Raw genomic sequence first — 71923 nt, forward strand, 5'->3', positions numbered from 1 at the left:
TAATCTATGAATTATTTGTTAACTATCACAATTAAATTTGTCAGTTTTTTTTTAGTAAAACCACTACCAAAAACAGCAATGACTAAACATGCTTTTATAAGGATCAATCAACCAATGCAGTTTAACACATGATCCATTAGAACCTCTCTTTTCAAAGCCTGGAGTTCTTTGACAGGTGCAAAAAATGTACATACTGTATACATTACAGAAGAGATCTTACAAAATTCTATCAATAAATATCCACAAAACTATTGCATGTCACTGCTAAAATTCAGTTTCACTATTCTGTTGAAAAAATTCCATTGGTTACATATCTCATTTAAGTGTTGGAAAGAATACTCCATGACTTCTAAGAAATGATGGACAATCTGAATTAAATAGCTAATTAACTTAAAATCAAAACTATAAGTTACATATTTGATAAAAGTAATCTATATGTGTGCTTATCACACTAATATAATGTAGAATAAGATGGCTATAATTGTGGAAGACTAGATCTACAGAGGTAGTAAAATGGTCCTGCTAGCTAGTAAATCTGATTATTAAAATCAGGAAGGAATAAGAAGAAAGTAGGGAAGAGAGGGAGAGAGGAAGATGAGAAGGAGTGAAAGAGAAAAAGGAGGGAAGGAAGGAAGGATTTGTAGTCAAACTGTTACATGTCAGGCCCTAAAATACATTCTTTCCTCAATTCCATGAATTCACTTATTACACAATATTAACAAACTACTTAAAGAATGAATCAAAACCATATAAGATATTATTTCTCATGTAATGGAAAAAATAATACTATGAAGCAAATTAAATCTAATAGTGTTAAAATATTCAAAGCCTTTCTAATGATAAAAACTTTAAATATAAAGTATTCTACTTCAAAAATGCTTTCAGAGATGTTATCAATGGTGAGAGGATGTATATAACATATATAGTTTTCTGTTTATGAATTTGATTATATTATAGCAATGGAACAGTGTAATATTAAATTTAAAAAATGCATATCAATTGAAGATATAAATTAACCTCAAATTTGGGTTGTAAATAATTTTATATTTAGCTTTCAGTTTTCTTTATGTTTTTATATAATTTCAGGAAAATAATTATCATACATAAATGTACAGATCTGAGTCTTTATCTAATATGTCTCAATCTCAAGACTTCTAAAACCCCTCAATTTCCTTCTTTCCTTTCTTCTTTTCTCCCTTCTTTCCTATTCCTTTATTGGTAATTTGGGGTATAAAAGTTAATTGTTGGCAATATTTTATCAGAACTTATATTGTGAATGAAGGATGAAAGATATATACATATATACACACACACATATAGTGATGATCCAACTTGGAATAAATATTTCCATATTTCTATGAAAAATTGTGAATGAATTTAACGATAGTATGTTATTCCTTAACATTTTTCATAATATACAGTATATGTACTTACAACTTTATACTGTGAACTTAATTGTTTAATATCTACCTTCATGCATGGAAGAGTTTTTATGTTATTATAAAGCATACTTTAATAATGTGATAAAGGAGAATGACATGGTGTTAAGAAATTATGTTAATGTAATGGGCTTTATGAATTCACAAATTAGCTGAGCACTGAGAGTGATTGGAATTAGATAGGCAAATCTCTTGAGGGGAGTAGGGCATTGATGTGTAAAAGATTATTTCTGAGAGTGAGAATAGCATGTGTATGGCCCTGTAGCATGAGGGAACATAGTAAGTACGAGGATTGTAAGAAGTATATCTATGGTAATGATCATGAAGGTGAACAAGGAGTGATTTGAGGCAACTAACAAGGGTAAGGCCAAATATATAACAGTCAGCATATTACAGCAGGCTGTCCGGCCAGCCGGCCCTCCGCCCGCGCCGCGGGGTGGGCAAGCGCCCCGCGGGGGTCTCGGGCTCCCAGCCCACTGCCCCGCCTCCCTGCCACCAGCTAGGCGTCGTCCGGGGACGCCCCTCGCCGAGAGAGACCCTCAATCACAAGTCACCCCGCCCTCCCCACCGTCCTCGCCGTGCCACGCAACCCCGCCCCCGAACCGCCCTCCCGATCTCCGTGCAGTACCCCTCGCCCCTCGCCGGGAAGAACGCAGTGACTCCAGCAGCCCTGTCGGCTCTTTGGGCCCAAGGGGCGGGCGCGGCAGCCATTGGCGGAGGCCGCTGCCTCCGGCTGTCAATCCCGCGGCCCGGCCCCGCCCCACCGGCGGAGCGTGGCAGGACGCAGGGCCGCGGGGGCTGTCGGGACGGCTCCAAGATGGCCGCGCGCTTGGGGTCCGCACCTGCTGGCAGCACCGAGCCCCGTTCACTGCCACCGCTGCTGACCAGAGCCGCCGGTCGGCCCGGCGACTCCGGGGGCTGACCCCGCGGGGCGGGAGGCCGCCATGGCGACCCTGGAAAAGCTGGCGAAGGCCTTCGAGTCCCTCAAGTCCTTCCAGCGGCCGCCACCGCCGCCGCCGCTGTCTCAGCCGGCACCGCAACCGCCGCCGCCTCAGCCCTCTCAGCCGGACCCGCGGCCTCAACCGCCACAGCCGCCCGCCCAGCCCCCTCAGCCGGCACCGCAGCCGACGCCGCCTCAGCCGGTACCGCCGCCGCCGCCGCCTCAGGCCCCGCAGCCGGCACCGCGGCCTCAACCGCCACCGCCGCCCGCCCAGCCCCCTCAGCCGGCACCGCAGCCGTCGCCGCCTCAGCCGGTACCGCCGCCGCCGCAGCCCTCTCAGCCGGTACCGCCGCCTCAGCCCCTTCAGCCGGTACCGCCGCCGCCTCAGCCCCCTCAGCCGGTACCGCCGCCGCCTCAGCCCTCTCAGCCGGTACCGCCGCCTCAGCCGGTACCGCAGCCGCCTCAGCCCTCTCAGCCGGTACCGCCGCCGCCTCAGCCGTCTCAGCCGCCGCCGCCGCCGCCTCAGCCGGTACCGCCGCCGCCTCAGCCGGTACCGCAGCCGCCGCAGCCTCCTCAGCCGGCACCGCAGCCGACGCCGCCTCAGCCGGTACCGCCGCCGCCGCAGCCCTCTCAGCCGGTACCGCCGCCTCAGCCCCTTCAGCCGGTACCGCCGCCGCCTCAGCCCCCTCAGCCGGTACCGCCGCCTCAGCCGGTACCGCAGCCGCCGCAGCCTCAGCCCTCTCAGCCGGTACCGCCACCTCAGCCGGTACCGCAGCCGCCGCAGCCCCCTCAGCCGGCACCGCAGCCGCCTCAGCCGGTACCGCCGCCGCCTCAGCCCCTTCAGCCGGCACCGCAGCCGCCGCCACCTCAGCCGTCTCAGCCGCCGCCGCCTCAGCCGGTACCGCAGCCCCCGCAGCCCCCTCAGCCGGCACCGCAGCCGACGCCGCCTCAGCCGGTACCGCCGCCGCCGCAGCCCTCTCAGCCGGTACCGCCGCCTCAGCCCCTTCAGCCGGTACCGCCGCCGCCTCAGCCCCCTCAGCCGGTACCGCCGCCTCAGCCGGTACCGCAGCCGCCGCAGCCTCTGCAGGTACCGCCGCTGCCTCAGCCCTCTCAGCCGGTACCGCCGCCGCCTCAGCCCTCTCAGCCGGTACCGGCGCCGCCTCAGCCCCCTCAGCCGGTACCGCCGCCTCAGCCGGCACCGCACCCTCAACCGCCACCGCCGCCCGCCCAGCCGTGGGTCAGGAGCCGCTGCACAGACGGTGAGTCCCTGCGGGCCACTCCCCAGCCCTGCGCGGGTCTCCGTCCCTCCCTCGGCCTCCCCTGATGGCCCCGAGGTGGTCCGGGCCCCAGGCCTCTGCTTTCCCGGGTGCGAAACTCGGGAAGGAACGGGGCTGTGTTGTGATCCGAGGCCGCGCGTCCCGTTCGGCTTCTTCTGGGCCACTCCCACCCCTCTCCTCCTCCGGGCCAGGTGTAACAGTTTGTCTTCCCTTTTCAACTGACGGTTTAAAACAGTGTTTCAGATAACTGTCAAAACACTATGCATGCAAAACCCTAGGTTAACTTAAGGGAAGGAGTAGGAGAGAAGGGGGAAAGGAGCGAAGTTCACCGGTCACTTCTGTGGGGGTGGGTTAGATGGTCACAGTGGTGAACGCTTAACTGCTACATGGACCCGTGCGCTTACCATCATAGTCGTTACTGTTACTAACCCCGGACAGCACTGGTGTTAAGGAGGCATGACCACGGAACAGGTGCTCATTGAGCTTAATTTTACACAAACAGTAAGATTTCCAAGGAATCAAGACAGGCAGTAAACGCCAGCTGCAGAGGACAGCTTGTGCAGGGTTGGGAAACAGCATGGCATGATCAGAACTTTAGTTTGACTGGCTTGAAATGTAGAGGGAAAGGAAAACTTCACACTGATGGATCAGAGAGGAGATAGCTGTTTTTATTAAACTAAAATGGTTAAATGAGCCTTGTTGGTTAATGATTTGCCTTAGCAATGTGAATTTGGATTCTGCAAGTATTTTATAAGTTCTGTAAGAAGCTTGTTTTAAAATTTCAGAACTCTTAAGATATTAGAAGTTCAGTTTTATTTTATAAGAATTTTTTTTAAAAAGTCTATATTTAACTCAACTAGAATGGAGTTCCTTTAACATAGGAGACTTTATTATCTCATGTATTAATACCTGCTAGAGACACACAATGACAAATGTGATTTATAAACAGACACATACAGACACAAGGAAAACAGAGCATGTAGCTTCAGTAACAGTTTAAGAGAAAAGTCAGAAACAGAAATTTTCCCTGGTCAAAATATCAAAAAAAGCACCTGGGGCTTATATCCCTTAATTGATTTGAGCTCTAAATGGACAAATACACATTTTTTTTTAAAAAAAATTGCTAAGAACAAGATTCTTTTTCACGTTGAATAATAATTTTGAAGTTTAAATAAATACCAACAATAGAGCTATGAGGGATGAAAAATATAAAATACTGATTTTTTTTTTTTAACTTCACCATAAGGTGCATTCTTAAATACATAGGAGAGAACTGTCATGATTTGCGCAACTCGCTTGCAAATAGTTCAACAGTATTAATGATGATTGAATTTAGGTGGTGGGCATATGGGAATTTATCATCCTATTAAACAGTTTTCTGTACTTCTGAGAATTATAACAAAACATTGAAAGGAACCTGTTAGACATAATGCTGTATGTGAAGTAATTTGTTCCCTTTGTGAAATTCTAGGAAGGTTAAAATAACATCAAGAAAATCACAAGCATTTACGATGTAATCAGAACTACCTGAGGATCTGTGAAACTTGGTGAGTTGGTGAATTTTTTAAAATGTCTTAAAACATTTTGTTTTTACAAAGATTACAGGAATAAGAGAAGATAAATTTTAATCAACTCTTAATATTTTTTTCCTGGTTGATGTGATATAATTAAATGTGGGGAAAAAAAGGTAAATTCTAAAAGGAGACACTACCTTGATGGTTTTCTATGGTGGAAACTCAAGCAGGAGGAAGTTTAATTTAAAAACATAAATTAATGCTCTTTGTAATACATTCTAAGTTGTCATTCTTTTGAATGCCTTCCTTTCCAAACAGGTGTGTTATTCTGGGAGATCATCAGGACTTCTGGGTATTTGGAGGTATTGACCTAACCAGTGGAACTGCTGATTTATAAGAAGTTGTCCAGAATTTTGGAAAACTGATTAGTAGAGGTAAATAATGTTTCCTTGGCAAGTGATGACAGAAAGTGACTTGAGTGAATTTTCCTTTGTTTTTAGGCAGATGTACCTAACCATGTATGTTAACAATGATTACAGGCTGGAGACCGAGAAGAACTACCATTTTTGCCGGCTGGGATGAAGAAAAAATCGGACTTCTGGGTTCCACAAATGGGCTGAGGTAACTAAGACAGAAAATGTATCTTCTTGGTCAACATGTAACTCAGGGTAATCACAGATGTGTTCCATTACCTGATATTGTTTTAATTTGGATAAATACTCAAAAAAATTTAAGAAATAGAGTTTGTTTTTGCTTTTACATCAGTTTGGCAAAACAAAACAACCTCTTAATTACTAAGTACAAACCAATTTTTTCATTATTTTTAAAATATTTTAGTTTCTGTTTATATTTGTTTTGTGATAAGTAAAATCTGTAAGCTCAGAAAATAGTCAAACCTAGGAAGCTGCTTCTGACAAGTGAATTAGCTTATTGAAAATCTGATATAGATCCTTGGCATTAATTTTCAAGTTTTTACAGTTTCCTTGGATTTCTTCTATCTAGGAAAACAACATGCTCTTTTAAGATGACTATACTCTGATTATAGTCTCTCCTTTATGGATTCCATACTAAATTGTAACCATACGTATATTTTACCATTTACAAAAGTGCCTGATTGGGAAGTATAATACATTGATTTTGTAAATTGAATTACTCTAAAATTTCAAGGATTTATTTTTAATTCAATTATGATTTAATTTTCATTTGTCACTGGCTCTTAATGCTTTATTTTAAAGTGTCTCTCATAGGCCCCCTTCTTTCATCTTCTTCCCTTAGGCTCTCTGTCCAGTAACTCTAAGTTCTTACATGTTCAAGGTAGGCTTGTGTATTTTTTTAAAGGCAGGTGCACCAAAAAGCACTTTCCTGTGACTATCCTCTGTTTTGTTCATCATTTATGAGTCCAAATTTTATAGAATTGGTTTAAAGAATATCATATCTTTCTTATCATTGTGTCTGGTTTTTAAAATGCTTTCCTTCTGACTCATTTCCGCATACTTTAAAATAATAATATGAATCAAATAAGTATGGGAATAAAATCACAGTTACTTGTATCATATTTGATTCCATGTATATTGCAAAGTCTTATTATTATGTTGGTGTTATGAACATGCATTTCATAATACATTTATTTACATGAATCAGATCTTATTCATTAAGGTCACTTACTTTTAGAAATATGTAATTTCTTGTGAATACATGTATATAGAAATACATGTGTCTTTCTATAATTTAAGCAGCTTAGAATACAGATAAAATAAATCTAAGATACAAGATAATATGCCTTGCATTAATTTAAATTCATTTGAATTAAAAGACAATTTGAATATTGTTTCCCATTTTCTACTAGCTTCTTGACCATATTCAGCAGCACATTTACCTTTACATATAGTTAAGGAATCTTTTTTATTTCTACTGTAGCTCTGTCATAATGGAAACTCTGCAGCAGAATCAGCTGCCATCTATCCCATGTGGCCAAGTGCAGAGGTGAGAATTCTCATTTGTGGGATGACCAGTCACAGCTTTAAATGTTTTTACTGTAACTGCTCTTATAAGGTAGCAAGCTAGAGAGAGAGAGAGAAACAGAGAGAAGAAAAGAGCTCTCTCCGCATATTCCCATGTGTATGATGGCATTAGTCTTCTTCTGCTGTATTTTTCTAGAATGTGTGTGCGTGTGTGCATGTATGTGTGAGAGAGAAATGTCTTGTCTTTGTCCTAATAGCCACTCTTCTCTCCCTCTAGTTTTTTCTCTATCCTCCCCTCCTTTTTCTTTTTCATCAATATCTTCTCTTTCAAAAAATTCTTGATAAATCAAATTTCCAACTTCCTCACTTTTAATATGGTAAAGTTACTTGAATCCCCAACGTCAAGGGGTCTCATACTTTAATGTCTGTAAGGATTGCCAGGGACACCTTTTAAAAATACAGATTTCCAGGCCTTACTTTGAGCAGTTCTCTTCCAGTAGATCCAGGGTGAGGCTGAGCATCTCCGAGCCTTACCCCTTCATATTATGGTGCAGGGGATCAGGGACAGTTTTCCTCTGGGTCTCCCTGCTGTTGCTATGAACAGTGGCTACAGCATCACTAATATTTTTCTTTCTTGTTTTAATTGCATTAGTATTATCAACCAGTTAATGGCATTTTCTTAAAATTATGGTCAAAGGCATAGGCATTTGATTTATAATGGTATCTGCAAACCACTCTTTTAATGAATTAATTTGTTTTGCTTGTATTTCCACAATTGTAAATGCCGTGAGTTAAGTGACTGCTTTGCTTCAACTACAGGAGAATGTGAAAACACTCCAGGAGAGAGAGGTTGCATATATCAATGCAGACTCATACACAGAAGGTAAATTTTATTTCAGATTGTCATTAAATAGTATACCAGTATTTAAGTCTGTCAACTCCAACTCATAAACTAGGATTATCCTCTTTCTATGAGATGCCTCAATAATACTTCCATTTCTCCATTTTACCAGAGAGAACATTATTATGATTCAAATGAATCAATATGATTCATAACTAAGCTATTGATCCTAATTTCTTTAGTATATTTACCATTGGCCTATGTTAGATTACTACTTAAAACTTTAGTACTTTTGACATTCTTCCTGTGGAGCTATTTTTAAAAGTTGGGCTAAAGTATTTCATACAGAAATAGTTCCTGTATGTATTGGAACAACTCTGAAATAAGCACCCACTACAGACTTCCTTTTGACCCTGACATGTGGCATGTGCATCTGTAGGCTTTCATCGTGTTATGGTCATTTCTAGGTAAGTGTCACAGGATACTTGTTAGTTACTGACACGCTCTAGTCTAACGTCTTGATATTGAATTGAATGAATGAATAAAAACGTGAACATTATGGCCTTACCACTTCCTTTGCCAAAGACCCCTAGGTACTGCTGCCATAATGAGCAATGGCCCTTACTGTTACTGCAGGAGCTGCGGCCTTAGCAGCAGAGTCTGCCTCTGCAGTCTCCTATTCTGAGTGTGTGCTGCAGCCTCTCTGGCTCCTGAAGAGTTATTTCCACCTTGTGTTTTAGTTTTAGCCAGACTGTCTGTCTGTCTATTTATCTACCTACCTATCTATCTATTCTAAAATTTTATTTATTTGTTTTTACTGAAGTACATTTGATTTGTAATATGTTTCAGGTGTACAGCGAAGTTACACAGTTATATACATATACGTATACATATACATATACATATACATATACATATACATATACATATACATTGTTTTTAGATTCTTTTCCATTATAGGTTATTATAAGATACTGAATATAATTCCCTGTGCTATACAGTAGGTCCTTGTTGTTTATCTGTTTCATATATAATAGTGTATATATGTTAGTCCTGAACTCCTAACATCTCTCTTCCCTTCCCCCTTTCCCCTTGGGTAACCATAGTTTCTTTTCTATGTCGTGAATGTATTTCTGGTTTGTAAATAAGTTCATTTGTATCATTTTTTTGTTTGTTTACATTCCACATATAAGTGATATAATTTGATATTTGCCTTTCTCTGTCTGACATACTTCACTGAATATGATAATCTGTAGGGTCCACCCTATTTTTAATTCTCCAGGAATGATGCCTTCAATTTGAAATCTGTTATATCTTGTTTATAATTAGAAAATAAAGTTAGAATTAAATACAGGTTTGAAGTCCATTTGGAGGTATTAAAATACTCTCTTATTTATTTTGCAGGCAATTATACTCTCAGAGTTGACTGTACACCCCTTCTTTTCCAGTTGGTATATAAACTGACAAAAGAGGTATGTAAGTAGATCTGTCATAATGTTTTTTGATGAGTGGATAAATCAATAACTTTTGTTTTCTAAATTACTAATATTTAAACTGGTGACAGACATAGCTGATTTGTATAAATAACAAATCAGAATGAGCTTTAATACACTACTTATGTGACATAACTATGAGAACAGTAGTGCTAGTCTCTGTTCTAATAATAGTTCCTAATAATTGTATACATTTGTTAAAATGTGCAGGGTCTATTGTTTCATGGGGCAGAGTCTCTTTGATATAACAGAAAGAATACTGAGCTGGGATGGGGAAGCCTTGGCTGTGAAGATTGCCTTGGCTATTCATTCATTCATTCATTCATTCATTCAGCAAGTATTTATTGTGTGGTTACTACGTATCAGGTCCTATGAAATGAATTCTAGCAGCTACAGTGATAAAAGCACAAGGTTTCTGAATCCAAATACTTTATAATCTAGAGAGGCCACAGACCTGTAAATGAGGACTCATACTTCACTTGAATATTGGATACTATATACAGTGGAGGACAGTTGTGGAGGAGAGAAGTTAAAACCCTGGGGTAGCTGGTGAGGTTGGAAAGCATTAGAAGGTGTTTACAGAAGGATTAGTGGTTAGGCTGTAAAATGGAAGGATGTGAAAGTGGGGAGAAGGTTTCTCCTCAGAGGACACAGGACCTAATAAAGACATGGATGTGTGAAAGAACATTTCCCGACCTCTGGGTAATGCAATATAACCTAAATGTAAGGTGTTGGTGAAAAAGCTGGCAAGAAATGGGGCCTGACACATAGGCCTAAGTGTTCATAAATTTGGTGATGGAGAAATTAAAGAATCTTTAACAAGGTTGTATATTATCATTTTTATTCATTAGAAAAATTACTCTGTATCAGTGCATTGAATAGGTTAAGCTGTAGTAAGTCTAAAAGCAAAATGGAAATAATTCCACATAATTATTTAGCGCACAGGAATTTATAAATACTAGTTATTGATGTAAAAAGTACTCTGAAAATGCTAATGCACTCTGAATCTCTAAAAATTATGTGATCTACTCATTGAGTATATGTGTGCTTCATTTAAATAACCCCCATTATAGAATTTAACTGTAAAAATATTTCTTTCAAGTAGGTATCACTTAGATGACAGTGGGAAGTAGATGTCACATCTCTGTGGTCCTGTTTCCCAATCGCCCTTCATCTTGCCCTGTCCTTTTCACTGTTAGTGTCTTTAACATCTCATCCTCCCAAGTGCGCATCCTCCCATGCCCATCACAACTCCCACCATACTGGGAAGCTTAGGTCCTTGATCCTTTTATTGAAATGTCCCATAAAAACATCTTATCTAAAAGCACGCTGTAAAGACAGCCCTTGTTGGGGAATCCTTCTCAGGAGATACACTTACACTCTGTCCTACAGAGGAGGCTCCTGCCTTTATAGGAGGGGTAGTAAGAATTTTAGGACCAAGAAGGAGAAGCTTAGGTCTATCCCCTTTGTACATTTATTTAATAAGTATTAAATGTGTAAGTGGTTACCATAATGACAGGATAAATCAAACAGAGATTCTGCTATTAGTGTGTTACCTGTGTAGCCAGGAGAGACTATGATCAAGAATTTTCAAATCCAAGATAGAGATTAAAATCACCAAAGTGAATACAGATAAAAGTGTGGGAAGCAAAAAATAAATATTTTAGTTTATTATTTTACATGTTGGAATTAAACAGCCTGCTTAATGGGAAATTGCAAGTTTTTTTCCCATTTTAAAGCCTCTTTTATGTTAATTTGAATTTAATTTTCATGCCACTTTATATACAATATATTTGTCTTTCAGAGTTTTTGTTTTAGGTAGTTTTTTAACAGTTTAACTGGGAAATTAAAATGTATCTTTAGAAGTTACATTATCAGGATGAACTAATTAATTGTCCAGAAGAGAAGAGTGAGATTTTATAATCTTTTTTGATTTGATTGTCAGTGGAGGAATCAGACATCATTCATCTGGAGAAATGCTGTTGGTTGCTGAGGGCTCAATCCCGAACTGGATGATTTGATTTAGAGACATTTGGCCCATTGGCTTCACCACCAATTTGTCCATCTCTGAGTGAAGATGGGAATCCTTCTATTTTCTACAAATGTTCTTTGGTAAACACGTGAGCCTTGTTCCACCTTTGGAGCCTTGTGTAAGTCGGTTTACCTTTCTGCACCTGAATATTCTCATATATAAAATCAGTTTGACCAAGACAATCATTATGAAACTGTGCTCCAGTGCGGTGCCTCAGCATCTGGTGCAAGGTCAGGGTGGTGGACACTGAATAGGCAAAGCTCTAGCTTCCACACGTGACCTCACCTCTTCCTCAGCTGAGTAGTGTCTATTGTATTTCTTTTATATAGAAGAAGGTTCCACTGCTGTATCCTTCCCCCACCCTTAAAAAATTAAGAAACCACTGGACTAGACCATCTCTAAGATCCCCACTTAGCTCTAAACTTTTCACTACTATATATATATATATATATATATATTAAATGAGGTTTACAAGGAGTAGTTGTGGCTGATAATCACAAAAACTGTATTTGAAATCTGAAAGCTTGGGTTCTGCTTCTGATTCAGACCTTTTTAAAAAAAATTTCTTACTTTTAGCAAGTCATTTAACTACTTCTTAGCTTCAATTTTCTGCTCTTTGAGGGCACAGAATTAGATTCTTGAAATAGTCTGTATTCTTCAGGTTTCTAGTGTGTTTTAGAAATATTTGTTAGGGGAGCTAGAACAGACAGGGCTTCCACTTCAGCAGTGCAGTTATGTTTTTACCTTTTTAGAATTAGAGATTGAGAAATCATTTCATTTGAAAACAAAATGATTCCATTTATTTTTTATGAAAAGTTTAAAATCCACAGGATTAGATTATAAATTGCCCTTTATTTCTGAAATTTAATATATTTATGTATACAGATTAAGTGGTACAATGAAGACTGCACTACAGAATTTCTTTCTCTTATAATATAGTGTGTTAGTTTTCTTTGCTTCATGAAGGAGCTGTATGAAGCTTGTTAATAACAACACAGTATATCTTTGATAGAGTTCAACTTTTCTTCTTCTTTTTTCCTTTTTCTTCTTAGTCTTTCCAAATTAGGATAATTGTGGTCTCTGACTTTTTTCCAGTTACATTTTTAAAATATACTTTTATTTTTTACATTCTACAATCACTTTAGACTTTTGGAATTAATATAAGATAGAGACAGGTAGGCAGACAAAACCAAACACTGAATGATAGTATTTTCTTCTAGGAAGTTAAATTTTGGTTATAATTATGCCAGGGGGGGAAAAAAAAACTTCCTAAGACAGTGGAAACTACTGATAACTTTTAAAAACTAAGTCAGTTTATGCGAGTCATGCCTCCTTTCATAAGCATGTCATTATTAACAGGAAGTTTGTTGGCTGTGATTTATTCTGTGTTCCTATTTTACAGGTTTATTTAACGCTTTTGGTGAAAATCATGACAGCCACATAGATTTTAAGGAGATATCCTGTGGGTTATCAGCTTGTTGCAGAGGACCTCTGGCTGAAAGACAGAAATGTAAGTGTGTTAAACATCACAAAATTTGGAAGCTATACAGAGAAAAAAATTAGCATCCATTCATGTAAAAAATCATCTGATTAAAGCTTGAATTTTCATCCCTTTGGCAAATAGCAATCTCTTGCTGAGGTTTTACTGAGGTCAGTGTAAAGTTCAATCATCTGTTCTTTTTTACTGTGGAGTAATTTAAGATCTTTGTTATTAATAATGGTTGATTTTCCAGATGAATGTACAATTCATGATAAATGAACTACATCATTCATGATGTGTTTGAAAATGTTAAGCATATAGAAAATATTTTCTGGTAGTCTATATAGAAAATTTGTCTTGCTTAACTTGAATTGCAACTTATTTTCTAGCACTGTGTATATTGATATTTTATTAGCAAAATTAAATTTATGATAAAACAATTTTATTAAATACTAAATTTATCTTTTAAACCTAGCTAAAATATTATAGCATAATTTATAAGCATATTACATTAATAAATCTTAAACATATTTGGTTAGGAAAATGCAGCAGTTTACATTTAATTGGGACCTAATTCTTATATATTCACTAGGGTCATTATCTCTGCATCTTTGTAAAATACAGCTTCACAAATACTGCATATTTTGGGTATGATACTTAATAGTTCAATATTCTTTAGTAATGTTGTACTGTGATGCACTCAATTTAATAGCATAATTGTTACACGGGTGTGTGAAGTAGATAATTATTTAATCTTAAAACTTTAGATTTCTTTTATCTTCCCTGATAGTATACCATTACTCTAACCTGGCTTTGTGATAGATTATTTGTTCACATTAAAGTTCTGGTATTAAAGAGGCTGAAGTCTTTTTTTCTCAATTGAGGTTAATTATTGTCTTAAATTTTTTTTAATTTATTTTTTGCCAGTGGACTAGTGGAAGTTAACCAACTAGACTAACTAGCAACTTTGCTGATATTGATGTTAATTAGCAAAGTGCTGATATTTTGGATTTTTAGCTTGTTGTATATAAACTTCATTGAAGATTTGAAATTGTTCTTAGGCAAAAATATTGGGTGCACATTAATTACATTGGAGAGGCAAAATCTTTATACAGTCATCTCTCATCTGCTGAGGATTGGTTCTGAGACCCCCTCAGATACCAAATCCATGGATGCTTAAGTCCTTATGTAAAATGGCATAGTATTTGCATATAACCTATGAACATCATCCTGTATACTTTAAATCATCTCTAGGTTACTTGTAATACCTAATATAATGTAATTATTTGTAAATACAATGTAAATGATATGTAAATAGTTGTCAGTGCATAGCAAATTCAAGTTTTGCTTTTGAGAACTTTCTGGGAAAGTTATATATATATATATTTTATATATATATATATATATATTTTTGATCTATTGTTTATACCTGTGAATGCAGAACCAATGGATACAGGGGGCTTACTGTACCAGCTTTTTGTTGATTCTTAATGTAGATGGAATATTTTCAGCATTGTAAGAATCAACTCTGAAGTGATCAGTTTTAAATATTAGAAATTAATTTAAAAGCTTGAATTACCTTCTCAAAATCTGTGAGATATTGTATAGTAACTTGGCCCTTTTTCAGTTTGCAAGAAATTTAACTTTAGATTTAGGTGAAGGATAGAGTTCTCTAAGCTGGCTAATGATATAAGGAGAGAGACTTGTGAAGTGTACAGGAATTCCTACAAGTTCAAAGGACTTTAAGGACACAGTGTCCTCCAAATAAGAACTTAATCCAGAATGTAGTTGTTTGAGGAACTAAGTAATTTTACTAGGGCAGCTTGTAATAAAATGTATTATACTTCAGAATATGAAAGTAATTTCCCTCCATAAGAGTTTCTTTTCTTTAGTTTGCTTCAAGGTATTTGATGTTGACGGTGACAGAGTTCTTTCTAGGGTTGAACTGAGAGACACGTGGTTGCACATTTAGAGGTCTGGAAGGACAAATGCACCGATGATATCCTGGTAAAGTCTGATTGCATACATCTTCTTGCATGTAAACTTCCAACAGGAACATAGAGTGAAGAATTTTTTAAAGGAGGTTGAGAAAAAGATTTCTTACTACTTCTAGGTTCTATATTATGCTACTCAAAATATTCATAGCCAAAGATGCAAAATTGGGAAGAGAATTTGCCTTAGAAAATTTAATAAACTGAATGTATTATGTAAAAAAAAAATGAAACCACTGGAAAATTGTCATAAATTTTTAAGGTAAACAAGCAATCTATTTCTGTAATTAAAAAAAAAAAAAAGAAAAACCTTGACCGAAAATACTTTATACTTCAGCTACTGGCTAATAAAAATGATACCTTCTCCTTCCTAACTACTGATTTGGGTTTCTGGTTTTAAAGGAATTACACGTGGATGTATCCAACATTGTAGAAGACACATAGAATGCTCATGATACCACAAAGGTGAGTCTAGCAGAGACTAATTTATTCTTTTCTAAAAATACATTATATTCTGAATTGGTGTACATACCTTATATATACATACTTGAATCTCTTCTACATCATCCCTGCTAAATGCTTATTTGGACCTGTCGTTACAATACCTCCAAGTTGTCCCTAAGGAAAGCCCATTCCACCTTTAAACAACTCCATTAAGTGTTATTTACATAAAAACATTATATTTTATAAGCTAGGCATTTTATAAAAATTAAGTAGAGACAGCCCTTGCCATTTGTAGTTTATAATCTTTACTTCTCCCATTTTAATACATTATGGTAAGACAAAACTTATATTGAGCAAAAGAAGCCACAGAATAAAAGAACACATTGTACAATTCAATTTATATGAAGTTCTAGAACAGAGACAGAACTAATGTTAATAAGTGTTACAATAGTGATTTTGGAGATGGGTGATTTAACTGGGAAGGACCATAGGATATCTGGGATGATGGAAATTATTTTTTATCTCAATCTGGGTGGTGTATATTGTTTAAAAAAAATTTTTTTTCAATAATATTGGTGAGGGTCTGTCCTAAGTTCTTTAATAGCAGCCAGAATAATTGTATAATAACAGAAACGAGCATGTACTTTACAAAGAATAAAGCCTTGAATTTTTTTAGTTTCACAACATTTATTAAAGATATTATAATAGGTTTGCCTTAATGTCTATGTATCCCTGTGAAACTGAAGATAATCCATATATGTGAGACACATATGAGTTAATTTGACCCTTTCTATTCAAATGTTGACATGTACCAAGTAGCAGATGGTAGGATGTAGACCATAGTGGTCTTATACAGGCTTAGAAAAATAAGTAACATTTTTTTTAATCACAAATCCAGAAGAAATCATCATAGTCTTATTAACTGACACTCAATAGAAATAAATAATAGAAATGAATTTTTCAGGGCTTGATCTTTGTTTGGCAATTCAGATAACCATCTTCATTTACTTTTCTGCCCAAAACTAAGGTAGCCATTTCTATTTGGTATATATGAAAACAGAAACATAGGAAAGTTTCTTTTAGGAAATACCTTATGTAGAGATACAATTTCCATCGCCTTTTTTCTGGGTGTTTGATAAGTATGGAGGTTATCATTGCTGTCTATTTTTGTGTAAGACCGAGTTTCTTCTTATGACTGTACTTTTGAACATTAAAAAAAAAGATCATTTAGCTGCTCCATCTCCGTGTAACCATAATAATGAAATGGTAAAAATTTAGAATAGAATTTGGACCTTTCAACCAAACCTATTACCCATATTCACTGGTGACTAGACTGTGACAATATTACCCATTATTTTGTACCATTACATTGGTATTAATATACTTTAATGGAAGTTGCATCATGAAAGCCAATAAGTACCATCACAGTGCTTTAAAATCTTTTCTTATAATGAATGGTATTATATATTGAATGAATACATGAATATCATTAATAATAAATAATATTAAGTATCATTAAATAATAAATCATTAAATAATAAAAATATAATTAAGTAATAAAAGCTAAGAACATTATTATTCATCTAGGATTGTTAAGGTGATTGTTCAAAACATGAAGTAAGAGGCATTTGGTTATATTTTTGCCTCCCAAGAAATATTGTCTACTGTATATAAATGTAATTTTTGGTACAATTTGACACCAAAAAAAAAAAAATACTGCTTTACTCAACTTGTGAAAGTAATGTTAAATTTTATTTTGAGGAAATGTTAATATAGATACTCATTTATTATATATATTTAGTTCTTTTAAATCTCTTAAGAAGTCTAATAATGCCAGATGTTTTAAAGAAGATCTTAGAAAATTGTTAGGGTCAAAGGGCATAATCCAGAGAGTTTGGAAAAATGCTTTCAAAGTTAGTAAATAATCCTTTTTCTCTACCCAGAACCTTTTGTGGGTTCTGTTAGTAAACTTCACCTTGAACCAGAAGATACTGTGAGTTATTTCCCAGGTCTTACTGGAGGAAGATTTTTGGTGATAAATTGCCCACGTTATGACTCACTACTTCAGAGTTTGGTTACTTTTGAACTTATTTTTGCTGGCCTACTTTTAGATGAACACATAGCATCTACATTAAATCATTAGTTTTCTTTCAGGCAAATGACCATTGCAAGTTTAATAAAACAGATTTTATTCAAATAATATAAGAAAATGAAGATTTAAGATGTTCTTAAATATTGTTTCTCTTTCAGAATGGCCATCTTAACTCTAGAAGAATATCAGATCTGGAGTGTGAAAAATGTTCTTGCCAATGAGTTTTTGAATCTACTTTTCCAGGTATGTTTAAGGTAAATGACAGAGACCGAGGGCAGTGGTACCAGTAGTTCTACATCTTTTCCATTATGTAGTAGTTAGACAACTAGACTACAAACCATATATTGTCAAAAGAACTGCATTAACCTGTACACCACCTGCAGATGGTAAGTTAGAGCGTGAGTGCTTCTCAGAGTCACAATGTGCATGATAGGAAAGTAGAGTATAGCTGATAATGTTTATCTTAATAACTCATGATAGAGCAGATTATAAACACATAGAAAAGAATTTAAAATGTAAAAGCCATTATAATTTGCTATTTTTCTTTACTTTTTTTTTTTTTTTTAAGACCCTTCCTAACAAGTAACGCAGTGTGGACAGAGACATAGAGCATAAGTTGGCAGCTGTAAATTTTTCACAAAGTATACAATCTTTCCAGTTAGGAGGTTATTTTAGATGCAAAGCTGTTTCTTAATTTTCTTTTTTTTCTTTCTTTCTTTCTTTTTTTTCTTTTTTTTAATTTAATTCTTTAGAAGGCCCAAAAAAGATTGAAGGAGAAAGGAGGAAAGAAAAGCTGTCAGGGGTGAACATGAAATCATAAAACTTGCCAGATTTTAACTATTTTCCCAGTTAAAGTAGTTCTCTTTGCTCCAATTTAAAGAAACAACTTATAGTTTCCCATTTTTCATAGTTCTTCATAAATATATGTTGACTTAATAGTATTTTACAGGGTGTGAGTAGGGACAGACTGGAAGTTCAAGATTTGTAAATACTGACAGTATATATAGAATAGATAAACAAGTTTATACTGTATAGCACAGGGAAATATATTCAAGATTTTGTAGTAGCTCATGGTGAAAAAATATGAAAACAAATATACGTGTATTCATAAAGGACTGAAAAATTGTGCTGTACACCGGAAATTGACACAACATTGTAAACGGACTATAACTCAGTAAAAAAATAAAAATAAAGATAAAACTGTTAGAACACTATAAAAAAAGTAGTATTTTAGATTTTTCTTATTTTATTCTCCTTTTCTTATAAAAGCACCCCTATGAAGATCAATAAGACTTGATATCTTTATATCTATCATGATCCTCCATTGTAAATACAGAGTAACCTGCCTGTGACACAGCTATGTTAGAATAAATGAAAATTGAACTCTTCCTGACAGCTAATAACTAATGTATATTTAAAGCATATGAAATCTGATAAGCCTTTGATACCCATTTAAATCAATCAGTTGCTCTACTGTCAGTTATCAGCCAGGATCTAAGTTGATGTCTTTATAAAACATAAATACATATAAAAATAATATAAACCTACTGTAAACAGAAATGACTTGCTTAGTAATATGAAAATGGTGCAGCTATTTAATCTCATTTAAAATGATGTCCTCAATTACTTTAAGTTATCATTAATTATATAAACATTTTGACCACTTAAGTTTGTGTCTGAGTCATCTTGCAGCTCTTACATAGCAAAGCACTTTGAACTTTTATATTGCCTTTCCTATTTTCTCATGCTTATCAGGGACTTGCATAGGCACTATTTTTTCTATGACTCTATAAACAGATGTATGCCTGAGATTTTCTTTTGTGTCTCAGTGTCTCTAGCATTATATTACTGACAGATTTTTTGTTGGTTATCAATCTAATTTTTTTCTTGGTATATATAGTCCTTTCAAATATATATATATATGTAGTCAGTTTACACTGTTGTGTCAATTTCTGGTGTACAGCACAATGCTTCATTCATACATGAACATACATATATTCATTTTCATACTCTTTTTCACCATAAGTTACTACAAAACAGTATTGGATATAGTTCCCTGTGCTATACAGTATGAACTTGTTTATAAATTGGGAGTTTGATTTGCAGGTACTAAATATTAACATTACATTTTATGATGCTCACTTTATCCCATATTCAGACATGCTTTTAAAACTTTATGTTCACTTAATATATAAGTAAGCAGACTTACTCTAAATTGTTTTATTTTCTGTCTGTTTCTAAAATAGAATTAGCTAGTAAATTCAGTGATAAAAGCTTGAATTATACTTTTATTTTATTTGCCAAGATTCCACTCCTGGCTGACCATTTTGGGTATTTAAGTATAAAGTAAGTAAATGTCAGTAGAATTAGGAAACCATTCCTGTGGTAATATTATTTTCAGTCCTTTCAAATAAACTCAGTGCCCAATATTTTGCAGAGGAAGCATTCTAAACATGATCAGGGTCTTCTATCTTGTACGTTAGTCAGAAAGCGTCAAATGTTAAACAGTTTGATAAACAGAATAGTGCACCACACTGACCCCTACCTATATCCATGCTCTAATCCTGAAATCTGTGAATATGTTATTTTACATGGCAAAGGGGATTTTGCAGATGTATCAGGTTAAGGACTCTGAGACAGGGAGATTAGCCTGGATTATCTACATGGGCCTAGTCTAACAACAGGAGTCCTTAAAAATTGAAAATCTTTCCCAGCTGTGGTCAGAAAGATATGACTTTGGAAGAGGGATTAGAAAGCTGTAAAGCTGTTAGCTTTGAAGATAGAGGAAGGGCCATGGGTAAAGAAGTGTGGGTGAACTCTAGAAGCTGAAAAAGACAAGGAAATACATTCTTCCTTTGACCTACAGAAGGGCATAGTGCTGCTGACATCTTGATTTTTAGCCAAGTGATACATGTTCCTGACGACCTACAGAACCATAAAACAATAAGTTTGTGTTGCTTTAAGCTGCAAAATTTGTGATAATTTGTTACAGCAGTGATAAAAATAAGTATAGGGGAGATAATCCAAATTTATGGATTGGAGGGCTCAACATTTTAAAGATGTCAGTTCCCCTTCAACTGATTCAAAGATTTATATGTGCACATCAAAATCCCCAAAAGTTAATTGTTGTTACTGTTTTTTTGTAGAACTTGACAAGCTGATTCTAAATACATAGAGAAGCGTGAAGGGCCAATAGCCAAGATGATATTAAAGAACAATGTTAAAGGACTTATTATAAAACAATATTAAGTCTATGTGTTAACTACCTAAAGTTAGACATATAGACCAATGGAACAGTATTGAATTAAACCCTGTACCATACATGAACAGTAATTTCAGATAGATTATAAATCTAATAAATTTGAAACATAAAGCAAAGCATCTGGGGGAGGGTAAAGCTCCGGTGGAATGTGTGCTTAGCATGCATAAGGTCTTGGGTTCAACTCCCAGTACCTCCATTAAAATAAATAACCTAATCCCCCACCAAAATAAAGCATCTAGAAAATAGTGTAGGAGATATTTTAATGACTTTGAAGTGGCAAAGAGTTCTTAAACAGGACACAGCACTAAACATAAAAGAAGAGTTTTAAGTTGGACTTCAGTAAAATTAAGAATTATTTTTATCAAGAGATACCATTAAGAAAGTGAAAAGCTAAGCCACACGGTGGGAAAATATATTTGCTATACCTATATCCAACAAAAGACTTGTATCTAGGGCATATAAAGAACAAAAACCAGTGGAGAAAAAGGCAGAACCTTAATATTAAAATGTGCAAAAAAATTGAACAGGTGCTTCTCACACACACAAAAAAATCCACATAAGCTATGAAAAGGGGCTGACCTCTTTAGTAATAATGGAAATACGTACTAAACCCACACTTGGAACACCATTAGGCATCCACTAGAATAGTTAGTTGTTAAGTGATACGAAGCATTGGTGAGGGCAACAAGCAATGGGGACTCTTACACATGGCCAGTGGGAATATAAATTCTTACAAATACTTTGGAAATAGGCTTTTTGAATGAAAGTTATATATGTATATGTGTGTGTGTATATGTGTACACACACACACACACACACCCTATTACCAAGGGTAACCCATGTGTGTACCCTTCAGAAACTTCTACATCTGAGCACCAAAGGACATCCAGAAAATTCTCATAATCACTATTTGTTATACCCCCAAATAGAAAATGACCCAAACACTTTTCAACAATACATGACCATAAGTGGTGGCACATGCATACAAGTTGTATACTTTAAAGCAATAAAAATAAATATACTAGTTTACAGAAAACACTAGTGGATGAATCTTACATAATTTTGAGAGGAAAGTATGGGACCAAAAATTTCAAAAGCAAAAAAGCCAACCCATGGTGGCTGAATTTAGGATGGTGAGTCCATCAAAGGGGTGCCGTAGTATCTGGGAAGAAACCCAAAGTGGAACAGCAATGTTCTGTTTCTTGACTGGATGAAGGTTACATAGATGTGTTTACTTTGTGAAAAATCACTGAGCTGCATACTTAAGATGTGTTCACATTTAAGCATGTATATTATATTTGCATTTTTTTAAAAAATGTTTGCTTGCAAAAAAAGATATCCAAAGCCTAAGTATTTATTAGTAGGAGGATGGATAAAACAAATGATAGTATATTCAAATAATGGAATACTATTCAACAATAAAAAAGAATCAACTACTGATACAAGGATGAACCTCAAAAGCCTAATTTATACATCTCATTGTCAGGTAAATTTTAACTCAGAAGGTAAACAAAACTGTAAACAGGCATGTGCCCTGGGGGGAGGGGTGCTTTAGCCTTTGTCTCCTCAGACCTGTGCCATTACTGGCACATCCCGCAAGAAGAGAGGCAGGGCTCAGCCACAGCTACCATCTCCTCCTGTGCATAGTGCCCGGGCGGGGGCGGGGCTGAGGCCTGAATCTGCACGTGGGGGCTCCACAACCTCCTAGGCAGGACTGAGACTTGTTTATAGCCTGAGGCAGGGAGGATCTTTCTACCCTGACACCTCAGAGAACTTGTGCTGCCAAGAGAAACAAGGAGCTCAGATTTGGCACAGAGCGTAGGCGGGGCTGTTCCGCGGTCTTCCCCGAGCCCACCTACAGACCGCCTACCCGAGGCAGAGCAGGCAGCTGCACAGAGCAGCGGAGTGACCAGCACCAGGAGAGGGTACAGCACCTGACCACGGTGCTGGGATGGGGTGTGATCTGCCCACCTGCCTCCCCCTGAGCACAGCATCTGACTGTGGCATCAGGAGGGGGAGTGACCTGCCCGCCCACTGGGTAAGAGCTCAGCTCCTGACCTAGTGTTAGGAGGGGGCACAATCTGCTAGCCAACAGCCACTGAGAGCAGCACAGATGAGGGCGCCAACAGAAGGCCTATGAAACAGCAAGCTGAGTTCACGAAGCAGGACGAAGACACAAAGACCTCTCGATCAAATCATTAAGGGCACACCATCTCCAGGTTAAGTAGGTAACTGATACTCCTTAAGCCACGGTGCCAGAGAGATATGAGCAATTTGAATAAGCAGAGAAACCACTCCCAATTAAAAGATCAAGAGAAATCCCCTGAAAGCATGATCAAGGAAATAGACATTGATGGCCTACTAGATCAAGATTTCAAAAAAGAGTGATCAAAGTACTGAAGGAACTAAAAGAAATAGGGTTTAGGGATATAAAATATGTCAAAAATGAAATAGAAACTATAGAGAAGAACCAAGTAGAATTAGTAAACTCATTGGCTGAGATGAGAGCTGACCTAAAGGCTGTGCAAAGCAGACTAGAAAATACAGAAGAACAAATATGTGATCTAGAAGACAGGACAACAGGAAGCACCCAATCAGAACAGCTGAGAGAAAAACAAATAAAAAACAATGAAAACAATATATGGGACCTATGGGGTAATATAAATTGTGCCAATCTATGCATAATAGGAGTTCCAGAAGGGGAAAAAGAACAAAGGGGATTGAAAAGGTATGGGAAGGACTCATGACTGAAAACTTCCCAAACCTAAAGAAGGAATCATATCCAAGCACAGGAGGGTCAGAGTGTCCCAAACAGGAAGAACCCAAACAGACCCACACCAAGGCACATCCTAATCAAGATAGCCAAAGTCAAGGATAAAGAAATGATCCTAAAGGAAGCAAGAGAAAAACAGAGTGAGTTACAAGGGAACCCCCATAAGGTTTTCAGCTGATTTCTCTACACTGTTTACAACAGCTAAGACATGGAAACAGCCTAAAATGTCCATCAACAGATGACTGGATAAAGATGTGGGATATTTATATGATGGGATACTATTCAGCCACAAAAACTGACAACATAACGCCATTTGCAGAGACATGGATGCTCCTGGAGAATGTTATTCTAGGTGGAGCAGAACAGAAAGAGAAAGAGGAATACCATATGAGATCACTCATGTGTGGAATCTTAAATATATGCAAGATCTTGTGGTAACTCACAGCAAAAAAAAAAGTGACAATGAATATATGTACGTTCATGTATAACTGAAAAATTGTGCTCTACACTGGAATTTGTCATAACATTGTAAAATGACTATTACTCAATAAAAAATGTTTAAAAATAAATAAATAAAATAAAATATAACCTTTAAAATACTGTATAATGAGAGGTGTGATTTTCTAGTATCTGTTCTAAGAAGTACGTTAGACACACATAATAGCCAATGGTCAGAAAGATCACAAGTTATCAGCTACCACCCCATGCAAATTAATGGCATTTAGTAGATATTCATATATGTGTGTACATATATAAAATGTGTATTAGTATATATGTAAATCAAATAAAATAATTATATTATAATTTAATGTAAAATCATATCAGCAAGCACACTGTGCTGACATAAGTGTCTTGGTGTAAACAGATTACAATTTTTCATTGAGTTTTCATAATGGGATAATATTGTGAACCAAGTGGAAATTGTAAAAAAAATGTTATCCAAAAAAAAAAAATCCTGACTACATGAAAAGATGCACAGTTACTATAAGGGCTCTCCCCTTATTTACTATCAGTGTCAGAAAGTCTCTTGGAATAAGTTAGCAGAATTAAAAACTCTAAAAAGACACAAGAATGCACTCTCTGTTAAAGAAACCAAAAGAAAAAACAAATGAATGGACAATTAAGATCCTACAGATAAAAATACCAATTTTTATGGGAAATAGCCTTAATATAAAAAATAAGGAGATTATATTCTAATTTCACTTTTTGAATAAAGATATACAAAATTTAGCTGAATACTTTCGTATTTTGCACTTATGAAGAAAAAATGTATTTGCAATGAAAAAGCAGCCATTATCCTGCCTTTTGAGTATTCTAAAGTTTTAGGTTTGAATATATTTCATCTTAAATGGTCTTAAGCACTATGCACTGGTTGGTGTTTTAAAAATACCAGTGTGTGTGGAACTTCTAAAAGTGATTCAAAAAAATTTATATTTTTGTAATAATTTAGTAACGTCCCGGATATTATTTTTAACAAGACTACTCACCATGGAATGCTGCAAGATTTTTTCAATGAGTTTATATTCACACATGTTGAAGATTGTCACTATATTATGAGAAAATGTCAACCATGGCAGTATTTTGACTTGAAAACGAGATAAGATGAGAAGCATATTTTAAGTATAAAATAAATGACTGCATGCCTTTAAAGACAAGAAAGTAAAAGCATGATAAACTCTGACTTTGACACACTTAAAATATAAAAATTAACATAATGTGATTTTACACACTTCTCTTTAACTCTTTCAGTACTTTCTCAGCCCCTTTCACATTACACCTGCGTCCCCGCTCCTGACCCGCGCGGTGTACACACCTCCAATCACACGGGGGAAGGGGGACCCGGGCGGTGAGGACCAGGGGCGCGGACACTCACACCCGCATCCCGGCTCCTGACCCTTAGTGTACACACCCCCGATCACACGGGGGAGCGGGGGCCCGGGCAGTGAGGACCAGGGGCACGGACACTCCAGCGGCCCGGATGGACGCGGACACTCACCCGCTCCCGGCGGGCAAGGAGAATAGTCGAAGCGGGCCCGCCAGCGCACCCGTCCCCTCCTGCCCAGCCGGCCGGGGCCCCAGCTCGGTCAGGTCCACACACACCCCGGCAGGAAGCGGGCTCAGGCCGTGGGAAACCGGCGTAACTTCAGACAGCGGGCGGGGAGCGTCCTCCTCCCGCGGACACGCAGGCAGCGCTGTCCTGGAGCCTCCATGGCGCCGCCCGCTCAGTCCTGAGGAAAACAAGCTCCGCCCCCAGGGAAGACGCTGGCTGCTGATGCGAACTGCCCATGCGCACCGCCACCTAAGACACGCTGGCTTCGCGCGCCCCCTGCAGGTCCTCGAGGGCAGTGCAGTATACTCAGAACTCACTGTAGAACACATGACCCCTCCCAGCCAGGATGCTAAATCACTGGAAATCTCAGTGCCCTGGCCTCTTTGTTGATGGCACTGGCGATGCTCTCATCCAGCCATGCCTGCTCTCTTGCCTGACACATGCCTCAGTCCTTGGAATCCCGCCTGAATCAGATTCTGTTCTGGAGGAAGGACAGGTGCAGAAGAATCTCAAAATTCCAAACTTAGAAGATGATCAGGAACCCAAACTCAACTCTGTCAACTCCCTGGGGTCCCCTGAGGAGTGTGGTTTTCTCAGACCATCTGCCCTGTGTCAGGAGCAGACCAAGCCTCAGGTAGCTTAGAGAGACTATCATGCAGCACATGCTTTGGACGGTTCTCAGTTCTGACCTGCATGATCTTGAGACCATTTTGTAACTCCTAACACTGTTTTCTCATACCTATAGTGATGGTTATTGATGACCGAGTTAATCCTCTTACAATGCTGAGTTGCTGTTGTTCCTTGGATAACCGAATATTTTGAAGGGATCAACTGTTTATCACTTCCCCCTAATTAAGTATGTTTTTAAAACTAGAAATGTTTCAGGGGGCACTCAGGTCCTCCTCTTGCACCAGTTCCTGGTGTTGGCAGTTTCTGCTCTGAGCTCCAGATCCTGATCCTGCCGGTGGTCTATGGTGATGCCAGTGTGTACATGCTCTTCCTTGTGCACCGGTGTGGAAAGGAGGCAGCCCTTCCACTACATGAGGCTGCAACATGCTGACACTCAAAGTAGGCACAATGAAGAATCAGCTAGAGTTCCCGGTACCAGCTGTCCTAGGTAGAAACATCACCTTCACCACAGTGTTCCTGTGCTCCTATCAGGCCTTCACTACTCCCAGCAGGCCATGCATGAGCAATGTGACAGGTGACTGCCTGTCCCAGCACAGCATGGTGGTGATGATCCCACCTTATCTGTTTGTCTTTGGAGTGTCCCCACACCTCTCTGAGCTTCACTTTGCTCTTCTCACAGGCAGGCTTGTACAGGCATGAACCTCACAGGATTATGGTAGGTAGTCATGGTAGCTGCTCACCCAGTGGCAGGCTCTGCCGAGAGGGCTGCTGGGAGTGCTGTGTGTCTTCACACTTGTCCTTCACTCTCCCCAATGAAAACACTCTTGGCCTTATCCTTCCCTGGCCTGTGGCCTTTCTGTGTTTGCAAAAGAACATGGAAACAATCTGTTTGCAAAGAAGTTTTGAGGTTCTGTCCATCTGGTCCAGGAAATGCTGACTCTGCTAGATGTGCTGTTGGGTGGGCTCTCATGGGAGAGGCTTGGGCAGGACTTCCCTTGGCAATAAGCTGCCCCACCCAGGCCTTTCCATGATCCAGACTCCTGGGACCAGGGTGCAAATCCCCAGCTCCCCACTTGTCAACAATGTGACCTGGGCAACTTTCTCAAACCCAAGCTTTGTCCACCCAAGGTCATCAGAGATGGGGGATAACAGGATGTCCTGCACAGAGTGTCTGTGCAGATTAAGTGAGGTAGAACAGACAGAACAGTGGTGGGGCCTGGCCCATTGGTTGGCAGAAGGGAGCTCACCATGTGCAGCAATTTCCGCGGGTCACCCAGCAATCTGCCCAGAGGCTTAGCTACTCCATCACTATCATGTATCTGAAGTCCACTTAACCACATGGGAGAGAAACAAACACATATTCTGAGTGTAGCTGCCACAGGAAAAAGTGCATCTGAGCGGGGAGTAATACCAGAGGGTGATCAGGATGGTGGAAGATGCCCCCTTGGGTTGAGCAGAGTGGAGCTGCCCTCTGGAGCCTGGGGTTAGTGAGGATGGGCTTGTAGAAATGCCCCTCTCCTTTACCCATCAATGCTGGGTTCTGCGGGTACTGAGTCCCACAATCGGTGTGCTGCTAGTGCCCTCAGCACAGAGAAAAACCCAGGGGTTCCCACAAGGCTTCGGCCACGTCCTCTGCTTCCTGAACTCCCATTCTGGTGACCCCACCAGGGATGCAGAGATGAGGTGAGGCAGGGGCTTGTGCTGTCAACACCACTGCTCTACCCTGGGAATCTGACACACAGTAGGTGCTCGGTAAGTCATTGTTGAATGAACAGCAATACTGGGTCAAGTTTCTGTGGGTGTCTGTGCCCCCAGATCAGGGACCCCTCAGGGCCCACCTCACAAGTGACATGAAAATAATAATGCCACCAGGAGCAATAACAGTTCCTCAGAATAAGTGGGCTTTTCCAAGCACTCTCCACCTGTTGCAAAGGCCTCCCAGCAGGGAAGGGGGCTGTCAGGGGCAACACTGCACTCTCCACTGTAACAAGGAGAAAGCCAAGGGCCACAGAGAGGAGTGCCTTTCCAGTGTCACTGCTCACTTTCCCACCTTTTGGGAGACTGGGAGGCTTTTCTACTACATTCTGGCTCTGAAGCCCCAATATTGTTTGGACATGTCTCCCTCCCTGGAGCAGGGAAACACTAAGTGACCTGTCACTTGTCACCAAGCAGACAGGCTCATTTCAGCTCATTGTGCCACCTGCAGGTTGTGCTAGTAGCAGGATCCTCTGGGAGACATCACACTCTCCCAACCTGAAAACAGGTGAACAGCTCACAGGTTTCCTGGAGAGGATGATCACATGGACTTGATCTGGCCAATCAGCATTTTCCATCCTCCCTGGCCACTGTGATTGGCTCAGGGCTGGGCACCAGCCCAATCAGGCTCCACGGAGGTCAGGCCTAGTTACTGGAATCCTGGGAGCAGAGAAGTTCTATTTCAGTTGGGAGTTGGGTGGTGATGTCAGCCTGTGGCAGTTGGTGACTATCTTGCTCTCGTAAAAGCAGAGCCATGTGAAGATGACACCAGTGGCAGAGCCCAGAGGTGGGGAAAGATGACTTCTGCTGATGTCACTGAGCACCAGGTACAGCCCTGCCTGAAGCTATCTCCCTGTGGATGTCTCAGTTAGGTAAGTCATTCTCTCCTGCCCTGTTTGCTTCTTTAAGCCACTTTGGTTTTCTGTCACTGGTTTTAAGAAAAAGTTTGACTATTCCTTCAAGCTGGCTAAATGGAGACCCTGGAACTGCAACAGTGTGGTGACAGGCAACAATGTGGCTAATAGACTCCAGAGGCCTCTGTTCAAACAGGGGATTGTAAATGACAAGGGAGAGTACACATGGCCTCAGTGAACAGATTTGCTAGTGGTAGCTCGCAGTTCCTGGATATTAGAGTGCATGCACTCAGCCAAGTCTCAGCCCTGCTCTCACACCTGCTAACCCATACATCTCCTCTCCCACCTGCCTGGCTTAGGGGCCTGGACACCCCCAGGCACCTGAAACAGCCCAGGGCTTTGTGTTGTAATTTACACAGGCTGCCCCCACTTCTGAGGGTGAGGGTGACTGGGTTCCAGTTTACAGAGAAAACAGACTAGACGGTCTCACTGGTGAGCTGTGGGGGTGGGAACCCAATCTACCATCTGACCTATGACTTCAGAGTGGACAGCCTCCCCACCCTCAGCCAGGATGCTTGCTAAGCCTAGGGGCTCAGGAGTCCTGCTCCCTCCAGCACCCCTCCTGGAGGTGAGAGTGGGGGGGGCTCTGCCCTATACAACATTCACCCCTGCAGGGGCACACGTGTGACCTCACAGTCTGTCATCCCTTCCTTATGACCTGGACCTCCTTGGCAGGGCATGAGAGGTGCCTTGATGTGTGAGAACTGCAGTTCATGGGTGCACATGTGGGCAGGTGCACCATGACTGAGAGGACAGCACCGCAATTTAAGCCCCCTCCATGCTCAGATGATTACATCCTGGAATTGAGGGGTTCCCAGGGGTCAGGTGGCCAATTCTGGCCTTAGGGGCAAATTCTTATCACCCAGGAGGCTAATTTTTAAATTAAATTACACATTTACAATTCAATAGTCAAGCCCCTTTCTCAGCAGCCTTGTAGCCTCTCAGCTTTTACCTCTCGCTGTGACCATGTTCTTAGCTTCAAATTGAGTGCCATTATGGACATGAACATGTCCCTGTCATGTGTCACCTTCAGAGTAAGGGGCCACCCAAAACTCCCCTCCCTTCCCCTTGTCGATACCTCCACACAGGGAGTAGGGCCCTTTCGATGCAGTTGTGCAAATGTGTGAGCTAAGGGTTTAGAATGACCAGGCTAGGAGTGGTCTGCCCCACATGGCAGGGCAGGTGGACTGGCAGGGGGTGATGGTTCACTTGTAAAACTCAGCTGGTGTCAGGCAGCGACAACAGACTGGCAGCCAAGGGCTCAGCTGGTGCAGAGTAAGCGGATTAAATGTGTTCACCCAGACGCCTCGAGGATGGCAGCCCTGGAGTAAGACTACAAGTGAGGAAGGTGGAGAGTCCCCAGTGCCTGGACCTCCACCTTCTAAAAATCAGGACTGAGATGTGGCTTTGAAATCAGAACACTGGAGTTCAAAGCTTCCCCCACCACTTGGTCAAGAATTCAAAGCAAATGAGCCTCAGTTTTCTCATGTGTAAAATCGGAACATTGAAGCCTCTCCCTCTGAGGGTGTGGAGGGAAGTAAATGCGGTGACAGCAGAGCACAGGAGCTGTCTGGGCTGAGCCTGCACACAGGCAGGCCGTTGTTGCTGCCATGACCACCGTCTTCCAGGGCAGGGTCTGCACACTCTCCCTGTGAAGGTCCAGACAGTAAACATTCTAGGCTTTGAGGGACCTACAGTCCCTGTCACAACTACCACCCTCTGCTGTTGGAGGGCAAAGGCAGCTCCTGCAGTAGGTAGTCCAGGCTCGCACCCCCGCTTCCTGGGATAAGTATTCCTGAGATACAATTGTCACATAACTTTGTTGGCTTTAGGTGTGCAGCATAATGGCTTGTTACATGTGCATATTGTGAAATGATCACTGCATTAAGTTTACTTGACGTCTGTCATCACCCATAGTCACACACTATTTTCCTTGTGATCAGAAATTTTAAGAGGTACTCTCTTAACAACTATCAAATGCACAGTGCAGTGTTGTTAACTACAGTCACCTTGCAGTACATTATGTCCCCAGGACTTGTTTATCTTCTAACTGGAAGTTTGTACATTTTGATTATCTTCCCGTATTTCAATCACCCCCTGACTCACCTCTGGCAACCACCAACCTGATCTCTGTTTCTATGGGTTTCGGTTTATTTTATAGATTCCACATATAAATGAGATCATAGGTATTTGTCTTTCTCTGTCTTATTTATTTCACTTAGCGTAATACCCTGAAGGTCCATCCAAGTTGTCACAAATGGCAGGATTTCATTTTTTTAATGTCTGAATAAGATTCCATTATATATACATATATATGCGTCACGTTTTCTGTATCCATTCATCTGTTGATGGACACTTAGGTTGTTTACATATCTTGGTTATTGTAAATAATGATACAGTGAACGTGAGGGTGCAGTTGTCTCATTGACATAGTGATTTCATTTCCTTTGGATATATTCCCAGCAGTGGACTTGCTGGATCATATGGAAGTTCTAATTTTAAATTTTGGGGGAGTCTTCTTACTCTTTTCCAGAGTGATGGCACCAATTTACATTCCCACCAACATTGCAGAAGTTTCCCTTTTCTTCACACCACCACCATCACTTGTTATCTCTTGTATTTTGATGACACCCACCCTGACAGGTGTGAGGGGATATCTCATTGTGGTTTTGATTTGCATTTCCCTGATGGTGAGTGATGTTGAGCACCTTTTCATGTACCTGTTAGACATCTGTGTGCCTTCTTTGGAAAAATGTCTATTCAGTTCCTCTGCCCACTTTTTAAATCAGATTGCTTGTTTTTTTGCTGTTGAATTGTAAGAGTTATTTATATGTTTTGGGTGTTAACCCCTTATCAGATACATAGTATGAAAGTACTTTCTCCCCTTCTGTCTGTTACCCTAACCTCTGCTTTCTGGATGACAGGGGTCCAGGCACTTGGGAATCTCTGCTTCTCACATGTTTCCAATGGTGGGTGGGTGAGGGCTGTGTTCTGATAAAACTGTGCACAACCGTGGGTCACTACCCCTTCTTTTAGAAGGTGGGCTCTGAAGAGTGCAGTGTGGGCAGGGATGTTTCCCTGAAGTCATCATTTGGATGGTCATGTGCCCTGGAACTCACATCTTCTAGCCCGGATGTGATGGGGGAATTTGCAAAGGGAGGACCTTGCAGCTAAGAGACTAACCAGGTGTTCTTGTGTCTTGTTGGAAGCACCTGGAAAAAAAGTTGTGTGGAACAGGGACTCCTCCAGGTCACAAGGCTCAGTTCAGGCTTCTGGGATGCAGAGACCTGCTCTGAGCCACTGTCACTGAGGAGGGAAGGGCCTCAGGCAGGAGGGAGGGGTTGCTGGATTTCACTTGCCCTGTTTGTCAAGTATCAGCTCTGGTGATGTGTGGCACATGGGCTTAGCTTTGGGCATGTAAGAGGAGAGGTTCCTGGGGAAGGGCTGGCTTTTTCCTCTGATTGAGGTCCTACTGTGTGCCAAGCACAGCAGTCCTCTGAGTCAGAGCTGGAAAGCCAGGCACAGAGAGGTCAGGGAGTTTCCAGGTCACACAACATTAGGGGCATCATTAGGGTCTGATGCAGACCTGACGCCCAGCCTACATTCTCTCTCCTTTCCCAGGACCATCATGATCCCACATGTCAGCATCACCCAGAGAGGCCCAGGTATGGGCACTGGGACCTTTCCTGCCTAACATGCCAGGAGCCTTAAGAGGGAGGACAAGACACTTCCTGAGTCCATGATGCCCAGAGGCTGCTCTCAGCGAGAGGCCCAGCACACACTATTGGATGAATCCTAGCTCTGTCCTGAGTCACTCTGTCCTCCCTGCCTCAGTTCTTCTTCCCACATGGGGCTGGAAACAGCAGCCACTTCACAAGGGTCTAAGGAACCTCCAGGATCCTGGAAGCAGCACCCTCACACAGGGAGCACGGTGGGGTCAGCCTCCATTGTCTCCTTAACTTTTCCTCACCTCTTTGCTGGATGAGGAGCCCTAGCGGGGCCCTGGCTTGTCCCAATTCTCACCCCAGATCAGGGTCCAGCAGGGGGTGGTGTCCAGGCTGGACTCTGTCCTCTGCCCCTTCTGGGCACCCTCATTCCCCACACCTTGGCTGCCTGGACACTGTCTTCCAGGGGCCACTCTGTGCCTCCCACACCTACCTAGCATCCACCCACCCTGGGTTACTCCATCGCCCTCTGGCCCTTGGATACACACCTCCGTGTTGAGTGGAAATGAGGTGATGGACATGCTGGGCCTCCTGGACAGTCTGGGGGAGCCTGATATCCCCATCCTGCCCACCGCCCCAAGAGCCCAAGTTGGGGAGAGTGTGTGCCTCCATTCATACTCTGATTTGCTCAGATTCTCAGCACCTACTTTGCTGGGTGGATATGGGGGCAGAGGGATGATGTAAAAGCAGGAGACCTGGACAGCAGAGCATGAGAAGGGGGCTAGCCCAGGCTGGTCTCATAACCCCCTTAGCCTTGGCTTTCTCATATTTAAAGTGGGACAGACTATTTTGAGGTGAGCAGGATCCTGACCCATAGCCAGGCACTGTCCTACACACATAAGAGATCACTGACTCCTCATGAAAATCTGTAGGGCAGGGACAGGTGTTATCACCCATTTCTGCAGAAGTAACTGAGGCACAGAGAGAACAGGGGAGGTGACCACTCCAGATTACAGAGCCCAGGCCATCTGGTTCCAGTGTCCAGGCTCATGGTCAGTGCCCACTCTGGGTTTCCTTCCTCCCTTCACCCTCCACTGGGACCCATGGCTGCAGGCTCATCTCAGTGTGATTGTTCATGGGGAGGAAGATGGGGGCTCTGAGGGCCCGTTTCTCCTAGCACTGCTTTCCCAGAAGGCTCAAGGGGTTGACTGTATTCACTACTGGACACCCAGGCCTGGGCCCAGGCCAGCCACACTGCAAGGCCTGAATCAATGATTGTTGAGTGAATACCTGAACCTCTGCATGTACCTGCATGTTGCTCCCATTTCCTCATCTCCACAGCTGGCTACCCGGCCAACACCTTATGTCATCAGGCCTCTGCCAGGGACAGTCAAGGGGACCAGAGCTGCTCATCTGGGGACAGGGAGCCTCAGGGGCCCTGTGTCTGTCCCAAGCATCTCCTGGGCCAATTCACAGGGAAGCCCAGCCAGCTTCCAGGAACAGCAATCAGGTCCCAATCCCAGGCGTGTAGAGTAGGTCTTGAGGGGTGTTTCCTGAGACTGACTTTGTGTATGAAGGGGTCCTGGGGGTCAGGCTGCTTTCAACCTCCATTCCAGGCCCACACCCCTGCTGGCAGCATTGAGCTAGTAATAAAGGACACAGGCCGTGGGGCCAAGGCTATAGCAAGGCTCTGCTCCCTCTCTGTGGCTCAGTGTCCTCATCTGTAACAGAGAACTAGTAACAGGGCCAAGGGAGGGCTCACTGAGGCCCTCCTCTGTAGCTTTGGTTGGACACTGCCCTCTCTCTGCTCAGTGCCCTTCTCTGTAATAGAGAACTAATAACATTTTTCTTAGCCCCTTTTGGCCCCGTTTTTCTGAGTCTCTTTCCACATTGGGCCCAGGGCTTTCACAGAGATCACAGACTTGGGAGGTAATCAGAGTGTGGTCTCAGCCCTAGTGGTCCCAACTGAGGCCAGAGGAACTTCAGGAGGGGTGGGAATCCAGAAGTGCTTCATGGAGGAGGTGAGATCTGAGCTGTGTCCCCAAGGATGAGCTGTCATCCAGCTGAGGCCTGGCACTGAGCAGGACCCATGTACATGGTGAATGAGGGTGTGAATGAATGAATGGGCACCCCTCTAACAGAGAGTGAGGGGGGAAGTCCCCCAGGCCAAAGCAGGAAACACAGGGCACCCTGGGGGAGCAGAGGGCGGGGCTGCAGTGTGATGCCTGCCTCACCCTTTATGGGTGTCTTGCCCCCACTTTAGCCTGTGTTCTGGTGGATTGGGAGCCCTTGCCTCTCCTCTGCTCCAGGATCCTGCTCTTCATTCCCAGCAACACCCACCTGTGTCACCTCAGTGTCCCCAAGTGGACCTGGACCTGTCTTGTGGGAGATTGTGAAGAGGGATTTGGTGTGCAGCCCAAGACTGAAGTGGGAGGGAGAGGATAATAGGGACCTCCAGAGGGGATCATGGGCTGGGGGAAATCGGAGGGGTGGGGAAGGCAGAGACTCAGGGCTGAAGGATCCTGCTAGTGGTGGCTCCTTCACAAGGGGCTTCACAGGGAGGAAGCATTCATGGGGTAAAGGCAGAGCTCAGTTTGGGGCTCGCTGACATGGAACAGCTCATCACAGAGACGTCCAGAGGAGCTGGATATAGGGAACAAAGGTGCCACTGATATCATGGTCAGAGCCTGAGACCCAGATGAGGTGGGGTGGTGGTGCAGGGGAAGGGGCTTGAGGATGTCAAGATGTTCATTCATTGGGGTCCTCAGGGTGGGGACCTTCATGTTCATTTCACAGCCACCTGGTGCCTGACAGAGCTAGGCTTAGGGAGCTCACTGAGTAGACACGTGCTGACAACCTAGATTCTCCTGTTTTCACATAAAGTCCCTGGTGTGAAGCCAGGTGGCACTCTTTAGAGTCATACAGCCTCACCCCTGGGCTCTCTGTGTGCCTAGAGCCCAGTGGCACCTTACCTCCCACTCCCCACTGCAGGACCCTTTGCACACCTGCATTTCCACAAGCTATAGAACATCTTCTCTTGCTGTGTGTTTACCCTATGAAAACTCATTGCCCCAGGAAGAGAGGCCTCACATCCTGCCCTTATTAAAGTGGTAAAGCCTGTTGTTCAGAGAAGCCCCTGACAGATCTCACAACCAACCAGGTACCTGTGCATGAATTGATAATGCAGCCCCCTCCTCCTTGTGTGAACAGCACCCCCCCAATAACAGACCCCACACACTCAACCTTGGCGCTCGTGTAGGCACCTCTTGCCTGTGTGGCCTGATGTTGCCTATAGCAGTGTCCCTATTAAACTTTCCTAGACCCTTCTCAGACGCTGGTAATTCTTTACCAACCCAAGTAACTAGCCCGCCATTGTGCCCACAACACCTGAAACAGTATTGGCTAAATTATGCAGATTGATGATGCAGTTTAATTTGCTTTAAAGGTGAAATCAAGGTTTACAAATAAAAGCAACATACGTACTCAAGGCAGGACTAAGAACTCACACGGATAACTAAGACCCTCCACGCGCATCCCACTGTGGCCTCAGGGCATTTGCGCTGGCTGCTCTTTCAGCCAGGATCTCTCTCCGCCTGCTTCTTGAACACCTCCAGGAATCTGCTCAAATGTCCTCCCTGACCTTATTTTTCTCCATGGAACATATCACCTCCGGACATTGTGTATATTATACTTAATTTTCTCTGTGTCCCCCACCAGGCTGTCTGCTGCATGAGAATGGAGACCTGCCTGCTTCACTCCCTGCTGTGCCCGGTATATGGAACCCGCCCAACACACAGTAGGACCTCAGCGAATGTGTGACGTGTGTGTGATCACTGTAGGCCACAGACAAAGGTCTTCCCAGCAGTGATGGTAAGAGTCATTCATTCTCTACTTACTGAGCCCTACTGTGCACTGGATACTGACCTGGGTGGGAGGCATGCAGTGGATGAGACACAGTGAGCACACACAGCATGTTAGGAGGGACACGTGCTCTGGAGAGCACACAGGGCTGGGGGAGTGCAGGAGTGGAGGAGAAGAGGGTCAGGTGGAGACAGTGGTGGCAGAAGAGACAGAGAGGTGGGGCCCAGGTCGTGCAGGGCTTGATGGCTCCTGTGAGGGCTTTTCCTCAGGGCAGCGGAACCATGGCTGGGCGTGGAGCAGGGGCCCGGTTCCTGAATGCTATGCAGGAGATGGAGCAGGTGTCTGCTTTGGAGATGTGCGTGGAGGAGGCAGTCCCTGTAGACTGTGCAGGCAAGGAAGGCTCCTCTGATGGGGTGACATCTGAGCTGAGCCCTTGTATGGACCATGTTTCCACCTTCTGTAGACTGGATGCTTTCGTCAGCCCTGCAGGCCTATGCAGGACACACCCTGTTCTCAGTCACCTGGGCTTGGCCTCCTGCCTCCATTATGGGCCTTCCCACCCCAGAAGGAGTCCTTCTAGATCTAACACACTACCCCCTCCACTGGACTTGGACTCACACTGAGCCACTGTCCACCAGCCCAACTCACCCAGAGTCAAGTCCAGACACTTGGGGGAGCCCCTCCACCCTAGAGCCCATGAACTTACTCAAATGGCCAGTCCTCAGCCTGATCACATGCCTCACCCTCCCCTCCTGCAGAAACCCTGTGACAGATCCTGTCCACAGCACCCTGCTCCTCCGATCCTGACCTCAGGCTTTCCCATGGGGTGTGACCCCGCATGGGGTGCAGTCCCCTCCTCCAGTCTGGTGAGTAGAAACTACCTTTTCTTTTTTCTTTTGTTAATATATTTATTTTTTAATTTTTATTTTATTGAGTTATAGTCAGTTTGCATTGTTGTGTCAATTTCCAGCATAGAGCATAATTTTGTCAATTGTGTTTACTCTTTCAAGAAACCATCTCTTGGCTTGATTTTTTCAAATGTTTCTAATATCTGTATTTTACTTATTTCCTCCCTGATCTTTATTATTTCCTTCCTTCTGCTTACTTTTGTTATTTTTTGCTCTTCTTTTTCTAATTCTTTTAGGTGGTAAGTTTGATTGTTTATTGCAGTTTTCCTCTTTTTTGAGGTAGACCTGATTCTCTCGCTATAAACTTCCCTCTAAGCACTGCCTTTTCTGGATCCCATAGGTTCTGTGTGGTTGTGTTTTCATCATCATTTGTCTCACTGTGTTTTTTTATTTCTTCTTTGATTTCATCATCCACCCATTTTTTTTTAAAGTAGTATGTTGTTTAATCTCCATGCTGTCATTTATTTCTCCTTTATTTTTCTGTAGTTAATTTCTAGTTTTATGGTATTGTGTTCAGAAAAAGTTGCTTCAAATATTTTCTATCTTCTTCAAATTGTTAATGCTTCTTTTGTGCCAAAGTATATGATCTATCCTAGAAAATGTGGTACGTGTGCTTGGGAAGAATGTATATTCTATTTTAGGGAAATATAATGTTCTGAAAATATTAACCAAGACAAATTGTTCTATGTTATCATTTAATTTCTATGTTGTCTTATTAATTTTATGTATGGAAGATCTGTCCAGTGATGTTAATGGATAGTTAAAGTCTTCTACCATGACTGTATTCCGATCAAATTTTCCCTTTTTATCTGTTATGTATTTAGGTGCTCCTATGTTGGGTTCATATATGTTAATGAGTGTAATATCTTCATCTATGACTCCTTTAATCATTATAAAATGTCCTTCTTAATCTTTCTTTATAATCTTTGTTTTAAAGTCTATTTTATTTGAAATCACTGTTGATATTCCTGCTTTCTTGTCATTTCCATTTTTGTGGAATATCTTTTTCAATCCTCTCACTTTCAATCTATGTGTGTCCTTCTCCCTAACGTGGGTCTCTTGTATACAGTGTATTGTAGATACTTGCTTTATTATCCACTCTGCACTCTATATCCTTTGATTAAAGCATTTAGTCCATTGACATTTATAATAATTATTGATAGATATGTGTTTATTATATTTTGAACTTTGTTTTGCAGTTGATTTTGTATTTCCTCTTTGTTCCTTTCATTTTCTTTTTGTGGTTTGATAATTTTCCTTTTTATTATCTTGGTGTCTTCTTAGTTTTGTGACTCTATTGTAACTTTTTGGCTTGTGGTTACCCTACTTTGTACATATATTAACCCATTACTATATCTGTTTGTTTTAAACAGATAGTAATATAAGCTCAAACTCATCCTACCAAGAACAAAAGAGAGAGAGAGAGAGAGAGAGAGAGAGAGAAACCTGTACATTTTCTTGTTCCCCTCCCCCACCCTTAATGATTTAGATGTCCTCTTTTATGATTTCATGTTTATTCTGTTGTAATTCATTGTAGCAATCACCTTTCCAATCATGGTTTTCTCCTTTTTGTAGCATCCTGCTTCTTTTCTGTTTAGAGTAGGTCTTTCAATATTTCCTTTAGCATAGGTTTAGTGTTGCTAAATTCTTTTAGTTTTTGCTTGTCTGTGAAGTTCTTTATCTCTCCTTCTATTCTAAAGGATAGCCTTGCTGGATAAAGTATCGTAGGCTGCATCATTTTTTCATTCAGGACTTTGAATATTCCTTGCCCCTCCCTTCTGGCCTGTACTGTTTGTGTAGAGAAATCAGCTGAAAATCTTATGGGGGTTCCCTTGTATCTCATTCTTTGTTTTTCTCTTGCTGCCTTTAGAATCATTTCCTATTCTCAACCCTGGTCATCCTAATTGTAATATGTCTTGGTGTGGGTCTGTTTGGGACCTCCTTGTTTGGGACGCTCTGTGCTTCCTGTACTTGGATATCTGATTCCTTCTTTAGGTTTGGGAAGTTTTCAGTCATGATTTCTTCAAATACCTTTTCAATCCCCTTTGTTCTTTCTTCTCCTCCTGGGACCCCCATTATGAGTAGGTTGGCATGCTTTATGTTATTCCATAGGTCCCTTATATTGCTTTCATTGGTTTTTATTTGTTTTCTCTCAGCTGTTCTGTTGTCCTGTCTTCTAAGTCACATATTCATTCCTCTCAATTATCTAGCCTACATTTTACAGCCTTTAGCTCAACTCTCATCTCAGCAAATGAGTTTTCCAATTTTCACTGGCTCCTCTTTAGAGTTTCAATTTCGTTTTTTGACATATTCTCTGTCTCTATAGACAATCTCTTTTAGTTTCTTCAGTACTTTGATCAATCCTTTCTTGAAATCATCTAGTAGACTATCAATGTCTATTTCATTGATTGTTCTTTCAGGGGATTTATCTTGTTATTTTAATTGAGAGAGGTGGCTCTGCTTCTTCATCTTGCTTATATCTCTCTGGCACTATGGCTTATGGACTATCAGTTATCTACTGTCGTCCTTTAGGAGTTTATTTATTTATATAAAGTGGATGCAGAAATAAAACTAAGCACAAAGAAATTAGTTTTAAAAGCAGTATAATCAATAACAGAAGAACATATTGAAACAAGATAACAATTGAGTTGGGATGAATTTTTATAACATTAAAGGAAGTAAAATATTTGAGAACAGAGTATAATCATAACAGAAGAACAAAACAAAGATAAAAATGAAATTGGACAAATTGAAAGATAATAATATTAGTATTTTAAAAGAAAATTTTAAAAGGGATTAAAAATAGAAATATAAAAATTATTTAAGAAGTAACATTTAAAAAGTAAAAGAAAATGGAACAGAAAAAGAAGAGAGGATGTTCCCGTGGAGATTGTGTGCCCTTAATAATTTTATCAAGAGGTCTTTCTTAAATAAGTGTGGTTGCCAAGTCTTACTTCTGTGCCTTTTGTCTGTTATCCCTTTGGTTACGGATGTGGCCGTTAACCTGTTAACCAGAGCTTACCCTGACTATTGAATGGGGACTCCTATTTGTTTTGTGGTTGTCACAGCTCCTGCCCCTGCCTTGTTTCATGAACTCAGCTCATTGGTTCCAGAGACCCTCTGGTCACACCCTTGGTCTGTGCTGCTCCCAGTGCCTGTAGGTAGACATGTCACATCTCCTCCCAATGCTGCATCTTGGTGCTGCTCTCCTGCATGGTAGGTGGGCAGGGTGTGCCCCTTCCCAATGCCGTGTTCAGGTGCAGCAGTCCTGCACAGTAGTTGGGTTGGTTGCTCCCCTGTTCAGTGCTACTCCCCACTCCGCATCTGTTCCACACTCTGTAGGTGGGCTTGAGGCAAATGGCCACACCAGCCCTAGTCCCTGCTCTTTGCCAGAACTCTGCTCTTTGTTCATTTGTCTTAGAGGTGCGAGTTCATAGACGCACCAGGACAGAACCTTCCTATATGTCTGGGGATGTAAACAAGTCTCAGTCCCACCTATGAGGCTGCAGAACTGCCAGGTACATATTCAGGTTTCAACCCTGCCTCTGCCTGGGTGGGTATGATGGCTGTGGCTGAGCCTCATCTCTCTTCTTCTGAGAAATCACCAGTTATGTTGCTGTGGGTCAGCAGAGACAAAGGACAAACCTCCCCTTCCCTCAGGCAAGCCAGCAAAGTTGCTTTGCTTTATTTTTTTTCTTATTTTATGGGGGGCCCAGGCTGTTCTGATCTGTATACAATCCAAGCAGTTGTCCACAGCACACTGTAGTCCCCCAGGGTTACCTCTGTACAGTCAACCAGAATCTGCTTGTATCCAGCAGCCTGTCCCTTCCCATCCCTGATTCACTTCTAGGTTTGGGGGTTGTTGACACACTTTGTGCCCATATAACTTAATTCTGTCAGTCAAGGGCGGTTCTGTACACATCTGAGCCTCAGAGGTTCCCTGTCCATCCTGCTGACCTCTCCGTTGGAAAGGGGGAGACCCAGTCAACCAGCACTATCCCTCCTTTGCTGCTCCCTCTTCAAAGGACCAACCCCAAGCCATTTTGCATTTTCTTCCTTCTTTTTTCCGTTTCTCCTACCAGATTGGTGGCACATTTCGTCTTTTGAAGATGGCAATGTTTTATCAAAGTTCATCAGATGTTCTGAGTGGATGGGTGTGTCTGTGAATGTCAGTCTTGGTGTATTTATTGGAGAGGATAAGATACAAGTATCCTTCTACTCCACTATCTTGGCCTTTCTCCAAGAATATGCACTCTTAATAATTTTGTCATAAGGTTGTTTTTAATTATGGGTGGTTGCCAAGTCTTCCTTCCATGCCTTTTGCCTGTTATCCCCTTTGTTGGTGGTGTGGCTGGTGTTCTGGTGGCCTGAGTCTGCCCTGGCTATTGAGCAGGAGCTCCTTTTTTTCCTGTGGTTGTCACACTCCTGCCCATATCCTGCTGTGAAAACTCCACTTGCTGGTTCCAGAGGCCCTCCAGTCGTGCTCCTGGTCTGTGTCCCAGCATCAGTTTGTGGGTGGTCTGCACCCCCACCAGATGCCTGGTCCCAGCACCACACTTGTGCAAGGTAGTTGGCAGGTAGCTCCCCTGCCGCATTAGGTCCATGCTTCATAGGTGGACTCAGAGAAAACAGCTGCACTAGCCCTCATCCCTGCTCTGTTCCAGAACACTGCTTCTTGTCCATTTGTCTTAGAAAAGCCAATTCAGAGAGGCATCGGTGTGTAATGGTCCCCTCTGCTTGGGACTGTAAACAAATCTCAGTCCCACCTATGAGGTTGTGGAGCCCCTAGGTAGGGATTCGGCTTTTGACCCCTCCTTCACCTGGGAACCATGAACCAGAAAATATGGTGGCTATGGCTGAGCCTTGACTCTCTTCTCCCAAGAAGTCTCCAATAATGGCACTGTGGGTCTGTGGACACAAAGGCTACGGATCCCCTTCCCCCCAGGGCACACCAGCAGTGTTGCTTTGCCTTTTTTTTTTTTTTTGGATTTTATGGGGGACCCAGGCTGTTCTAATCTGTATACTCTCCCAGCCATGGCACACAGAACATTGCAGTCCCCCAAGGTTTCCTCTGTACAGTCAGCCCGAATCCTCTGCTCGACTCAGACAGCCTGTCCCATCCCACCTCTGCTGGTTCACGTCTAGGGCTGGGGATCATTGGGACTCTTTGTGCCCAATTAACTTAGTTCCGTCAGTCAAAGGCTATTCTGTACAGATCCGAGCCGCAGATGTTCCCTCTCCATCTTGCTGAACTCGCCATTGGAGTTGGGTAGACCCAGTGTATTAATGCTATTACTCCTTTGCAGCTCCCTCCTCATTGGAATGGTCCTGAACTATTTTCCTTTTTCTTCTTTTCTCCTACCAGATTTGTGGAAAATTTTATCTTTTGAAGAAGGCAATATTCTGTCAAAGTTCAGCAGGTGTTCTGGGTGGTGGGTGTGTCTGTGGATGTCACTCTTGGTGAATTTGTGGGAGAGGGTGAGCTCTGAGCATCTTTTTTACTCCACCATCTTTCCTCCTCCTTCACTTTTTCTTTTGATTGGAACACTTAGTCCATTGACATTTATAGTAGTTATTTTATAGATGTGGTTTTATTGCCATTTTGAAATTTGTTTTCCAGTTGATTTGGTATTTCTTATTTGTATCTTTCTTTTAATTTTTTTTTCATTTTTGTCATATGATAAATTTCTTTTCTATAAGCTTGGTTTCTTTTTGGGTTTTATGACTCTTTATATACTTCTGATTTGTGGTTATCTTGTCTTTCAAGTATGGTAACCCCTTACTTCATCTGTTTGGTTTTAGTTGATAATCATGTAGGCTCAAGTGCATCCTAAAAAGAAAGAAGACAAAAAGAAAGAAGAAAAAAAAAAGGGAACAAAATCTATATTCTCTTGCTCTCCTCTTTCACCCTTTATGATTTTGCTATTCTCTCTTTCTTTCTTGCTTTCTTTATTGACTTACTGACTTATTTATATCTTCATGTTTTCCCTTGCAATTCACTGTATTTATTGCATTTCCAATTATGGTTTCCTAATTTCTATAGCTTCCTGTTTATGTTTTATTTAGATTAGAACTTTCAATTTTTTTTTAGCATAGATTTAGTACTGCTGAATTCTTTTAGTTTTGCTTGTCTGTGAAATTCTTTCTCTCTCTTTCTGTTCTAAAGGAGAGTCTTTCTAGATAGAATATCCTAGTTTGCAGCCTTTTCTCATTCAGGACTTTGAATATATCTTGCCACTCCCTTCTGGCCAGAAGTTTTTATGTAGAGAAATCTGCTGAATGCTTATGGGGCTCCCTTGTAACTAACATTTTGTTTTTCTCTCACTGCCTTTAGAATATTTTCTTTATCTTTAACTTTAACCATTTCAATTATAATATATCTTGGTGTAGGTCTGTTTGGTTTCTTCTTGTTTGGGACCCTCTGTGCCTCCTGTACTTGGATAATTCTTTCCTTCTTAAGGTTTGGAAAGTTTTCAGTCATGATTTCTTTAACTATCTTTTCAATCCCCTTTTCTCTTTCTTCTCCTTCTGGGACCCACTATTATGCATAGGCTGGCGCACTTTATATTATCTTGCTTTAATTGGTTTTTATTGGCTTTTATGTCTGCTGTATTGGGTTATTTCTTTTATCTTGTCTCCTAAGTCATTTATTCATTCCTCTGCATTATCTAGTCTGTTTTTGATTGCCTGTAGTTGAATTTTCTATTTTTAACTAGCTCTTCTTTATAGTTTAAATTTTCTTTTCAAAGTTTTCTGTCTCTATTGATAGTCTCTTTTAGTTCTTTCAGTGTGTTGATCATTCCCTTTTTGAAGTCTAGTAGACTATCAATCTATTTTACTGTTTGTTCTTTCAGGGGATTTCTCTTGTTCTTTTAATTGAAAGTGGTTCCTCGGCTTCTTTATTTACTTATATTTCTCTGGCTCTGTGTATTTCTTCTAGACCCGTTTCTGAGCTGCGGTGTGTAGTAGGCAGGGTGGGAGCACTTCAGTTGTGAAGAAAAATAGGCAGGAGATTTCCACTGGGGAGTTCCCTCTGTGGTGTTGTCTGTCACTTGTTATGCAGACTTACAAAATACTATTTGTTGATGTTGGCTTTATCCCTGCTTTAGCTATGGGAATGTCAGCCACCTACTCTGGTGCCCCTCAGGTTCTGAGCCCCAGGAAACATCAGTGCAGATCCAGCAGTGTCAGTCCCTTGGACCTGCCTTAGCAAGTGTGTAGTCACACACATGAATTTGTGGTCCACTACAGGTTCAGCTCAAACCCCAATCCCGCATCCACATATGGAACCATACACCACCCTGTTGTAAATACCCTCACTGGCCACCCTTCTTGAGTCAGAACTCCACTCACTGCCTGTAAGTCCCAGAGGTGTGGATCCACAAAGTGACCAGAGAGAGCAAATCCACCCTCTCTGCCTGGGGCTGTAAACAAATCTCAGTCCCGCCTGTGAAGTTGCAATGGCACAGGATATAGATTCAACATTCAGCTCTGCCTTTGTGCAGCAGTGTTGGCTATGACCAAGCCCCATTTCTCTTCTCATGAGAACACACCAACAATGGAGCCAAGTGGAGAAAGTGACTTTGGCCCAGCCATGCATCATTCCTTTCCCATTATAACAACATTGGTGCTTTTTTATGAGAGTTTCAGTCTGTTCTGTTCCACACACACACACACACACACAGCCAGAGCTCACACTGCCCTCTAGTTTCCTGATGCTGCCTCTCTGCAGTGTGACCCAGCCCTCTGCCTGGGCTCTTCACTGACTCCAGTAGCCAGTCCTGGCTCATCCCTGCTAGTTCATGTCTAGGGCTGGTCATCACAGGGACCCTCTGTGTCAGTATTCCCCAGTTCTGCCTGCCATGCAGTTGCCACTGTGTCCTCCAAACCTTGGAAGCTCTGCTACTTTCCTAGCTGATCTCCCAGCTAGAGAGGTTGTGTCCCAGTGTGAGGGTGCCTTTCTTCCTATGCTACTTTTTCCCTGCAGGATCAGTCCTGCACTGAATTTGTCTTTTTTCTTTTTATTCCTTACCATATTTTGTGAGAATCTTCCTGTATTTCAAAATGAGAGACACTGTGCCAGAGTTTAGGAGGTTTCTGTGCAATTCAATGTTTTTGTAGATGTAATTCTTTGTGTATTTGTGGGAGAGGTCAAGCTGTGAGTCTGTCTACTCTGTCACTTTGACTCCTTCAAATTTTAAAATAGGGCTAGGTCTTTCTTAATTACTCTCAACAAGCTGTTGTAGTTTCCAGCGTACATGTCTTGTAATTTTTCCTTGCCTCTATTGGATGCTGATTCAGAACATACACAACCTTCTAGAGAAACCTGTCCCACCCTGCCATTTGCTGCCAACTAGCTGGCCTGTGTCTGAGTCACCAAAAGGTTTTGTTCTTTATCTGATTCTTAATTCTTTATAATTTATCATTTTACTCTCATAAATGCTGATTGTACTTGTAACAAATACTTTAAAATAAAAATAATAAACTTTATGCTGTGGATTCAATATGAATGAATCTCAAGTAACATATGCTTTAAATACCTTAGAATTAGTAAAGCAATATAGATACATTATGAACACTTGAAATGTTGCCTAAAGGAAAATTGCAGAGATTTGCAAATCCCACCCCCAGAAGTGACCGTCATGAATGGCTTGGTGAACATCTCTCAGTCTCTATCTCTCTTATTCTCTCTGCCTCTGTCTCTCACACACCACAAGATTCATTTAAATCTATGATGATTTGACACATATGTGGTCATAGATGGCATCTGGGATGTAAATGATGGATTAACAAGCATCCAAACTGAGGGCTTCCTTGACATCAGGTAAAGACCTAGCAGTCATTTTTCCAGCTGCACAACAATCATTCCTCCATGTGAACCAGAACTGATGAATCCCACCCCCTCTCCATGAACATTAGTGTTGCTTCCAATCTCCTACTAGTTAAACCAGAACTGTGATGAACATCCTTGAAAAGACATCTTTGAAAAATTGTGCAAGAATTTTAGTATGATCAACAATAAGCATCAGCACTACTCGGAAAGGGGTGAACTTGTGGAACTGTAATTTATCCTGCATACTGTTCTCCCAGAGAGGAGTGTCTGCTCACTCTTCCCTCCAGGGGATCTACTGTGGCCTCTGCCCCCTCATGTTGTCACTAGAGCTGGTTGTAACCAGGCTAAAATCCTGCCAGTGTGATGGTGACCAATGCTGTCTCCAAAGTGTGTACATCTGTGTGCATCCTCACTTGAGAGGTCAAGCACCTCTAATATACACTGGCCACCTGCATTTCCTCTTGTTGGAATTGCATGTGTTTGTTCTGTTTCTGTTTAGAACACAGTGTTTCAAGAAGTTTTTGGACCACAGGGATGTGAAACCTTTCTCTGACTTTAGGTTATGAAAAATGATTTTTCCAGGTTGTGGTTTGACTTTCATGGCTTTTGAATATTATTATTTTTTATTTTGTAGGTTATGTTTTGCCACAGGAAGAGCTAAGCATCTCCCTTCTGGCTCTGGTATCACACATAGAATAGCAGTGCCTATCTCGAGATTATGCACATAGTTACTAAAAATTTTCATTTTGTACATCTCATGTTTAATCCACCTGGGTTTCCCTTTCAAATAACCAAAATACTACTTCAAGTTAAAAAAAAAAAAAACACCAGTCCCTTGTTAAAATATGAGAGCAGACACAAACAGCCACCTTTTGTATGATTTCATTGATAGGGAACATCCAGGGTAGGGAAAGACACACAGAGAGAAAGAGGATTAGGGCTTGTCAGGGGCTAGGGGAGGGAGAAAAGAGAATGTGTGCTTTGGATACAGGGTTTTATTATGAGGAAAGAAACAGTCTGAAACTAGACAGTGATGATGGTTACACAGCATTGTGAATGCACTTAATACTCCTGAATTGCAGAATTTAAAATGGAAAAACATCTAAATTTTATTATTGTAAACTTAAAACATAAAAATAGATGATACTCTAAATGACATGAAAGAAAACAAGGAAATTACAGGAAAAAACAAACAAAAATGATTCCAGGAGAAGGGAAGTAAAGTTCGGGTCTGGGAGTGGGTTGATTCTGAGAATTAGATGACAGTGTTGGTGTTTGCAGAGGCATCTCAGCCCGTAGTGGTGGTGATGCCTGAATTGGCTCTGGGTCTCATAGAAGTGTGTGTGTAGGTGCAGGAGGAGCTACAAGATCAGGCTCAGGGTCTCCCTGCAGGACTGGTAATGTAACCTGGCTCTAGGTCTCCTGTAGGGCTAGTCTTACAGTCTCCCTGCAGAGCTGGTGGGATGTGACACGGTTCTGTGTTTTTTGCAGGTGCAGGTTTGGGTTCCCCTGCAGGGTTGGTAGAATGGGACCCAGTCCTGTGTCTCCTGCAGGATCCAGCTCCGGATCTCATGCAAGACCAGGCTCAGGGTCTCCTTGTAAGGCTTGTGGAATGAGACCCCATCCTTTTTCTCCTGCAGCAGCAGATTCATGGTGTCCCTGCAAGGTTTTGCAATTTCACCCTACTGTGTATCACCTGCAGGAGCAGGCTCAGACTGTCCCTGCTGGGTTGTTGGAATATGACACATCTCTGATTCTCTTGCAGAAGCAGGCTCAGGGTCCCTCTACAGGGCTAGTCAATTTTGTTCCAGTCCTAGGTCCCTTGCAGGTGCAGGATTGGGGTCTTCTTTCAGGGCTGGTGAAATGTGACTCAGCTGTTGGTCTCCTGCAGAAACAGGCAGAGTTTCTCCCTGCAAGCCTTGTGGAATGAGACCCAGTGCTGGGTCTCCTACAGGAGCATGCTCGGGGTCTCTATGCAGGGCTAGTGGAATTGGACCTAGCTAATGGTATCCCTGCAGTGCTGTTGGAATTGGTCCAATTCTTGGGTGTCTTGAAGGTGCAGGCTCTAAGTCTCCCTGCATTGCTGGTGAAATGTGACCCAGTTGTGGTTCTCCTAAAGGAACAGTCTCAGGGTTTCCCTGCAGGGCTGGTGGATGGGACATAGTCCTGGGTCTCCTGGAGGAGCAGGCTCTGGGTCATTCTAGAGCTGTTGCAATATGACCAATCTCAGGTTCTCCTGTAGGAGTAGGCTCGGGGCCTTCCTGCAGGGCTAGTGGAATTGGACACGGCTCATGGTCTCCGTGCAGTGCCATTGGAATTGGTCCAAATCTTGGATATTTTGAAGGTGTAGGTTCTAAATTTCCCTGCATTGCTCATGGAATGTGACCTGGCTCTGGTTCTTCTGCAGAAGCAGGCTGATAAATTACCTGTAGGGCTGGTGGAATGTGACATGGCACTTAGTCTCCTGCCAGAGCTGATTCAGGGTCTTTCCACAGGGCTGGTAGAATTGGTCCCAGGCCTGGGTCTCCTGCATGTGAAGGCTCAGGTATCCCTGCAGGGCTTGTGGAATGTGACTGGGTTTCTGTTTCCTGCAGGGGCAGGTTCAGAGTCTCCTTGCAGTGTTGCTGGAATGGCACATGGCTCTGAGTTTCCTGTAACAGCAGTCTTATGTTCTTCCTACAGGGCTAGTGGAATATGACTCAGACCTTGGTCACTTGCAGGAGCAGGCTAGTTTTCTCCCTGCTGGGATGGTGGAATCAGACCCTGTCCTGGGTCTTCTGCAGAAGCAGGCTCCAGGTCTTCCTGCAGGGCTGTTGGAACATGACCCCATCACTGGTTCTGCTTCAGGAGTAGGCACAGGGTCTCCTTGCAAGGATAGTGTAATTGGACCCAGCTCAGGGGTCACTACAGGGCTGATGGAATGTGACCTGGCTCTGTGGTTCCTGCAAGTGTAGGTTCTGTGTCTCCCTTCAGGGTTGGTTTAATGGGACCCATTCCTGGGTCTCCTGTAGAAGTAGGCTCAGAGTCTCCCTGCAGGGCTGGTGGAATGTGACCCATCTCTGGGTCACCTGCCAGAACAGATTTGGACACTACCTTCAGGCTGGAGGAATTGGGCCTGTTCTTGCATTTCCTGCAGGAACAGGCCTTGGGTCTTCCTGGAAGAATACTGTAATATGACCCATCTCTGGTTCTCTTGCAGGAGAGGCTCATGGTCTCCCTAGAAGGTTAGCAGAATTTGTCCCATTCCTTGGTCCAAGGCTCAGGGTATCCCTGCAAGGTTGGTGGAATGGGACCTAGTCCTGTGTCTCCTGCAGCAGCAGGTTCTGTTCTCTTTGCAGGGCTGGTGGAATGTGACTCCACTCTGTAGTATTTTTTGCAGATGCAGGCTTAGGGACCTCACCAGAACTGATGGCTCTTAGTCTCCTATGGGAGCAGGTGAGGGATTCCCTGCAGAGCTGGTGGAATTCATCCCAGTTCTCAGTCTCTTGCAATTGCAGACTCAGTGTCTCCCTGCAGGGTTTGTGGAGTATGACTTGGCTGTGGGTATCCTGCAGGAGCAAGCTCAGTGTTTCCGTGCAGGGTTGGTGGAATGAGATCTAGTTCTGGCTCTCCTACAAGAGGAAGCTGGGATTCTCCCTGGAAAGGCTGATGGAATTGGACTGGGATGTCTGTCTCCTGCAGGAGCAAGCCTAGGGATTACCTGCAGAGCTGGTAGAATGTCACACAACTCTTGTTCTTCTGCAGGAGCTGGCTCATGTTCTCTGTGAAGGGCTTGGTCTCCCCCAGGAGCAGGTTTGTAGTCTCACTACAGGGCTGGTGTTATGTGACCCACTCTGTTTTCTGCAGATGCAGTCTCCGTGTTTGACTGCAGGTTTGGTGGAATGGGACGAAGTCCTGGGTTTCCTGGAGTAGCAGGCTTACAGTCTCCCTTCTGGGATATTGGAATGTAACCCAGTCATGTGTTTCCTGCTGAAGTGGCCTCAGGATATCCCTACAGGGCTGTTGGAATTGTACCTCGCTCTGTATCACCTGCAGGATCAGGTTTGTGCTCTCCCAGCAAGGCTGGTGGATTTGGACTTATTCCTGGGTCTCCTGCAGGAGCAGGTTTTCAGTCTTCCTGCAGGGCTTCTGGAATATGACATATCTCTAATTTTCCTGCAGGTTCAGGCTTGTGGGTCACCCAGCAAGGCTAGTGGAATTGGACCCACTTCAAGGTCTTAGTGCAGAGTTGATGGAATGGGACCCAGTCCTGGGTCTCCTGCAGGAATTGGCTCAGAGTCTCCCTGCAGGACTGGTGAAATTGGACCCATTCCTGAGTCTCCTGCAGGAGGAGGCCCTGCATCTTCCTGGAGGGATGGTGGAATATGACAGAGATCTGGTTCTCCTGCAGGAATAGGCTCAAGGTCTCCCTACAAGGCTAGTGGAATTGGACACATTCCTGGATCCATTGCAAGTGAAGGCTTGGGGTTCTTCCTACACAGCTGGTGGAATGTGATTTGGCTCTGAGTCTCCTGCAGGAGTAGGCTCAGGGCCTCCTTGAAAGATTGGTGAAATGGGACACAGTGCTGTGTCTCCTGCAGTAGCAGGCTCAGGTTCTCCCTACAGTGTTGGTAAAATTGGATCTGGCTCCAATTCAACTGCAGTAGCAGACTGAAGGTATACCTGCATGGCTGGTTTAGTGTGAAGGAACAGCAAGTCTTAATACATTGGCCCACTCCTGGTAAAAGTATAAACAGGGCTTGGTGCATGGTCTCTTGTATTGTCTGAAAAAGCCCCTTGAGATGTGTTGATTATGATGACCTCTTCCAAGAACTTGAACACTTATAGAATCTCTGCCAACTCATCTTGTTTAGACTGAAGGAATCTGCCTTTCATCAGTTCTTGGAATAGAGATCAACACAAAATGAAAGAGGGAAGAAAAAATTACCAATCTATCTATTAAGAAATCAGCTGAAGACATTAGAAAGTTCTCTTGCAATGCACTTGTTTCTATTTTGGTGCATTTAGAATCATTTCTTTATTATCAACTTTGGCCATTTAAATTAGAATATATATTGTTGTAGGCCTACTGGGGTTCATTATGCTTGGACCCTCTGTGCTTCCTGTGTTGAGATAGCTGGTTCTATCTTTCGTTTAAGAAAATTTCAGTCTGATTTCTTCAAATATCTTTTCAAACCATTTGCCTTTCTTCTTTTCCATGTGGGTTCCCTATGAGTCATAGACTGGTATATTTTCTCTTATCCCAGGTTTCAGTTGCATTGCTTGCATTGGTTTTCACTTGCTTTTCTATGTCGTGTTCTGACTGAGTGATTGTGGTTATCCTGCTTTCGAAGTCACTTATTTGTTCCTCTGCATTATCTAGTCCGATTTGGACTGTCTTTAGCTTAGCTATTCTCACCATTGAGTTTTCTGATTCTATTTGGCTCATCTAAAGTGTTTCTCTTTCCATTTATACTAGCCTGCATTTGTATTCATAGACTCAAGATTTCCTTCAGTGTTTTTATGTCCTCCCTTTTCAAGTCATGTTCTAGTAAATTTTGGTGGTCTAATACATTGCATGTTCTTTCAGGAGACTCCTGTCTTTTGAAAATTTGGAATGGTTCTTTTAATTTTATTATATCTCTCTATCGCTATGGGTTAAGGATTATCAGTTATCTATTATAAACTTGAACAGCTTTTGTAAGTGAAATCATTTCTGTGCACATTTAGTATTAATGCTGTGAGGATTGTTTTTGGTATGTAATGATGCCATGCATTCCTTCTGTGTCTGTTGCCTGTTATATCTATGATTGCTAGTATGGTTTTTGTTGTGGTGAATACAACCTATTCTAGTAAAGTTAGCAGAGTGTCATTTTGGTTAAATGCTTATCATAGCTCTGACAGTGCTGGGACTAGTAATTTTTGCTGGAATACAGGCTTCCAAATGGTTTCTGGGCTGCCGGCTGGATATGTGGATAGGGAATGGTTCCAATACACTCTCATGAAAGTGCATTCGTCCTTACTATTGCCACGGAAAAGTCAAAATTTTATAATGGGTTCCCTCAGGTTCTCTGCAAACAAAAACAAAAGTGGAAACAAATCTAATGATGTCACACATTAGAACCTGTTGAAGCGTGCAGTGCCACAGTTGGGTCCTTAGTGTAGTACTGGGTCAGCACCACAACTATTGTTGCATTAGCATGTGGTAGTCAAGCCTGATGGAAAGGCTTCAAATTCACATATTGTTCAGCAGATCTCTGCTCCAAGAACTCTTGCAATAAGGCATTGGAACTCAAAGGCAAGCATGGGGCATTTCAAAAACCTCTGCTTTGGACAATAAGAAATTTCAATCCTGCCTATGAAAGTTGCAGATCCTTGGGCTATAGAATCTGATTTCAACAATAAATTGCCCTGGATTCTAGAAACTAGATGAAGATGGCTCTGAATGAGACCCATTTCTCCTTTATGGAGAAAATGAGCAATTATACCGTGGATGTGGAAAGACTGTGACTAAGGCCCTGGGTTACTAAGCTAATCCACAACACATATGCCAGCAGATTTAATATTAAGAGAGGACCCAGGCAGATCTGTTCTCTAGATAGTACCAACCACAGCCCAAAACAATCTGCAAACCCCTGGGAATAAATTTGTGACATCAGCCACAGCCCTAACACACAGATTCCACAGGCACTCCTAGCTCAAAATTAACAGGTGGAGTATTGGTCTGGGAATGAATTGCAGAGAAATTTTGTGATTATTGCTTTCAGATATGTCAACCAAACGTCCACTATGCACTCTTTTAACCCTCAGCACATTGTCTTCCATCTCAAATGACCTGTCCACTTTAGAGTGTGCATTCCAGTAAAACACAGTTTCCCCTTTACTGCTCCCTCACCAAAGGTCAGGTCCTGCACTGATTTCTATTCTCTAATTTGCCTTCTACTCTTTCCAGGTTATGTGAGAATTTTCTGACTTTTGAAGTAAGAGATGTTTGGGCATTTTTCAGCAGGGTTCCTGAGTCAAGGGCTGGGAGAGTGTATGTTTATCTTGCTGTATACATGGGAGAGAGTGAGCGAAGTTTGCACTGGTACTCTGCCAGTTTGGCATGGATAAATTAACACAATTTAGTCATAACTCACAGACACTTGATTCTTGTTTAGCTATTTTTCTGTATATCAGTTGTGGGAGGATGTGTCCGAAAACTCCAGGTCTGACAATGTGTTCATACCTCATTGCAGACTTTCAAATAATAAACAGAATTAAATTACATACATGGGAAATGTATCAAAATAAATACAGTTTTAGAAACATACTCTATCTAACTATAAGACAGAGTTGCCAAATTTAGGTACCAGCTTGAAATATCCAAATAAGAAAAATGCACAGAAAATATAAATTAGCAGCCAAAAGTCATGAAGGAGGCAGGTCAACAGTTTTCTCTTGGTGCCTCCAGCACTAACAGAAACAATGAAATAATTCTTAGAACCATTAACAACCACAACCCTAGGTTTCCATTGTGCATGTGGTGCCCTTTCCTAATAATGACACATACTGGTCAATGTTGGCGATTCAAGGGGAAAAATTATTATTTAGGAAACCACAAAGAAACCCAAACAATGTATTTTTACATAGGCTTGGTTTCAATAGCACTTAGAGATATTATAGATATGAGAACACTGCTGCAGCTTTGCTAGGCTATTGAGAATCATGTGCCCTTCTATCAAAGATGAGAATGTTTAATCGACTAATTATGTTGAGAAAAGCAATTTAACCCAAAAAATACAGCAATCACATTATATCCTGCTCCTGGGACTTGACAAAAGGGAAAAGATGGTCCACAAAAGAAGTGTCAATACATATCTATCCCAACAATTACACTTCATTTCAATAACTGAAGTATAATAATTACAAATACTGTTTTGAAAAAATGAGGATAAATAAATATCCAAATTCAGGCAAAAAATTCACTCACTTACAAAACTCCCTTCACACCAAAGTAGACATAAGCCCAGCATTTGCTGAATCTAGGGGAAGATCATCATTTCAAGGTGTGAGCGAAGAATTCAATACCAATCTATTTTAGTCGAGAGTAGTTGACAATGGAGGAGTTCACTGTTGTGCACAGAATGTGAAGGAGGAGGAACTCTGATACAAGGAGGGGCTTGCTCAGCTCCTACTGGCTTCATTGCAACTCAAGTGCTGATTCTTTGATATGGATACATGAGGGGAGGGGAGGGAAGAGCAAGTGCTTGGTACCAAGGGCCAACCCTGGGAAAAGGCTTACCTGTGCTTCGTGCTTGGTCGTCTGAGTGGTTTATAAATGCCCCTTGGGACGTGTGGATTCTCACGACCTCTTCCAAGAACATGAGCGCTTTTATCATCTCTGCCATCTCTTCTCTTTTAGACGTCAGTAATCTTGGACCCGTTCTTGGAGCAGAGAATTGAGTACCTTCCTAAAGTGCACATTGACACTCCATATGTTTCTGCCAGTATCAGCGAGGTTCAATATGTCTCATGAATGTCTTTTGAGCCTGGTATTCTCAACAGAAGTCTCCATGCCAGTATTCTCCATTGTAGCAGAACAACTCTCATCAATGTGTTCGCATCTCACCTCAATTTGTGCAGCCAGCTTTTCTGCCAACTTCCTTCATGTCTCCTATAAAGTCAAATTCTAAAGGACATGGCAAGTCTGAAAGTACCTCGGAGCCTCACCTGTAAGCTGATGACAGGCAGATCTTCCACTATCTGCCCTTTCAGATTCTGGAAACTGACCCGTGAACTCAGGCCATTGCGCAGCACGAGTATCTCGAACTTACACAGATTCCAGAAAAAGAGACTTAAGCCAAGCTCCATAGAGGGCGGTACCGCCTCCATGACACTGATCCACCCACAGAATTCTGCCCAGTTACCTTGGATCCACCAGCCACAACAATCCTGGCAGAACACACCAAGATTCCACCTGGAATCCAACCGGTAACTGCCATCCCCAATGGTTGCTGCATCTTGTCAGTGTTGGGGGAGGGGCTGCATCAGACGAGAGGTTCCAAAGGTAAATGTGATTCTCTCCATTAGCGTCCCATGATCCGTTTTTTCTTCCCTCTATCCTTTTGTACAGATCTGTATACACAGTACAAACGGAGGGAATTCTGTCCATGTTAAGTTTATGGTTTCACACGTCTTTAAACTTTCTAACAGTTAACATTACACAAAGACCCACTATAAGAATCTTTTGTTTGTGTAATATCCATTCACCCACAATGCATATCCGTCTGTTGCTTTTCTGCTGAAATACACACTCTCTCAGAACATGGATCCATTTGTTTCATGGGGGCTGAAATTCCTAGAAGTGAAACCAATCCCAATGTGCACTTTCCTGTCTGTCTCTTTTGCTCTTAGTACAGTTTTGCAGAGCTACTTGTCTTTGTTATAGGTGTATGCCATTTATTCTCTACGTAGGGTTGAATATGCCATTCATTGATCCTGTTGGAAGACTTGTAAACCTATATCACGGACTATGACTCCATCTTATTCAAAATCGGCATTTGGGTTAGGTCACGATATGCTCTTTTGAATCAATATTTATGAATATTAATGCACGCGTCTGTGTTCTGAATACATGTGTGTTGATTACATGCAAGCCTCGATACTGGGTCAATGCAGGCTGAATCATCCGTGACATCACTTTGAGTAATTTATTTTGAATTATCATGTTTCCTTTGGATAGATGTCAGCCAACCGTACACTTTTTGTGTTTATTTGTTTGATTGTTTGTTTGCTTGTTGTTTGTTTTGCAAACACATTACGCCATGAATCTCTCCGTTTGCTTCAGAGAGTTATGTAAGCTGATTTACTTAGTATAGTGCTGAAAATCACCTATGATTTCCTGCTCCCCACTTCCATCTTCAGGATTTTGATTTCCTCATTGCCTTTTTGTTTATTCTTTGAAACTCATTGCTCTTCTTGCATTTCCAATAATGGTTTTCTTATTTACATTTCTACTTGCTACTTTTCGATTCAGGGTGGAATTCTCAATCTTCCTTTAAGGATAAGTTCCTAACTGCTGAATTCTTCTAAGTTTTGCCGGTCTGTGAATTTATCTAGCTCTGCCTTTAATAGGAATGGCAGTCTTGTAGCATAGGCTACCATAGATTGCAGCTTTTTCTTATTCAGGATTTGGTCTATGTCCTGTCACTCCTTCTATCCTGCAATATTCCTCTCGAAATATAAGCTGAAACCCCTCTGGAGGTAGTGTTGTGACTAAGTTGTTTTCCTCTAGATGCATTTAAAATCACTCGGTTGATCATGAACTTTGTTGATTTGAATAATACTGCTGAATGTAGGTGTATTGGGTTTCCAACTCCTTTGGTATGTGTATTTTCTGATTTCGTATACCTCATTCTTTCTTGTCTTTCAGCAAGTTACAGTCTGATTTTTCTACAAATATCTTTTCAGACTTTTTTTGTTAATCTTGCTTTTCCATCTGGGACTCTTACGAATCTTACTCTTTCATGCTTTGTCTTACCCCAGGCTTCAACAGCAATGTTTGCATTGGGTTGCACTTCTTTTTCTATGTCTTCTTCTGATCAAGGGATTTCTGTTCCCCTGTCTTCACAGTCTTTCACGAGTCCGTCTGCATTATCAAGTCTGCTTTGGACTGACTTTAGCCCTGATATTATCTCATCCTTGAGTTTTCTGATATTATTTGGCTCGTTTTTAGAGTTTCTCTTCCCCTTTCCTGGATAACTGCCTTTTGTGATTCTGAGACACTGCTGTACTTCATGTTTTCCTCACCTCAGTTTTCAATACATGCTCTGGTAGCGTTTTGCAGTCTAGATGTTTGAAAGCTTATTTTTTGGGCCTTCAAACTCTTTGGAACTGAAAATGGTACTTCCTGTTTCTTTTACTATACTTCTTTATCTCTTCTGTTCAAGTAATATCAGATATCTAATATAGATTTATAGGGCTTTGTTAAGTGAAAATTTTAGACCATTGGGTGTACAAAGTTCCATGATATTTCTGTGAGGACAATTTTCCCTAGGCATTGATGCCATGTCCTGTTCCTGTGTGTGTTGTCTGGTATATCTCTAATTGCTGGTGTTGCCTTTGTTGTGATGAACACACCATATTTTTTCAATTAGTAAAACTTCGTTTTATTGCACTTACCTCACAATTCTGAAAGTGCAGAGTACACTTCCTGTTCTGGAAGTGAAGCTTAAAGGTTTTCAGCACGGCATTCTGCTGTATGTCATATTGGAGTCTTTCCAAAACAGCAAACTGAGAGTGTGCTTGTGCTTTCTATTGCCATGGGAATGTCCCAACGTTACCAGTTCTTCCCAGAGCTCCTCTGTCTACAGAAACACCAGTGGAAACATATGTTTGGATGCCATAAATCAGGGCCTGCTGGAATGATCCCGCAGACCGATCTTTGTGTCCTCTGTGCAGTACCATGTCAGTGCCATCCAAAATGTAGCATCTGCATTTGGGAGATAATGCTGAAGGAAATGCTTCAAGTTCTCACGTTGTGGACTTTGACCACTCTTCCTTGATCCCTCATCCTTGGGTCATGGGTGCACGAATGCAACCACAGAGCTGTACCGAATTCTCTTCCTCAAACCAATCCGTAATCCCTGTCCAGGTTATGACTGTAGCAGATCCTAAAGGTTTTCATACTGATTTCAAGCCCAAGGGCCACTGAATCCCTCAGACCAGATGCACAACATCTCTGATTGAGCCCCACACGTGCTCTATTGGCAAAATGCCAAATTGATCCTGGGCCTGCAAAATGCAGTGGATGTGGCCATGGCACATATCGAAAAACTCAACCTCACACGCCAATGTGGTTGCTTTCTTAATGGGGTAACAGGTCGGTTTGCTCTCTTGATAGAACCCACCACAACCCACAATGCACTCCAGATCCCTGAGACTCAGCGTGTGCCATTATCTGTAGCTCTATACCTCATTTTCCGCTGCCTCTGCTGGCTCAAATTTGGCAGATCGGATCTTTGTCTCAGAATCAATTGTGGGGATATTTTGTGCTGATTTCTATGAGTTATGTCAGCCAAGCATCTGCTGTGCACTCTTCTAACACTCAGCGCATTACCTACAATCCCATCTGTGCTGTCTGCTTGAGAGTGTGTGTCCAAGTAAAACAGAGTTTCACCTTTGCTGCTCCATCAGCAGAGGTCAGATCCTGCACAGATTTCCATTCTCTACTTTGCCTTCTCCTGCTTCCAGGTTTTCTGAGGCCTCATCCTGTCTTTGGAAGTAACAGACCACACTTCGGAAAGTGTCCTGTTCCAAGGGCTGGGTGAGTGGATATTTACATTGCTGTGTACATGGGTGGGAGTGAGCGCAGGTTGCACTGGTTCTCTGCCAACTGGGCATCGATAAATCAACACTTTACAGATATAATTCACAGAATTGTGATGTTTGTTTAGCTCTGTTTAATATGCAGCCATGGTGGGAGGGTTTGTCCGTAGCCTCCAATTTTCACATTGTTTTGATAACTCAGTTGCAGTTTTTAAGAAGGTTAATAGAATTGATTTACATGTTTTGGGATTTATAAGAAAATGAAGGTAGATTTTTAAACATACTAAATCCACCTAGATGCCAGACCTGTCAATTTTGTAACATTATGTCAACTATAAGAAAAATATAGACAGTTATAAAGTAAAATCACTGTCCAATAATTTGAAGGGGATATGTCAACTCTTTACTGTTGAAGCCTCCAACACCAACCGGAACCATGACGTACCTTTTGGAACCACGAAATAACCGAGAACCTGGGTTTCCCTTGTGCATGTGGTTCCCTTTACTCACAATGACACATACTGGCCAATGTTGGCATTTCAAGGGGTAACATTCCTCTTTAGGAAAATACAAGAAAAACCAAACAAAATTATACATTTAGGCTTGATTCCAAAGCACCTAGAGGCATTTTAGCTATGAGAACCCTGTTGCAGCTATGCTAGGCAATTGAGAACCAATTGTTCTTCTATCATTGATGAGAACGCTTAATCATCCGATCATATTGGGTAAATAAATTTCACACAACCAAGTGTGCACCCCCATGATATCGTGCACCCGGGGCTTGTCTGAAGGGAAAGACGCCCCACATAACCTGTGTCTTTAATGTCTTTCACGACTTTTACAGTTCAGTTCACTATCTGACTTATAATATTTGACTATACTGTCTTGAAATACTGAGGCCTAATACATATTTAAGTTCAGTCAAAGATTCCCCTCACCTACCACACTCCCTTCACCCGAAAAAGACTTAACCACAGCATTTGCTGAATCTACGGGAAGGTAATCATTTCTTTGTGTGAGCTGAGTATTAAATTCCTATCTATTTTAGTCGAGAGTATTTGAACTTTAAGGAATTCACCATTCTTCACAGAGTGTGAAGTTGGAGGAACTCTGATTCTAGGAGGGGCTTGCTCTTCTCCTACTGGCTTCATTGCAGCTCAGGATCTAATTCTTTAAAATGGATGACTGAGTGGAGGGGTGGGAAGTGCAAGTGCCTGATAGCTATGCCCAAACCTGAGAAAAGGCTTACCTGGGCTTGGTGCATTTTGGTCTGAATGGTTTGTAAATGCCCCTTGGGATCTGTGGATTCTCGTGACCTCTTCCAAGAACATGAGCGCTTTTATCATCTCCGCCATCTCTTCTCTTATAGACTTCAGGAATCTTGGACCCGTTCTTGAAGCAGGGAATTGAGTAACTTTCTCAAGTGCATGTTGACACTCCGTAAATTTCTACCAGTATCACCGAGGTTCAGTAGGTCTCATGAAAGAATTTCGAGCCTGGAATTCTCTAGAGAAGCCTCCATGCCGGTATTCTCCATTGTAGCAGAACAACTCTCATCAATATGTTCGCATCTCAGCTCAATCCATCCAGCCAACTTTTCTGCCAGGTTCTCTTCGTGTCTCCCATAAAGTCGACTTCAACAGGACTGGGCAAGTCTGGAAGTAACTCTGAGCCTCACTAGTATGCTGATGACAGGCAGATCTTCCACTGTCTGCCCTTTCAGATTCTAGAAACTGACCCGTGAGCTCAGGTCTTTGGGCAGCAGCAGTAACTCGAACTTGCACAGCTTCCCGAGCAAAAGGCCAAAAGCCAAACTCCACAGAGGGCGGCAGTCCCTCCATCACACTGATCCACCCACAGAATTCCGCCCAGGTACCTTGGTTCCATCAGCCACAACAAGCCTCGCAGTACACAGCAATATTCCTTCTGGAATTCCATCCGGTAACTGCCATCCCCAATGGTTGCTGCATTATTTCAGTGTTGGGGGAGGGGCTGCATTAGACTAGAGGTTCCTAAGGGAAACGTGATTCAATCCACTGGCGTCCAATCGTCCTTTTTTCTTCCCGCTTTCCTTTGGTCCAGACTGTATACACAGTACAAACGGAGGGAAGTGTGTCCATTTTTAGTTTATGTTTTCACACGTCTTGATACTTTCTAACAGTTCACAATACACGGAGACCCACTAAAGTAAAGTCATGTTTGTGTAATATCCATTCACCCAGAATACATATCCGTCTGTTGCTTTCTGCTGAAACATCCACACTCTCAGAACATGGATCCATTTGTTTCATGGGGGCTGAAATTCCTCGAAGTGAAACCAATCCCAATGTGCCCTTTGTAGTCTGTCTCTTTTGCTCTTAGTACAGTTTGGCAGAGCTACTTGTCTTTGGTATAGGCTTATGCTGTTTCTTCTCTACATAGGGTAGAATATGACATTCGTTCACCCTGTTGGAAGACTTGTAAGTGTATATCACGTTCTATGAACCAATCATATTCAAAACCGTCATTTGGTTTGGGTCACGATATGCACTTATGAATCAATATTTATGAATATGAATGCACACATCTGTTTTCTGAATACAAGTGTGTTGAGTACATGCTAGCCGCCATACTGGGTCGATGCGTGCTGAATGATCCTTGACATCACTTTGAGTATTTTGTATCGAATAATCATGGTTCTTTGGTATATGTCAGCCAACTGTAACCTTTTGGTGTTTGTTTGTTTGATTGTTTGTTTGTTTTGCAAACACATTAGGCCATGCATCTCCCCTTTTGCTTCAGACAGACAATAATATAAGCAGATTCACTTAAGATACTGCTTAAAATCAACTATGATTTCCTGCTACCCTCTCCCATCTTTAGGATTTTGATGTCCTCCTTGCCTTCTTCTTGTTTCTTCTTTGCAACTCATGCTCTTCTTGCATTTCCAATAGTGGATTTCTTATTTCCATTTCATCTTGCTACATTTCTACTCAGGGAAGGATTCTCAACTTGTGTTTTAGGATCAGTTTCAAACTGCTGAATTCTTTTAAGATTTGCTGGTCAGTGAAATTCCCTAGCTCTGCCGTTCTTAGAAAAGGCGGTCATTTGGCATTGGTTACCGTAGATTGCAGCTTTTTCTCATTGAAGATATGGCCAATGTCCTGGCACTCCTCCCTGTCCAGCAAAATTTCTGCCGAGATATGAGCTGAAACCCCACTGGAGGTTCTATTGTGACTAAGTTGCTTTCCTCGAGGTGCATTTTAGAACACTGGGATGATCATGAACTTTGTTTATTTGAATTCTACAGCTGCTTGTTGGTGTATTGGGATTTCACCTCCTTTGGATGCTGTGTACTTCCTGAATTCGTATAGATGATCCTTTCTTGGCTTTCAGCATGTTTAATTGTGATTCTTCTACAAACACCTTCTCAGAATTTTTTATTTTATCTCTTGCTTTTCCTTTTGGGACTCTTATGAATCCTATTCTTTCATGCTTTGTCTTATACCAGGATTCAACAGTGATGTTTGCGTTGGTTTGCACTTGCTTTTCTGTGTCTTCTTCTGATGGAGGGATTTCTGTTCCCCTGTCTTCACAGTCATTCACGAGTTCCTCTGCATTATCTAGTCTGCTTAGGACTGACTTTAGCCCAGTTATTATCTCATGCATTGAGTTTTCTGATATTATTTGGTTCTTCTCTAGAGTTTCCCTTCCCCTTTTCTGGTATTCTGCCTTTTGTGATTCTGAGACTCTGTTGTACTACAGAGTTTTTCTCACCTCCGTTTTCAATGCTTGCTCTGGTAGAGTTTTGCATCTAGTTGCTTGAAAGCTTATTGTTTGGGCCTTCAATCTCTTTGGAACTGAAAATGGTACTTCCTGTTTCTTTTACTATATTTCTTTTCCTGTCTTGGTCAAGTACAATCAGGTATTTAATATAGACTTATAAGGATTGGTTAAGTGAAAAATTTAGACACTTTGGTGTACGCAATTCCATAATATTTCTGTGAGGACAATTTTCCCTAGACATTGAGGCCATGCCCTGTTCCTGTGTGTGTTTACTTGTATATCTCTAATTGAAGGTGTTGCATTTGTTGTGATGAACACACCATACTGTTTCAGTTAGTAGAACCTCATTTTTATTACATTAATCTCACAATTCTAAAAGGGCACAGGGCACTTCCTCTAGTGGAAATGAAGCTTCTATAGGTTTTCAGCTCTGCATTCTTCTGTATGTCATTTTGAAGTGTCTCCAAAACAGCCAACATACAGTGCGCTTGTACTTTCTACTGCCATGGGAATGTCCCAATGTTACCAGTTCTTCCCAGAGTTTCTCTGTCTACAGAAACACCAGTGGAAGCATATGTATGGATGTGATACTTCAGGGCCTGCTGGGATGATCCCGCAGACCGAACTATGTGTCCTCGTTGCAGTACCGTGTCAGTGCGGTCCAAAATGTAGCATCTGCATTTGGGTGATAATGCTGTAAGAAATGCTTCATCTTCTCATGCTGTGGACTTTGACCACTCTTCCTATTTCTCCCATTCTTGAGTAATGGGTTCATGAAGGCAAACACAGAGCTGTTCCGCATCCTCTGCCTCAAACCAGACTGTAATCCCAATCCAGGTTATGAATGTAGCAGATCCTAAATCTTTTAATACTGATTTCAAACCCAACGCCCCCTGGAACCCTCAGTCCAGATGCATGATACCTCTGATTGAGCCCCACACGTGCTCTATTGGCAAAATATCAAATTGGACCCTGGTCCTGCAGATGCAGTGGATGTGGCCATAGGACATATCGAAAAACTCAACCTCATGCACCAGTGCGATTGCTGTCTCACTGAGGTCACAGTTCTCTTTGCTCTCTTGAAAGTACCCACCAAAACCCACAACGCACTCTAGATCCCTGAGTTGTGCGTGGTCAATCATCCGTAGCCATATCCCTCTTTTTCCGCTGCCTCTGCTAGCTCAGATTTGGCAGCTCGGATCTTGGTCTCAGATTCAATTGTGGGGATATTTTGAGCTGATTTCTTTGAGTTCTGTCAGCCAAGCATCTGCTGTGCACTCTTCTAACACTCAGCGCATCACCTTCAATCCCATGCCTGCTGCCCGCTTGAGAGTGTGCTTCCAAGGAAAACAGAGTTTCACCTTTGATGCTCCATTACCAGAGGTCAGATCCTGCACTGGTTTCCATTCTCTACTTTGCCTTTTCCTGCTTCCGGTTTTTCTGAGGCCTCATCCTGTCTTTGGAAGTAACAGACCACTCTTAGGCAAGTGTCCTGTGCCAAGGGCGTGGTGAGTGATTGTTTACAAAGTTTTGTGTATAGAAGCTAGTGAGAGTAGTTTGCACTGGTTCTCTTCCTATTGGGCATTGACAAATCAACACTTTTCACAAATAATTCACAGAAATTGGATAATTGTTTCGCTCCATTTTCTTTACAGCCATGGTCGGAGGGTTTGTCCGAAGACTCCAGCTTTGACATTATGTTGATAAGTCAGTTGCAGTCTTTAAGAAGGTTAATAGTATCGATTTACGTGTTTTGGGATTTATATGAAAGTGAAGTTAGTTTTTGAAAATTACGAAATCAACCTAGAAGCCAGAGTTGACAATCTTGACAATATGTGTAAGATTTTGTCAGCTCTAAGGGATAAACAGACAAACTCAATGTAAAATAGCAGTCCAAAAGTTTGAAGGGGACATGCCAACTCTTTTCTCTTGAAGCCTCCAACAACAAAAGAAACAATGAAATAACTATTGGAACCATGAAATAACCCCCATCCTGTGTTTTCCTTGTGCACCTGGTGCCCTTTACTCCCAATGACATACTAGGCAATGTTGGCATTTCAAGGGGTAACATTCCTCTCTAGGAATATACAAGAAAATCTAAACAGAATACATAAAATTAGGCTTGATTCCAAAAGCACCTAGAGGCATTTAACTATGAGATACCTGCTGCAGCTATGCTAGGATATTAAGAACCAGGTGCTTTTCTATGAGTGCTGAGAAGGCTTAAACATCCGATCATGTTGTGCAAAGCAGTTTAACACAACCAAGTCTGTACCTCCAAGATATAATGCACCCGGGGCTTGACTGAAGTGAATGACTGTCCACATAACCTGTGTCTTTAATGTGTTTGGCGATTTTACAGTTCAGTTCACTATCTGACTTCTAATATTTTCCTGTACTGTCTTGAAAAACTGAGGCCTAATTCATATTCAAGTTCATTCAAAGATTCCCCTCACTTCCCACACTCCTTTCAGCACAAAGAATACATAAATCCGGCATTTCCTAATCTAGGGGAATGTCATCATTTCATTGTGTGAGCTAAGTATTCAATTCGTATCTATTTTAGTCGAGAGTATTTGAACTTTAAGGATTTCACAGTTGTTCACCGAGTGTGAAGGAGGAGGAACTCTGATTCTAGTAGGCGCTTGCTCTCCTCCTACTGGATTCATTGCAGCTCAGGTTCAGATCCTTTGAAATGGATGCCTGAGTGGAGTGGAGGGAAGAGCATGTGATTGATAGCTAGGCACAAACGTGGGAATATGCTTACCTGGGCTTCGTGCATTTCGATCTGAGTGATTCTTAAATGCCCTATGGGATGTGTGGATTCTCACGACCTATTCCAAGAACATGAGCTCTTTTATCATTTCTGCCATCTCTTCTCTTTTAGACGTCAGGAATCTTGGACCCGTTCTTGGAGCAGAGAATCGAGTAACTTTCTCAAGGGCACGTTGACTCTCCGTATGTTTCTGCCAGTATCAGCGAGTTTCAGTAAGTCTCATGAATGTCTTTCGAGCCTGGTATGCTCTAGAGATGTCTCCATGCCGATATTCTCCACTGTAGCAGAACAACTTTCATCAATGTGTTCGCACATCTCCTCAATCCATGCAGCCAGATTTTCTGCCAGCTTCTCTTCGTGTCTCCCATAAAGTCGACGTCAACAGGACTTGGCAAGTCTGAAAATACCTCGGAGCCTCACCAGTAAGCTGATGACAGGCAGATCTTCCACTGTCTGCCCTTTCAGATTCTGGGAACTGACCCGTGAACTCAGGTCTCTGGGCAGCAGCAGTATCTCGAACTTACTCAGCTTCCCGAACAAAAGACCTAAGCCAATCTCCACATAGGGCAGCAGACCCACCATCAAACTGATCCACCCACAGAATTCTGCCCAGTTACCTTGGATCCACCAGCAGCAACACGCCTCGTGGTAAACACCAACATTCCACCTGGAATCCAACCAGTAACTGCCATCCCCATTGGTTGATGCATCAAGTCCGTGTTGGGGGTGATGCTGCATTAGACGAGAGTTTCCAAAGGGAAATGTGATTGTATCCTCAAAGGTCCCATGGTCCTTTTCTCTTCCCTCTTTCCTTTTGTTCAGATCTGTATACACAGTACAAACGGAGGGAAGTGTGTCCATGATCAGTTTATGGATTCACACCTATTATACTTTCTAACAGTTCACAGTACACAGAGACCCACTCAAGGAAACTCATGTTTGTGTAATATCCATTCACCCAGATTACATATCCGTCTGTTGCTTTCTGCTGAAACACCCAAACTCTCAGGTCATGGATCCATTTGTTTCATGGGGGCTGAAATTCCTTGAAATGAAACCAATCCCAACGTGCACTTTCCTGTTTGTCTCTTTTGCTCTTAGTTCAGTTTTGCAGAGCTACTTGTCTTTGTTATAAGCTTATGCCATTTCTTCTCTACGTAGGGTAGAATAAGGCATTCATTCATCCTGTTGGAAGACTTGTAAGTCTATATCCCGTTCTCTGACCCACTCTTATTCAAAACCGTCATTTGGGTTGGCTCACGATATGCACTTCTGGATCAGTATCTATGAATAGTAATGCACACGTCTGTTTTTGGAATACAAATGTGTTGAGTACATGCTAACAGCGATAATAGGTCGATGCGTGCTGAAGGATCATTGACATCACTTTGAGTATTTTGTCTTGAATCATCATGGTTGTTTGGTATATGTCAGCCAACTGTAACCTTTTGGTGCTTGTTGGTTTGTCTGATTGTTTTGCAAACACATTAGGCCATGCATCTCTCCTTTTGCTTCAGACAGACAGTCATGTAAGCTGATTCACTTAAGATAGTGCTTAAAATCAACTATGATTTCCTGCTACTCTCTCCCATCTTTAGGATTTTGATGTCCTCCTTGCCTTCTTCTTCTTACTTCTTTCCAACTCAGGCTCTTCTTGCATTTGCCATAATGGTTTTGTTATTTCCATTTCATCTTGCTACTTTTCTACTCAGGGAAGGATTCTCAATTTTTGTTGTAGGATCAGTCTCAAACTGCTGAATTCTTTTAAGGTTTGCCTGTCAGTGAAATTCCCTAGCTCTGCCGTTGTTATAAACGGCGGTCATTTGGCATAGGCTACCCTAGATTGCAGCTTTTTCTCATTCAGGATATGGTCTATGTCCTGGCACTCCTCCCCGTGCTGGAAAATTTCTGCCGAGATATCAGCTGAAACCCCTCTGGAGGTTCTGTTGTGACTAAGATGCTTTCCTCGTGGTGCATTTTACATCACTGGGATGATCATGAAATTTGTTTATTTGAATTCTACAGCTGCTTGTTGATCTATTGGTATTCCACCGCTTTTGGATGCTGTGTACTTCCTGAATTCGTATAGATGATACTTTCTTGGCTTTCAGCAAGTTTCATTCTGATTTTTCTACAAATTCTTTTTCAGAATTTATTATTTTATCACTTGCTTTTGCATTTGGGATTCCTATGATTCCTATTCTTACCTGCTTTGTCTTAACCCAGGATTCAACAGTGATGTTAGCGTTGGTTTGCACTTGCTTTTCTGTGTCTTCTTCTGATGGAGGGATTTCTGTTCCCCTGTCCTCACAGTCATTCACGAGTCCCTCTGCATTATGTAGTCTGCTTAGGATTGACTTTAGCCCAGTTTTTATCTCATCCATTGAGTTTTCTGATACTATTGTGTTCTTCTTTAGAGTTTCTCTTCCCCTTTTCTGGTATTCTGCCTTTTGTGATTCTGAGGCACTGTGGTTCATCAGTGTTTTCCTCACCTCCATTTTCAGAGCTTGCTCTGGTATCGTTTTGCCGTCTAGTTGTTTGAAAGCTTATTTTTTGGGCCTTCAATCTCTTTGGAACTGAAAATGGTACTTCCTGTTTCTTTTACTATACTTCTTTTACTCTACAGGTCAGGTACTATCATGTATCTAATATAGACTTTTAGGGCTTGGTTAAGTACAAACTTTAGACTATTTGGTGTATGCAATTCCATGGTATTTCTGTGAGGACAATTTTCCCTAGACCTTGATGCCATGCCCTCTTCCTGTGTGTGTTGTCTGGTATATTTCTAAATCCTGGTGTTGCCTTTTTTGTGATGAACACACCATACTGTTTCAGTTAGTAGAACCTCATTTTTATTACACTAATCTCACAATTCTGAAAGGGCACAGGGCACTTCCTCTAGTGGAAATGAAGCTTCTATAGGTTTTCAGCTCTGCATTGTTCTGTATGTCATTTTGAAGTGTCTCCAAAACAGCCAACATAGAGTGCGCTTGTACTTTCTACTGCCATGGGAATGTCCCAATGTTACCAGTTCTTCCCAGAGCTTCTCTGTCTACAGAAACACCAGTGGAAGCATATGTATGGATGTCATACTTCGGGGCCTGCTGGGATGATCCCGCAGACCGACCTATGTGTCCTTGGTGCAGTACCCTGTCAGTGCCGTCCAAAATGTAGCATCTGCATTTGGGTGATAATGCTGTAAGAAATGCTTCATCTTCTCATGCTGTGGACTTTGACCACTCTTCCTAGTTCTCTCATTCTTGAGTAATGTGTTCACGAAGGCTACCACCGAGCTGTTCCGCATTCTCTGCCTCCAACCAGAGTGTAATCCCAATCCAGGTTATGAATGTAGCAGATCCTAAATCTTTTAATACTGACTTCAAACCCAACACCCCCTCGAACCTTCAGTCCAGATGCATGATACCTCAGCCCCACACGTGCTCTATTGGCAAAATGTCAAATTGGACCCTGGTCCTGCAGATGCAGTGGATGTGGCAATAGGACATATCGATAAACTCAACCACACGCGCCAGTGCGGTTGCTGTCTCACTCAGGTCACAGTTCTCTTTGCTCTCTTGAAAGTACCCACCAAAACCCACAACGCACTCTAGATCCCTGAGTTCTGCGAGAGCCATCATCCATAGCCCTATCCCTCTTTTTCCGCTGCCTCTGCTAGCTCAGATTTGGCAGCTCGGATCTTGGTCTCAGATTCAATTGTGGGGATATTTTGAGCTGATTTCTTTGAGTTCTGTCAGCCAAGCATCTGCTGTGCACTCTTCTAACACTCAGCGCATCACCTTCAATCCCATGCCTGCTGCCCGCTTGAGAGTGTGCTTCCAAGGAAAACAGAGTTTCACCTTTGATGCTCCATTACCAGAGGTCAGATCCTGCACTGGTTTCCATTCTCTACTTTGCCTTTTCCTGCTTCCGGTTTTTCTGAGGCCTCATCCTGTCTTTGGAAGTAACAGACCACTCTTAGGCAAGTGTCCTGTGCCAAGGGCTGGGTGAGTGTGTGTTTACAATATTTTGTGTATGGTAGCTAGTGAGAGCAGTTTGCACTGGTTCTCTTCCTACTGGGCATCGACAAATCAACACTTTTCACAAATAATTCACAGAAATTGGATATTTGTTTCGCTCCATTTTCTTTACAGCCATGGTCGGAGGGTTTGTCCGAAGACTACAGCTTTGACATTATGTTGATAAGTCAGTTGCAGTCTTTAAGAAGGTTAATAGTATCGATTTACGTGTTTTGGGATTTATATGAAAGTGAAGTTAGTTTTTGAAAATTACCAAATCAACCTAGAAACCATACTTGAAAATATGTGTAAGATTTTGTCAGCTCTAAGAAAAAAACAGACAGTCTCAATGTAAAATAGCAGTCCAAATGTTTGAAGGGGACATGCCAACTCTTTTCTCTTGAAGCCTCCAACAACAAAAGGAACCATGAAATACCTATTGGAACCATGATATAACCCCCAAACTGGGTTTCCCTTTTGCACCTGGTGCCCTTTACTCCCAATGACACATACTAGGCAATGTTGGCATTTCAAGGGGTAACATTCCTCTCTAGGAATATACAAGAAAATCTAAACAGAATACATAAAATTAGGCTTGATTCCAAAAGCACCTAGAGGCATTTAACTATGAGATACCTGCTGCAGCTGTGCTAGGGTATTAAGAACCAGGTGCTTTTCTATGAGTGCTGAGAAGGCTTAAACATCCGATCATGTTGTGCAAAGCAGTTTAACACAACCAAGTCTGTACCTCCAAGATATAGTGCACCCGGGGCTTGACGGAAGTTAATGACTGCCCAAATAACCTGTGTCTTTAATGTGTTTGGCGATTTTACAGTTCAGTTCACTATCTGACTTCTAATATTTTCCTGTACTGTCTTGAAAAACTGAGGCCTAATTCATATTCAAGTTCATTCAAAGATTCCCCTCACTTCCCACACTCCTTTCAGCACAAAGAATACATAACCGCAGCATTTCCTGAATCTAGGGGAATGTCATCATTTCATTGTGTGAGCTAATTATTCAATTCGTATCTATTTTAGTCGAGAGTATTTTACCTTTAAGGATTTCACAGTTGTTCACCGAGTGTGAAGGAGGAGGAACTCTGATTCTAGTAGGCGCTTGCTCTCCTCCTACTGGATTCATTGCAGCTCAGGTTCAGATCCTTTGAAATGGATGACTGAGTGGAGTGGAGGGAAGAGCATGTGATTGATAGCTAGGCACAAACGTGGGAATATGCTTACCTGGGCTTCGTGCATTTTGGTCTGAATGATTCGTAAATGCCCCTTGGGAATTGTGGATTCTCACGACCTCTTCCAAGAACATGAGCGCTTTTCTCAACTCTGCCATCTCTTCTCTTTTAGACGTCAGGAATCTTGGACCCGTTCTTGGAGCAGAGAATCGAGTAACTTTCTCAAGGGCACGTTGAATCTCCGTATGTTTCTGCCAGTATCAGCGAGTTTCAGTAGGTCTCACGAATGTCTTTCGAGCCTGGTATGCTCTTGAGATGTCTCCATGCCGATATTCTCCACTGTTGCAGAACAACTTTCATCAATGTGTTCGCACATCTCCTCAATCCATGCAGCCATTGTTTCTGCCAGCTTCTCTCCTTGTCTCCCATAAAGTCGACGTCAACAGGACTGGGCAAGTCTAAAAATAACTTGGAGCCTCACCAGTAAGTTGATGACAGGCAGATCTTCCACTGTCTGCCCTTTCAGATTCTGGGAACTGACCCGTGAACTCAGGTCTCTGGGCAGCAGCAGTATCTCGAACTTACTCAGCTTCCCGAACAAAAGACCTAAGCCAATCTCCACATAGGGCAGCAGACCCACCATCAAACTGATCCACCCACAGAATTCTGCCCAGTTACCTTGGATCCACCAGCAGCAACACGCCTCGTGGTACACACCAACATTCCACCTGGAATCCAACCGGTAACTGCCATCCCCAGTGGTTGATGCAACAAGTCCATGTTGGGGGTGATGCTGCATTATACGAGAGTTTCCTAAGGAAATGTGATTCTATCCACAAGGGTCCCATGGTCCTTTTCTCTTCCCTCTTTCCTTTTGTTCAGATCTGTATACACAGTACAAACGGAGGGAAGTGTGTCCATGATCAGTTTATGGATTCACACCTATTATACTTTCTAACAGTTCACAGTACACAGAGACCCACTCAAGGAAACTCATGTTTGTGTAATATCCATTCACCCAGATTACATATCCGTCTGTTGCTTTCTGCTGAATCACCCAAACTCTCAGGACATGGATCCATTTGTTTCATGGGGGCTGAAATTCCTTGAAATGAAACCAATCCCAACGTGCACTTTCCTGTTTGTCTCTTTTGCTCTTAGTTCAGTTTTGCAGAGCTACTTGTCTTTGTTATAGGCTTATGCCATTTCTTCTCTACGTAGGGTAGAATAAGGCATTCATTCATCCTGTTGGAAGACTTGTAAGTCTATATCCCGTTCTCTGACCCACTCTTATTCAAAACCGTCATTTGGGTTGGCTCACGATATGCACTACTGGATCAGTATCTATGAATAGTAATGCACACGTCTGTTTTTGGAATACAAATGTGTTGAGTACATGCTAACAGCGATAATAGGTCGATGCTTGCTGAAGGATCATTGACATCACGTTGAGTATTTTGTCTTGAATAATCATGGTTGTTTGGTATATGTCAGCCAACTGTAACCTTTTGGTGCTTGTTGGTTTGTCTGATTGTTTTGCAAACACATTAGGCCATGCATCTCTCCTTTTGCTTCAGACAGACAGTCATGTAAGCTGATTCACTTAAGATAGTGCTTAAAATCAACTATGATTTCCTGCTACTCTCTCCCATCTTTAGGATTTTGATGTCCTCCTTGCCTTCTTCTTGTTACTTCTTTGCAACTCAGGCTCTTCTTGCATTTGCCATAATGGTT

General features: G+C 42.0%; 2 protein-coding genes and 2 long non-coding RNA genes across 4 annotated transcripts; 3 read left to right on the forward strand and 1 right to left on the reverse strand.

Annotated features, from left to right (window-relative positions):
- The first annotated feature begins 1705 nt into the window (after positions 1–1705).
- On the forward strand, positions 1706–5440 carry LOC135320778 (serine/arginine repetitive matrix protein 2-like). Its single transcript, XM_064483864.1, has 3 exons — positions 1706–1733; positions 1822–3638; positions 5128–5440. Exons 1-3 carry the CDS (start codon positions 1706–1708, stop codon positions 5134–5136), a joined length of 1854 nt encoding a protein of 617 aa, XP_064339934.1. The 3' UTR covers positions 5137–5440.
- Positions 5183–24038, forward strand: LOC135320784 (N-acetylated-alpha-linked acidic dipeptidase 2-like). The gene is made up of 12 exons (XM_064483866.1): positions 5183–5203; positions 5489–5604; positions 5710–5791; positions 6446–6484; positions 7088–7153; positions 7951–8014; positions 9377–9444; positions 11411–11615; positions 12900–13007; positions 14870–14984; positions 15371–15433; positions 17663–24038. The coding sequence occupies exons 4-8, from the start codon at positions 6476–6478 to the stop codon at positions 11456–11458; spliced, it is 255 nt and encodes an 84-aa protein (XP_064339936.1). The 5' UTR covers positions 5183–5203; positions 5489–5604; positions 5710–5791; positions 6446–6475; the 3' UTR covers positions 11459–11615; positions 12900–13007; positions 14870–14984; positions 15371–15433; positions 17663–24038.
- Positions 12330–25982, reverse strand: LOC135320785 (uncharacterized). Its single transcript, XR_010380117.1, has 2 exons — positions 25536–25982; positions 12330–12992 (listed from the first exon to the last, which is right to left on the reverse strand). It is a non-coding gene; the product is annotated as an uncharacterized LOC135320785 (long non-coding RNA).
- A 2698-nt stretch (positions 25983–28680) lies between these two features.
- LOC135320770 (uncharacterized) lies at positions 28681–37223 on the forward strand. The gene is made up of 3 exons (XR_010380096.1): positions 28681–28846; positions 36271–36423; positions 37173–37223. It is a non-coding gene; the product is annotated as an uncharacterized LOC135320770 (long non-coding RNA).
- Positions 37224–71923: the final 34700 nt, after the last annotated feature.

The sequence above is a fragment of the Camelus dromedarius genome, unplaced genomic scaffold (assembly GCF_036321535.1).
Source record: "Camelus dromedarius isolate mCamDro1 unplaced genomic scaffold, mCamDro1.pat HAP1_SCAFFOLD_121, whole genome shotgun sequence".
NCBI classification, from domain to species: domain Eukaryota; kingdom Metazoa; phylum Chordata; class Mammalia; order Artiodactyla; family Camelidae; genus Camelus; species Camelus dromedarius.

Bases quoted from the DNA above. Each gene is read 5' to 3' on its own strand.
- LOC135320778 (XM_064483864.1), top strand. From the start codon at position 1,706: ATGAGGGAACATAGTAAGTACGAGGATT. The intron at 1,734-1,821 runs GTAAGAAGTATA...AATATATAACAG, and splicing joins ACATAGTAAGTACGAGGATT to TCAGCATATTACAGCAGGCT.
- LOC135320784 (XM_064483866.1), top strand. The intron at 7,154-7,950 runs GTGAGAATTCTC...CTTCAACTACAG, and splicing joins CCATGTGGCCAAGTGCAGAG to GAGAATGTGAAAACACTCCA. The intron at 9,445-11,410 runs GTATGTAAGTAG...TTTGATTGTCAG, and splicing joins TATATAAACTGACAAAAGAG to TGGAGGAATCAGACATCATT.